The sequence below is a fragment of the Parasteatoda tepidariorum genome, chromosome 11 (genome assembly GCF_982258835.1).
Source record: "Parasteatoda tepidariorum strain Cologne lab strain chromosome 11, Ptep-v5.0, whole genome shotgun sequence".
Classification (NCBI taxonomy): domain Eukaryota; kingdom Metazoa; phylum Arthropoda; class Arachnida; order Araneae; family Theridiidae; genus Parasteatoda; species Parasteatoda tepidariorum.
This window is the reverse complement of record NC_141765.1, coordinates 13,026,093-13,098,181: the sequence shown is the minus strand read 5'-3', so window position 1 is coordinate 13,098,181 and position 72,089 is coordinate 13,026,093. Positions and strand designations below refer to the sequence as shown.

The 72,089-nt window shown below is 28.7% G+C and overlaps 1 protein-coding gene across 2 annotated transcripts; it reads right to left on the bottom strand.

Annotated features, from left to right (window-relative positions):
* Positions 1 to 16,912: 16,912 nt before the first annotated feature.
* On the bottom strand, positions 16,913 to 56,659 carry LOC107448397 (uncharacterized). Of its 2 annotated transcripts, none has more exons than XM_016063570.4 (3): positions 56,232 to 56,659; positions 29,092 to 29,267; positions 16,913 to 20,529 (listed from the first exon to the last, which is right to left on the bottom strand). In XM_016063570.4, the coding sequence occupies exons 1-3, from the start codon at positions 56,269 to 56,271 to the stop codon at positions 19,936 to 19,938; spliced, it is 810 nt and encodes a 269-aa protein (XP_015919056.1). In that variant the 5' UTR covers positions 56,272 to 56,659; the 3' UTR covers positions 16,913 to 19,935. The 2 variants fall into 2 exon arrangements, with proteins under 2 accessions (XP_015919056.1, XP_015919055.1); XM_016063569.5 differs by having other exon boundaries at positions 56,294 to 56,637.
* Positions 56,660 to 72,089: the final 15,430 nt, after the last annotated feature.

Here is a 72,089-nt window from a genome sequence, read left to right as displayed (position 1 = left end):
GAAATAAAAATTATTGAGAAATTTTTCTTCAAATGCTCGGCGTGTTCTGGGTCTGAAAGATATCCCAATATTCTGGAGAGTTTTTTCAAGTTTCTTGGCTTTTCCTTAGGGAAATTTTTATTTTTATTTGCTGCTAAGAAAATGGCGTCTGATTCTGCCAATGATTTTGATGGAACTAAATGAAAACGTGACAAATTAATATCTGATATTTTCAAGCTCCTGCTAGAGGGCGTACTCGAGCGTTGCGATCGCGAATTTCCTTAGAGTTAAAACCTAATGCCTGCGAAATCGTTTTACTAAATTTAATGATGTAACATGAAAGGCCTATTCAAACTTTACATTCCATAATTTATGAATCATATTACTTCAAACATTAAAATATGCAAAAAGTATGCATAAGCCTATAATTTCATATCATTTAATTTTGCAGAAAAAGCTTTTTGACAACAATTTTTATCAAAAAATTTTAAGTTTCAATAAAATCATTATTTATGAACTAAAAAGCGCAAAATAAAGAATACTTACGAAAAAAAAAAAACGATTCAAAAAATTTCTCAAATTAAAATAAAAAAACTTTCACGTTCTTTTTATTTCTTAATCGGACGTAGCAAACCATTCTATAGAGAACTATTATCAAATGAGAAAAAAAAATTATTTACAAGTAAATTTTTTATTATGAAAATCATAACATTTACCTGATTTATAAATCCGGAGAATTCCAAAATTATATCTTCTTCGTTTGAAAACTTTATTCTCAAATAATATATACATAGATTATCCCTTCATTATTTAAGATGACATACTTCACAATAAAATTTTATAATTGCAAAATCTCGATATGAATATCAATATGTAACATAAAAACGGAATAGCTGAATTCTAGTTAAAATTTATCACTCAAAATTAAAAAATACTTACCAAGAAAACGATAAAAATTTATTAACAATCAACATAAATGATATTATTTCAAGTAATTCGGATGATTCTTTATTGCGTTGTTTTCCGAATTATATAGATTCAGAAAAGTATATTCTATAACTAATACAGCTCTGCACATTCTGAAATCATATTTATTCATTGGAATAAACTAAGCAATGTATGTTGACTTAATTTGTAATGAATTGAAAACAAAACAAAAAAAATTTATTTTACCGTAATACACGCATCTGTAACAGTATGCGATCACGAAATCGGAAGTTATCGGTTGCAAGCTTGTTAATAATAAAAAGGTGAAAATTATTGAGAAATTGTTCCTCAAATGTTAGGCGTTTTCTGTTTCAAAAAGGTTTACCAATGTTCTGGTTAGTTTTTACAAGTTTTTCTGCCTTTTCCTTAGGGAAATTTTGCTTCTTATTTGCTACTAAGAAAATGGCGTCTGACTCTGCCAATGATTATGATAGAACTAAATGAAAACTTAATGAATAAATGCCTGATATTTTCAGACTCCGCTAGAGGGCGTACTCAAGCGTTGCGATCGCGAATAACATTTGTCATTTTTGAAAATCGACTGAATGAAAATTGTTTTTCCCATTAAATACTTATTTATTTTCAGACGATAAAATTAAATATATTTGTGAGTGTACCCAAATGTCTATAACTGCAGTAAAAATGGTTGTTTAAAGTTTGCACGCGATATCTATTACAGAGGAAATATTAAAGAAGCATTTCGAATCCTTTTTCATCACAACAGTTATGTTTTTTTTTTCTGAAATTATGACACACATTCTTTCCTAGAAACCAGTTTCAAACGAATCTCGTTCTACAAAAAGATATTTTTAAAAATTATTCGCCAGGGGAGACTTAAAACAAATCTTTAGCAAACTACAGAAATTTGGTAAGGAAGGAATTGCAGCAGGAAACTGATAGGAGCTGAAAAGCGATCATTAAAAACTGCTTCAAGTTTCATTAAGCAATCAATCTGATGGTTTCTCAACCGCCTCTCTCACTAGTGATTTGACCGATTTCAGTATCACTTTTTTATCTTCTCCTTAATTTGTGACCCTTAACGCGTAAACTTTTTTCTCTTCCTTTTTAGTACAGTTTCTAAAAATATAGGGGAAAGTATGGTAAAAATGACGAAGCGGGAGATATAAACTGCGGGATTATAAAAGCGCGGATTGCAAATTCTCCGACACAATTATACATCGAGGCAATTGCCCAAGCGATTCTTAAGATTCTGGTGTTGGATTAGGAAGCTCATTACCAGTAATATAAATTGAAATAGTTTTGTAAATTGTGGGGACTCAAAGGTATTTATTTACTCTATTTGTCAATTTTGGAAATCAGAGTGCGATACGATGAGTTATTGTTTCTCTTCCGTAAAATTTTCTCAAAATACAGTTCGTGAAGGTTAAAATTATGTATTTTATAAAATGCTTTCGATAAGCTTGGATGTTGATAGACGGGTTAAAACCAAAATAGCGATGTGGAGAAAAATAATGAGATAAATACTTGCAAAGAGGAAAGAGACGAAATTTGGTATCAGTGCTTCAAGTAAGCACTTGATGAGCGTTCTAGCAAGAATAATAATAAAATGACAAAATTAATATTTGAGAAAAGAAGGTAAAGGACGGAATTTGGTATCATATTTACAAATAAGCACTTGATGAATGTTCCAACAAGAATAATAACAAAATGACGAGATGAATATTTGCGAAGAGGAGGTAATGGACGAAATTTGATATCAGTGCTTTAAGTATGTTTCGGAAACAATAATAAAGTGAAAGATATAAAACAATAATAATAAAGTAAAGTGGAAATGCAATTTTCGAATATGAACTTTATTCTCAATGGTTATTCTCAATTTTTGTATCTAATTCTTGAAATTTTTGTCGCATTATGGATAATCTATCATTGTATTTTTTTAGCATAATCTGCGCTTCTTTTATTAAGTAACTTAAATTGTTTCTCTGCATTGTTATAAATAAACCTCGCTTTTTCAATTAACATTGTTGCACTTTCCTCATCTTGATTAATTTTATTAAACATCATACTCCTACCACCCTTTGTCGTTTTATCCCACCTTATGAATAAGATAACAAAAAGTTTTATTTTAAGAAAAGGGAATAATTTGCTATCTTCTGAAAGGGGATGAAATACGCTTCAATTTTTTTCCTAAAAACTTATAGGTTAAAAGTAGACTTTTTGTAAATTTCAGATTTTTCAATCACTTACTGACTCCAGGAAAAATATTTGAAACTTAAAATCATCATTTTCCTCTTAACCTATTTAGGATCAATGATTACAGAACAACCAGAAGTTGTCAGGATTATTCTGTCATTATCACTTTTAATTTATTACAAACAATGATGTATTATAAATTTAAATACGATGTAGGGTCTTTTACAAAGAAAGTAAATTTATAGGGGCTCCAAAACTTTCAAGCATGTTTAATTAAATTAAGTACGTACCGGTGTCCAATTAGAAATTTTGAAAATAAATTTAATTAAAAAATTTTACATTTTCTATTAATATTTCTAGGCTAAAATGGAAACATTTCAGAAAAAATGATGTTAATACTATTTTAATATGAAACGAGTTTGCAAAAAAATTAAAATAAAAAAAAATCGTTATATATCCATTTTTATTAAAGCACTATCTATCTTCATCATTTAACATGCTTTGGACTGAATAAGACTTTTTCAAAAAATGTTCTTTGAAACTTTATAAACATATATGGGAGTTTTCGAAAAAGAAGTCACACATATTTTAACATAAAATCAGTTTTAAATAAATCTCTGGCTGTAAAAAATTATTAAAAAATAGCCAATTACTTATAGCCTTTATATTAGAGCTATATATATTCTGGACTTCGCATATTTAAGACCAAATAAGATTTTTTTAAAAATTTTCTATGAGTATTTCTAGAGTCATATTATTAATCAGAGCCATAATATATTTCTAGAGCCATATGGGTATTTTAAGAAAATTTAAATATTTTTGGGTATACTTTAGTATTTTCCAGAAATATGACACTCATATTTAAATATAAAATCAGTTTCAAATGAATATCACGTTTCAAAATATCATTAAAAAAGATCCCGAATTATGCACCATTACATAAGTACAATGAAATTTTAAATAACAAATTTTGAATACAAATAAAGACATTTTTCGATTTTGCACTAAATAAGAATTTTAAAAAAAATTCTCAATAGATATTTCCAGACATCTATGAATATTTCCAAAACATATGAAGCCTATATTTTAATAATAAACCAGATTCAAACCAATCTCATGCTCCAAAAAATTTTAAGAAGTTCACAAATTATCCATTCTTATGTTTGCGTTATATGTGCTTCGTGTGTTTCATATCAAATAAGATTTTCTAAAATATCTCTATCCAAATTATTCTTTTTCTAAAATATTTTCAGACATATCTGATTATTTTTGAAAAAATATGGAACTCAAATTTTAATATGAATAAGGTTTCAAAATAAACCAGCATTGAAACAAATATTTAAAAAATTTCACAAAGCATCCATCTTTATACTTGCGCTATATATTCTCGAATTCAAGAGGGTAAAACATTATTTATGAAGCATTTTTAAAGATAATTTACACACAGTTGACTATCATGAAACATACTTCCACACTAACTTTACCTATATTTGATAAATCAATTAATTATTTTGCTAATTATGACAACGAAAATGTCATTACTATTCCTTTAGTGCTTTGCATTATTTGTTGGATAAATTATTTCACAATGAAGGAAAAAAACATTTAGCAGTTGACCTATCAAAATATTAGCGCAAAAGTATTATCTTAAATTGATTGTTTAAAACAATGCAACAAAATTTTGCACATAAGTTTAATATTTTATTTTATCGCTTTGAGCAGCTGACCCAATTCTGAGTTTACAACTATCTAAGTCAATCTCCATAGCCTTGTAATTTTGAAACCAACCCAGAAGACAAGGAAAGTCTTAGATCAAGCATTGGGACAAACTAGTCTTCTTGCAAAACTTTTTGATATAACTAACCCTCACTTGCATTACATGGAGAGGAAAACCTCGAAAACCACCCACGGTTTGCCCAGCGGCGAGGAGATTCTAACCATGATCTGTCTACCCCTGAGGATATTTTATATCAGCACTGTGGTCGGTGCGTGCCGGGAGCATAATTCGTATTAACCAGCCACCTCTGGGATTCGAAAGTGGTTCATCTCATAAGGAGGCGAACCTTTTATCCCTTGAGCCACCGTGGCTCTGACAAACAAGTTTTTATTTTATTTTGTAACCGTCATTGATCAGCCAACCTAATTCTAAGTTAACGACTACCGATGTTAAACTCCATAGCCTTGTAATTTTGAACCCAAGCCAGAAAACAAGGTAACTTCTGAATTAAGCATTGCGACAATTTTATGCATTATTTTATGTAGAACTTTTTGATGAAACTAACCCGCATTTGCGTTACATAGAGAGGTAAACCACGAAAACCTCCTATGGTTAGCTCAACAGCAAGGGGATTCTAACCCATGATCCGTATACCACTGAGGATATTTTACGTCAACATTATGATCAGTGTGAGCAGCAAGCAGAATTCGTACCACGCCTAGGATTCAAACCTGTGTCACCTCATTGAGAGGCAAACGCTCTAAATAAAATATCTTACTTCTACTATCTTATATATGATTAAAAAAATATTAATTGTATTACAAATGTTTAATTTATTTTCTATAAAAAAAATTTTTATCCTTTAATTTTAAACAAAATTCAAAGCTTATTAAAGTATTTTAAGAATAGGAATTTTTCACTAGTTTTAAATTTTTGAGTGATATAGATAATAAAGCTATTTTAATTTTATACTCTTTTTTAATTAAGGGTCAGTAGTGACATGAGTGCAATCGAAATAAAAATAATTTAACCAGCATTTAATTTTAACTTATTTACTGTTTTAATAAACACAAAATAGCACGTTAGAAATTTCTATTTTTATAAAACAAGTCGCACAAATTGTTTCAAAACAATCTATTTTGAAATGCCTGTCTGAGACTGGGAATGGTGACGCAACTAATTTGCATAAAACTTTTTTTTCTTGTCACTTCCTGTTTGTCTGGCTCTGAAGAGCATCCACTTCTCATAAAATTTGTTACTTTATCAATGATAAGTCCTGGATTCCAGAAACCATTACAGCAACTTTTGTTTCAACCTTTATCTCATCAATACACGAATTATTAGAACTTCATGGGTAATTTATGCAAACTGAAATGACTACCCAATTTTATTATACCTTAACACCACATGCTAACATAATAATGTGTATATATAGATTCTTGATATAACAAATTAAGTATATTTGATTAAAAATGTAAATAAATATACTCCATAGTTTTAATTTTATTTGTTTCCTAAATTTATTTTTATTTTTAAAATATTTTGAGTTAAATAAATTAATAATAATTACTGATTTCTTTTATCAGTATAATTATACTGATTTATTTGGGGAGCAAATTTTTTGTTGCATTTATAGAAATATTTGAACTTGCCTAATTCTGGGGATTTCAAATCTGAACATAATTTTGCTCCTAAAGCTACTGATATTTTTAAATGACATTTTAACTCTATTTTTGTGTGGAAATATACAAGTTTAAAAACGTTATATATAATAGGGGGTCACGTAAATGCTGCGATAAACATCTAGGGATGTTTGATAAGGATTGCTTAGGAATTCATGCCTGTCGTATTACGCCGTTAGGTAAGCTTCTCCCTTATGACGTGATCAGAAGCAAACGAAGAAACAGTTCATAATAGGGGAAGAACCCCTAGGACCGTATAACGGCATTTCTGGGCATGGGCTCCCATGCAATCATGAATTCCTATTCTGATGGGCAATAACTCCCTTAGAAGATTGTCGTAACATTTATGCGACCACCTGATATATATAACGTTTTTAAACTTGTAAATTTTGACAAAAATAGATTAAATATGTTTTTAAAAAATTGTAGCTTGGGGAGAGAAACAGATTGCAGATTCGAAATCAGCGATACGATCTAAGATTTTTTAATAAATTTCATGCGACAGAAAAAAAATATTGTTCTCGAGTGTTATCAATTAATGTTTATGTTTCTCTAATAATATAACTGTTGTACACATTGTACAACTGGTTCTTTTTTTTAGTAGCGAAATTTTGAAAGTAATTAACATCTTTAATAAAGAAAACAACTCAAAATATATCGAAGCATTAATTTTTCGGAAATTTTTTAACAATACACAAATAAATTGAATGCATAAAATGCTAGAAAATATAAATAAATTTAATACTTTACAAAAGCATTAATACTTTACATTTTATCGCAGAAAGCTTAAAATGATCCACTTCAGTCCTGCCGTTATGTGTCTGCCACAAGAGATATATTAATCATTTATATTTTTTACGGTTTATGACTGAAACAAAGAAATTTTTGAAGATTTTTCGTGTTAGAAAGTAGTGGCGTAGCTAACGGGGGACAAGAAGGGACATCTACCCACAGCGTAAGAGGAGCGTCAAAGTCATAAGAAATAATTTTTAAAAAAAATCCAGATTAAAAAGCAATTCTCTATTAAATGTCCCCAATTTCATTTACTAATTGCGGGCCCTATAACTTCTTTAAATTTTTAATTCCATTTACCTAAAAGTTGAATAGGATGTCTATTGATATTGCAGTCTGCTTTACACATAGTACCACTTCGTATTTATTTATTTTTTAAGAAATTAGCGATTTAGTGAAGGAAAACTGTCTTAAGAAAAAACGCTTCTCATTCAATAAAAAACAGTCACAATCTAAAACATCTATGATAGTATTGGTGTTGCAAAATTTTTAAACCGAAGCGAGTGAAAATTTATGAAGTTATCGAGTTACTTTATCTTAAAAAACATTATGTGAACTTGCAAAATCTAATTTAATATAAAATTTAAAACAAAAATACCAACTACAGTAGGTTTTATTTATTTATTTTATTTATATTTTTTTTACCTAAAACTTAAAATTTTCCCGAAAAGCCCCTTTTAAGTGCTACACCAAATTGAAAAGGGCGTAAAAACTGAGTTTGTTCGCGGGCGTTATAAATCAAGCTTCGCCTTAATTTGAAAGTAATATATGAAAATTATGTTACGACATAACATATAAGAAATGTTATGTTAACTTTCTCAGGAGCCAGAAGACTTTTTCCAGTTGAGTTAAGGAACCCAGCCAGAGTTGCGACCGGCTTTAAATTGAGCCGACTTCATCTCGCATCTGTATGTCAGGCAGAAGTTCGTTGAAGGTTTTTTATATAAAAAAAAAAGTTTTTAAGTCATTTTAGCTGGAACTTCTAGTTTCAAACAAGATTTAAAGTGGTTGTGAAAAAAACAATTTAAGTGACCAAGAGATTTTTTTTGTTGCTGATTTTTAAAAAAAAATTTATTTTTTTTTTACATATATTTGAAATACAGGATGTTTCGTAATCACCAGCTTTAATGTGTATTTTCAGATTCCTTTTCGAAAATGAGGTAGAAAAGAAAATGCAAAGAAGTTTCAATTTAATATTTGAGCGTGTAAGAACAGAAACGCTTTCAAAATTTGCGGAATCTCTAGCGATGTAGGAGGGATGATAAACACCAAAACTTTTACAATTGTCTGGAAAACCTAGGAGGTGCTTCTAAGAATTGCATTTTAACTCCTACTTGCTTCCTTGGACATTCAAACAGGTTTTAAAGTCTTCCATCCCACCTTCTTAGTTGTGATTCATTATACTTTGATATCTTTTTTTATATATTAAACTGAATTTGCAAGTAATATTATTAATATTTAGACAAGGAAAAACTAAAATGATAAACACCAAAACCTATCCAGTTGTCTAGTGAAACTTGGAGATGTTTCTAAGAATTGCATTTTAACTCTTCTTTTGCTTCATTGGACAATCAAACAGGTTTTATCGCTTTCCATCCCGCCTTCCCAGTTGTGATTCCTTGTACTTCGATAGCTCTTAATATTCTAAACTGAATTTGATATTAATATTATTAATTTTTAAGCAAGGAAAAAACAAAATTTAGCTTCTTTTTTTTTCCAAAATCGCTCACATATAGATGTGAAACCTTTAATTACTATATTTTTTCTTCATATTTAGCAAGGATTCTGCAAAGGTAAATTAAGAGCAATAATTATTGAGTATCTCGTATATATTTGTATCCTCCCTGATATTCAAAATCCTCCAAAACTAGGTATTTTAAGTAGATCTTAAAGATTAAATTTTGTGAGAAAAAAGTTAGTCAAGTATGAATATGAAAGAGTTAACAAATGGGTTTGCAATGCTACAACAATCGATTCTCTAAATTATTTGATTATAACAAGGAAGTTTGGTTATTTTAAAATGCTATTGATTCTGAATCCACCGTTTGACGATGGTTAATCATTTTCTTAAATAAACTCAATTTCCTTTCCTTAAACGTGATAACTGATCTATAAAGATGATATTAAAACTTTGGCGTTTTAACACTCAACTCATCACTGATAACCCATTAGAAAACAGATCTTTAGAGATCATTAGAATTTAAAAAAAAAATACACCTTTTACAACTTTTCTACCGAATAAACGGATTTTCACAAACTAAGTGCCTAAAATTGGCACTTAGCAAGGTTCAAAAGAGTGATCTCAAGTATGCTAATTAATTGTTGCTAACTATTAAGGAAACAGAAGTAAAAACTCTTTTTTTCTGAAAATGTACACACACACACGCATTTGGATTTTTATCATTAAAATATGAGGGGTAGTCGAAATCAGGAAAATGTTGGCCCAAGGGTTTGTTTAGGAGAGCTATCAAAATTTTGGTCTCCTTAATATTAATTTCACTTTCGGCGTATTTCCGTATCTCACGAAGTTTTTAAGCAAATTTAAATATTTTAGCACACAATTATAAAATTTGTTCATCCATGTAAATAATAATTTTTAGTAATATATTTAATTTAATAAAGTTCAAAAACTTATTGAATTATAAGGAAAGCAGATTTTTATGCCATTTTAAACTATGCAATTCTAAATGAAAAAAATTTGAGTGAATCAGTTGTATAGTTTCTAAGTCATAAAATTTCAGAAAAAAATTTTTTTAATTTTTTTTCCCGCAAGAACTAAGGAACTAATTTCAAACAAATTTTGCACTGTTTCATTTAAAATTACTAAGTTTAAAAAGATGCGTAAACGTGTATACCTTACTACTCAACATTTTTAGACCCTTATTAAATAAAATAACAAAAATAAGAGTAAACTAATTTTCTAATTGCGTGCAAAAATTACTTGGATATTTATCGTGGTGGTATGGTGAAATACGCAAAACGTGAACATTTAGGGACCCAAACTTTCAATTGACGAAACTATCGGGACCGTATTTTGAAAGTCAAAAATCCAAATCCGTTGGAAAAAAATATATATATTTATTCAGTTTTTAAGTACATTTTTTAGTTTGATTTTGCAATCTTATTATTAATTAGCACTAATTAATTAGCATATTTGAAGTAACCTATTAAAAACTATTAGGATCGGCACGATTATTAAAAAAATCATAATTTTCATGGAATTATTGTTGGATAAACACATTTCATAATTGTGTACAAAAGTTTTTATATTCGCTTGAAAACTTCTCGAGCTAAGGATAAATACGCTGAAAGTGAAATTAACATTAAGGAAACCAAAATTTTGACAGCTCTCCTAAATAAACTATTGGGCCCATATTTTCCAGATTGCTACTACCCCTCATACTTTGATCTTAAAAAAAAATCCAAATCCGCTCCCTCCCCCCCAAAAACGTATTTTCATTCAGAAAAAGAACATTTTCATATTTCTTTCTGTATCTTTATTAACAATTAGCATATTTGAGGTCACTCTTTTCTTGGCTTTATAAATGGCATTTAGTTTGTGAAAATCCGATCATTAGAAGAAAAGCTATTCAGGGTAAAAACTTGAAATTGATTTTCAAAATTAGAAATGTGTTTTTAAATTATTTTTTGAATTCAAATTTATTATTTTTGAATTCAAATTTATCATTTTTGAATTCAAATTTGTTATTTTTTAAATTAATTTTATTTCAAAATTATTATTCTTTTGTAGTAGAATTTTCTTGAAAAGAGTGTATAAAAAACTTAAAAATAAGGATATATTTCTTTTCCTTAAACACATTTACATAGTATAATTATTTCTCATTTTGTCCTCTTATGATTTCATAATAAAAATGCTATGATAAAATAATTTTTCCATTATTAAAGCAAATGTGTTGAGATGAAAAATAAAGAGGCTTTCTCCTAGACTAAGAAGAATGTGTCATGATGAAATTTTGAAGTGCCCATCTGCTTCTTCTGTTTAGCACTTAACAATTCGATTACAAAGACACAAGAACACCTGAGTGCGGCTGTCCTTTCTTAGTGTTTTAAAGAATTGATTTCTCTAATCTGAATACATAACTTATAAAGAAAATGTTCTTTTTAAATATCTCTTCTACGAGTTGATTTCAGCACATTACTCTACAGTACTTAGAACGAAACCACATTATTCAAATGTTGATAACTGGTGTGAAGTCACTTCGTGGAAAGTTGTCCAAAACAAATAGCTTTTGCAATGTATCAGAAACTGTTTCAAAATTAGTTTCTTTTACACTTTCTTACACAAATAACTTGTACTAGAAACTACTGTGCAAAATAATAATACAAAAAACAATCTGCTAAATGCTATATTATTAATTTTTAACTTCAGGTTAGTTGAACTGGGAGGACAATATGTAAATTGCACAAAGTTGTAAAATTGCTTCTTTTTTTGTCGTCAGATGAAATGAATGATTTTGAATAAACAATGAAGGAATTAACAAATAAATTTATTTAATTACGCGCAGCTAAAAAATTTTTTTAAATTTTCTAAAAAAAAAGTGTATATATTAAGTTTTTCCAAATGTTTACAATTTAAGAAAGTAATTAACTAATAAGCAAATTTATAATTATTGATTCTGCTCAACTAAAAAGGGGAATTTTTAAATTTTCTAAAACTATAGATAATACTCTTAAGTTTTTCCAAACATTTACAATTTAAGAAAAAATAAGTAATTAACAAATAAATTTATAAATATTGATTCTGCCAGATTAAAAAGGGGGATTTTTTAATTTCCTACTATATAGATATTCTTAAGTTTTTTTCTAAATCTTTACAATTTAAGCCTAAACTGATCCGTGATTACTGATCGCATAGTGAGTGGCAAGACAACAATGATCTTATGTAATAGTTTTCAAAACAACCAAAAATGTTTCATTGTGTAGACAAATTTTTTCACCATTTCGAATTAATGTAAATTAAATTGACAAAACTCAAAATTTAAACATAACTGATTGAAAAGTTCCTGAACAATAATTTAAAAATGTCTAATTTTTTTATTTCCCAGGAATTTCTTAGTTTTCGGCTTTTGTTGTTACATTAAATAAGATGTAAAAAATTTAAAATTAAATAAAAAAATTACTAAAAACTGTTTGTTTACATGGACTTTTCTTTGGATAAACAAATATAGTAATTGCGTAAAAACTATATTTCGACTTGTGGGGTTAGATAGATTAATAGGATTAAACATAGAAAATAAAAAGTTTGTAAATTAATTTGCAGAAAAGTATAAATATATTCTTGTGACAGCTATGTTACAAACCATTTGTATGCCACGGTACCAAAAACTATAACTTAATATTTTAAATCAATGTAACCCAAATGTTAAACACCATTCTATTCAATAGTTATATGCCAAGCACAATATATATGTCCCTTTACTGGCTGCGAGATAAGACCAAGTGGGTCAATATGAGCCGATACCTAGTATTCACTAAAATTGACATTATGGTATAAGCATACACTATTCTTTGGAGAAAATTTTAAAAAATTACTAAATCAAACACGGAAATATGATTTTTTCTTTTATTAAATAAATAACAAATATTGATACATTTAAAATAACACAACTGTAAAATATCAAATCAATAATTCATTTATAAAGTCAAATATATATACAAGTAAAGGACATAATTGTAGCACAATATTAAATTATACTAATCAATGAAATGAAAATTTAAAGTTGCAGTCAGAGCATAATACGTGCAACTAAAATAATCCCCGGACACACATCCATTCTAACAAATTCAAAAGGAAAAAAAAAAAAGAAAAAGAGTACAACTAATTATTGCCACCTTCATTCTTTATTTCCTCATAGTTATAAACAAAAAGTACAAGAAGCATATCATTAAACAAAGAAAAAAATCTAAAACAGTTACGTTTTTTTTCAGATTGTAAAGAAGGCAATTAGTATTGACCTAAATTGCAAATAGTAGTATGTACCTTTTTTTCTATCTCAAAAAATTGTTTTTTTATTATTTCCTCCATAAGATATGATCCCAAGTATTAAAAGCAAAATTTTTATTCTACCCATAAGGATTTGTGGTCTTTCCCCTTTATATATATTTTTTCGAATCTTTCATAAAAGAAGTAAAATATTCACTTTGAAGGATACAAATGTAAGTTTAAGTGAAAATCAAATCATAATCTAGGTCGATCAAAACAAAAAGTAGTGAAAAATATCCTCAAAATTCACTTCACATGTCGAGTAAGACTTTCCTTAAGTACAGGCTTTTGGCTTCATTCTCAAATAAACTGGTTTCTCAATACAATATAACTTTTGCTCTTATCGACCTTAAGATATGCCAGAATATAATAAAAAAATTTCACACTGTGGTCACTTATTTGTTATCTCAAATGAGAATATCTTTTAATTTCATCTTTTCGATACATCGAAAATTATACATCGAGGGCAATGATTATGGAGCACTTTGTATACATAAATTGGTCTAAATTCATGAGCATGCATAATTTTAAACGTTTTTAATCATACCCAAATTTTTTCAATTTAGCGACCATACTTTCACAAATTCTAGTAATCCAATTAATTTTATCTTGAGTAAAAAATGTTTAAGATTGATTTTTTTCTGGATAAAAAATGTTTCCAAACTAAATGTTGAAAGAGTAATACTAAGGCTCTCTGAAGATAAAAACAAGCTAGTTCATTAAATCTTGAATGAACACATTCTCATTGTTTTAATAAAAGTTAATGAAAATAGACTACAAATTAGGGAAAGACAAAGATACAGAAATACTACTTTAAAACATTTACTATTAATAATTTTGAACAAATCTGCAAATGAGGAATAAAAAATTAAATTTTTCTTTGGATATCAAAATAAACTAAATTAGTTATGTACTAAAATTAGCATAATGCAAATTTTGTAAAAAGTTAACTGTTATTGTTTGATTGTTATAAGCTAACTGAGTGTCAGTAATTCTTTTGAAATATATGTTACTGAAAACAAATACTCCAAGTTCTAGAACCTAAATCAATCATGACATAATAGGAAAATCAAAAAAAAAATTTAATCTTGATTCAAGAATTTAAAGATATAAGTGAAGCATCTCATTTTTTAAATATTTCTTTCAATATTATTGTTTATTCTGGAGTGCAGAGACTTGGCCAGGATTTTCTTTTTGAGAGGGTGATATTCTACAAATGTAAATTTTAAAACAAATATATAATACTGTACTTAAAACTGTTTCTACTTTTTTTCTAAAAAACAGTAGAAAACTAAGACATATTTATTTTCAGAAAAATGTAGCAGCAGTTCTGTCAACAAACATCCTGGTTATGTCTCTGCTTGGAAGAGTGGCTGCAAACTATCATAAAAAGAACCTAAACACTGTCACTAAAATTAGAAATATTTTCTCATTTTTATAATTGAAAATAATATGTTAGCTCTTTAATGAATATGATTAGAAAAAAAAAACATTCATATTCCAGTGAATAACTTTCAGCAAATAAATTATGATGGCAATTCAGAAAGTAATTATTTTGCTGCAATCATGCAGATAAGATCTTTTACTATCACTTGAAGGCAATCAAAATGCTTTGAACATGAACACCAATCATGTCCCTATAAAAACTCTATTCTGCATAAAACTTAGACTCATCAAGTATAGAACTTCTTGAAACTATTTTTTATTATAACAGATGAATGTACATAGAAAACTGACAATTGATAATTTAATCATAAATGTTTGTAACAAGATTATTACTGACATTCATCCTGGAAGTTTGTTACGTCTTAAAAAATCTCATGAATTACTATACAATATCTCAATTAGCAATGTTTAAACTGTACACAGTACTAACTTCACTTCCACCTTTGGCAAATTTTCGGCTCAAAAAAAATTTCTTTTTCTTTACTTGGCAAGTTTAGAAATGGCAAGCGTACATAATAGCTTGATACCCTTAAGTAACAAAAATGGAAACTTACTTTTCAAATTGCCTACATATTTTACTTTTTTGAAAGCTTTTATGGCAGTAATTACCTAGAGAATAAGGTTGAACAAAGCACAAAAAAGATCATAAGTTTGCTCAGAAGTCACAAAAATCCTAATGATTACAAATCTTAAATTATAAAACTAAATTGTATTAGTAAATCAATAATAAATTTTGCATTCAATTGCTTCCAGTTTTAAAATTTATTTAATTGTGCTTAACTAAAACTTAGCTTTTTTAATAATTATTCCAAGTGCCCTCCATATTTAATCAGGAGTTGCATATAGGTAGGAGATTATAATGCAAATAGCTTTTAAACGTGTAAAGAGAGGGAAATGTAAAAACTGTAGAATCTTTTATGAAACACACTATTGTTTAAAAAAAGTGAAAAATCTGAATTTAATATTTTTTTTCACAATAGTGATTTTTAATTATATAAACATTTCTGAACTTCTTGTATCCTTAGAAGCAAAATAGATTTTAAAATAGGAAAGGTATATGATTGATATAGCATTATTTTGGTGAAAGACAAACAATTTACATGAAGTAATTTGCTTACACTTACTGTTTCAGTAAGGTTACAACAAATTAAATTCAGCAAAATTTATTAAAAATTAAGATTTAATGCAAAATTTTCTAATAAGGTCAAATTTCTAGAAGTGAAATGTGCAGAAATTAATGTTTTAATCTTACATGAGATTAGTACAAACTGTTTCTTTAGGCCCAATCTGCAAAGCGATTGGAAAAAAACTATAAACGGAAGGGGAAAAAAACATGACTTTTCTATAATGCTGAAAAGGTATTAAACAGTTCCTTCATTATCTATATTTTTTTTTCCAAAATCATGTGTAATAACAAAAAGGACTTTTTAATAGCCCTCTTAAGAAATCTGACTATTGCAAAATCAAACACATGCGACTTCATACTAATTAAAAGTTAATTCCATTGAAATCAAACTCCCTAATTAACCACTTTAATTATAATTTATAATAGGATCAATTATTTAAAAAATATTTTTGACAGTTTAAAATTAAAGTAAACTGGAAGACAAGTTGGGGAATTCAAAAACTGCATTATTTTTGTTTTGCACAAACCAGACAATCACATGGAGATTTTTCTTCTTATTAAAAAGATAACATATGATGAAAATTGGGACTGTTAAATGAGTTACCAAAATCTTTGAATGCCATTAAAAAAAAACTCAACTAAATGAGTTTGTCAAGGGCAGTGGAACCACTTGCTTTAACTTTTATTTTCTTAAGAAAGAAAAAATTTAATTAAAATTAAAGCTTTTTTTTTAAAAAAAAAAAATAGTATTTAACAAAAAATCAACATTTAAATAAGAAAAATTTGCTACATTTTTTGTTAATTCTTAATAAATCTGTTTAACAAAGACAATTTAATGAGTGTATTGTAGGTTTTAAAATTTTTTAATAAATAGGGTACTTAAAATGCTTTAAAAAAGCTAGAACACAAAAAAAATATGTTTTAATTATCAATTTGTTTCTAAAGAACATTGAAACACTTGTTTTAAATAGGTTTAATAGGTTCTTCATTGTGCAACATAGGATTTAAAAAAATATCACAACGAAGGTATTTAAAAAAAGTTTATTTTTTTTTACAAAAAAACTACATTAAAATGATTCTAACAAAAAATTAAACAAAAACAAAAAAAAAAAAAAAAAAACCACAGAAGGAAAATCACCACGAGGAAAAATTAAAATAATCATTCCCAAGAAACATTTGCAGCAATGTCAAAAAAGTTCTGTTATAAGATGAAGGCTTTTAAAGATTTTGGCAATAGATCTAAATCCAAAATTTTCAGATTCTTCTTAAGTATGTAGTTGATATTAACGGTTTAGGGCAGTTAATTTAATCAACATTTTGTCCTCTGTGCCCAGATAAAATATCAACAAAACTGGAAATTGTTCGGCCAAAAAAGTGATTGATGTAATACTCAATAATAGTTCCATGAGTTAACTAACCTATTATAGAGGGCAATTTGCAAAAAGATTTTTTTTCAAAGAAATTAAAATTCTTAAAATTGTAGATTTCTTTTATAGGGAGAACAACTTAATATTTTAAAATAGTTTTTCCTTCAAACCACCCTTGACATTTATGCAAATTTGATTGTTAAAAACTATTTTAATTTGATCAAAAGATAATTTTTAATTATTTTTTTCGACTAAATAATTCTAATGATTAAGTTCTTTTTCAAAGTAATTTTGCTGTTTAATTTTGCAATAAATAAATACAATAACAGTTCAACTAAATAATTTTCAGTAGAAACTAAGTTATTTCTGAAATAACATAGTCTGAGTAATACTAGGAGTTAAGGATGTTTGAAGGTTTAGGGGATTTGTAGAAGTTTTAAAAAATATGCTCACGTTTAATTAACATTTCTAATAAGGTAATGAAACAAAATAATGTTATTTATAACAAATAAAGTACGAGATAAAATGATAATTAAAACACTTATTTAGTTAAAACATTTATCTTAGCACAATATTTTGATTTTTTAAAACACACGACAAATTTCAGATTTGAATTCATAAATGCTGGTGTTCCTTAACACCGCTGAGAGACAGTAAGCAACTGCAGACTTGGACGAAAAATGGCTGTCATAAATATGCATGTGTGTTGCCACTCTTCCAAATATTGCTATTCTGATATTTAACACAACAAATTTCACTTTGAATTTGAGAGGTTTCCCTGCATGACACATATAGCATGTAGCTAATAGAAAACTGCCTTAGTTCGTAATACAGGGTGATTATAACTAAAATATTGCCATTATGATACTTAACACAGCAAATTTCGCTTTGAATTGGAGAGGTCTCCCTGCATGACACATAATATAGCATGTAGCCAATTGAAAACTACCTTAGTTCGTAATACAGGGTGGTTATAACAAAAATATTGCCATTTCGATATTTAACACAGCAAATTTCGCTTTGAATTTGAGAGGTTTCCCTGCATGACACATATAGCATGTAGCTAATAGAAAACTGCCTTAGTCCGTAATACAGGGTGGTTACAACTAAAATATTGCCATTATGATATTTAACACAGCAAATTTCGCTTTGAATTTGAGAGGTTTCCCCGCATGACGCACATTATACCATGTAGCCAAAAGAAAACTACCTTAGTTGGTAACACAGGGTGGTTATAACTAAAATATTGCCATTCTGAGATTTAACACAGCAAATTTCGCTTTGAATTTGAGAGGTTTCCCTGCATGACACATATACCATGTAGCCAATAGAAAACTACCTTAGTTTGTAATACAGGGTGGTTATAACTAAAATATTGCCATTCTGATATTTAACACAATAAATTTCGCTTTGAATTTGAGAGGTTTCCCTGCATGACATATATTATACCATGCAGCCAATAGAAAACTACTTTAGTTCGTAATACAGGGTGGTTACAACTAAACAGCACACAAGCATTTGTTTTAATTGATATATTATAAAACATGTTACAATTCTTTAAAATATAAAAATTATTTTGAAACAGTTTTTATGATTAAAAACATATAAAATCAATAGCTTAGAAAAAAAAAATTAAAACAGAAAAGATAAGTTTCCTTTGTTTTTTGTAACTTAACTTCCTTGCTTCAAAAATGTGCTTATAGATTTTCCTTTCTGATGTGGAAAACATGAACCACAAAACTCATTATTAGTTTATATATAACAATCCTGTACTACAAAAGCATTAGCAATCTCTTTTATATTATTCTTTTACAAAAAATACTATATTTCAGATTTGTATGAACAATATTATAAAGCATAGAACATTAACTTTCAATAGAAAATTATTCAAATTACTTTACATGGTAATTTAACAGAAGCACGAAAGTAGTCACTCACTCAAGATAAATTAATTTATAAATAATCACAACACTTTCAAACGTTATTTTACAGTTTATAGCACCAGTAGATAAATTAGATAATTTTAAGTAGTGTCCCAATTTAAAAATGGCTTAACTATTTTGATTTGCTAAGTGATATTTTAAAAAATGGCAAAATTTAGATTTAAAAATACAGGTTTCAGAATTTTATGCAAAACTTAACAATAAGCAAGCAATAAAAGACTGCCACAATCTTTGGTTTCAAGTTGGGACATACTTTTACAATTATGTTTGAAATACAATTTATCATTCAAATTACTCATATGAATGTGTGTAGCACCATACCTTTTCATGAAATTGGTTCACAACAGTAATACACTTTCCTTTATTGACTGTACTCTAAAATGCACACACACACTCTTTATAACTGCCCGTTCTTTGAATACATTGATGTATCACAGTACGCCTCTGGGCGCATTTATAATCAACAGAATTCATAAAGTTTACAGGACAGTGAAATTATAAAAAGAAAAAATGACTTATGACAGGTAAGGGACCAAGGCCGGTTTAACAAAAGTAAACCTTTCAACAACAGAACTGTATAACTTTGAGGCACTGTGAACATTTTAGCCTATCAAAACACAAGATGAAACAAAGGTTGTTTACCTTTGTTGAACACAGGAAGAGCAATTTTGCTGTTGATGATCTTCCTGACCGGGAAGATTATCACAACTAGAGGCTTATGAAAGACTTACGATACCCTCAGATACCATTATGTTGTTGTCTATTTATAGTATTTACATCCCACTGGTTCATTACATCACTATATGGAGGAGGTGGCTCATTATTATCATATTTGCTATCATTTTGTGTACATTCATACGTCCTATTTGAGATCCCACTGGCACCCAAGTTTACAGCAGCAGGCGGTAACCAAATTTGAGAAGTAATATTAGGGTTAGGTACAGAACACTTTAACCGGGCAGATTTTACACTTTGGGCATCACTAGAACTCACACTGTGTGATCGTGCAACAAAAACATCAGCTAAGGTTAATGAAGGTTTTTGACCAACAGAATTTGAACGAAATGGTGGAATTGTATTACCATCTGGAACAGTGCGGTTAGGAGGAGGCCTAATAAAACTACGAGTTATTTCAGCATGTTGATCAGGGTTATGCAACTTAAGCAGTTTTGAATCACAATGAGGACCTTCCTCACCATCAGGCAAAGCAATTGAATGAGGCAGATTTAAGGCTAAATCAGTCTGAATAGAATGAAGCCTGACAAGCTGATCTTGATGAGCTCCGCTTTCCAGTCTTTGTCTTTCTTGAACAGTAGCAGGAGAATACATCACCTATTAGAATAACAAAAAAATATAGAATAAAAGAAAAGTATTCATATTGTAAAAAAAAAATTAATTGCATTAGTAATTCTAATATTAAGTAATTCTAAGCACAGTTTGCTCAACAAAATAAAACTTAGTCAGTCAAATAACCAAAGAAGGCTAGATAATACAATAAAATGAAATCTAGAACTATATCTCTCTGAACTGAAACTACAGCACATACTTTTTAAAAAAATTATGAATACAGACTTTTCTCACATTTTGTCATAAGGAGATAAGAATGGCTAATGCTCCAATGAGCTGTTGTCAATAATTTGCTAGTATCAGAATTGAAATTTGCTTTAAGAAAACATATTGCTAGAAAGTAAAAATAAAATAAAAAATAACATTTATTATTTAACTTATTCCTTTATTTTGTTGATAACATCAAGGATAAAGAAAAGCGTTTGAAGCAGGGTTTGTTGATTTAAATCAGCTTGATTTAAATCAAATGATTTTTTTTAAAAAATCATTGATTTAAATCAACTGATTCTTCTTATATATATATTGATTTAAAAAGTTAAAAATCAGTGTTTTAAATTATTGATACTTTTATTATTTCTTTTCTTAGTTTTAAAATTTATTTTAAATAAATTGTAGCATTAATTTTAAAATTTATTATTGCTGCATTAATTAATTTTAGCTAATGAAATTACTTTCTTTCTTGGTATGTGTTAAATTCCAACACATTTGAAGTTGCATTTTTAAAAATCTTTTGATTCTTGAGATTGAAAGGACAGATTAAAGTAAACATTTAAGTATTTTTTTTCTCATAATATGTTTACAGTATCTTTGACATTATCAGATTTTCTATTAAGAAATTTTGCGAAAAAAAAGTTCGGTAATTGAAACTTTGTTTTAATAGTTAAAGTATCCTTTAAATTCTCGATTTCATCTACTCTTTAAATTTCAGTCATGCATTTGTTTCAAAATGGTTGCAATGCATTCAAAGCTATGTATTATAATGAAAAATTGTTTTAGGTAGTTAGAGCTTCTAAATATTCTTATAATATAGTTTTAATATTAATTTAATTTTGATTGAACATTTATAATGTTTTTTCAGTCAAAAATCAAAGTTCTTACAGTGCATTTGAATAAAATTTTAAAAAATCCGATTTAAATAAAAAAATCTATTTAAATCAAAAAATCACGAAGCCCCATTTAACATACTATGGGTGCATTAAATCATACAGCTTGAATAATTTTAACAAATAAAAAAAAATTGTGTAAAAAAAATAAACAATTAAAGTATGCCTAAAATATACATTAAAATAAATTTAAAATAAATTTTGGAATGTATAAATAAAAAATACATTTTCAAACAATTTTGAGTATGATGAAAACATCAACTTGCTCAAAATAAATGTCTGTCACAATTTAACTTTCATTCATGTGGCTAGGAAAGATTCCATTGATTCATTTGACTTTTAAAATTTATATTGTAAATGGATTTTTTTGAAGTCCTTTACATTTAAAGACTGGCAATCAAAAACAATTGTACTGCAGGGATTTCTTAGAAAGTTGTAACTACTTTTCTTAATCTAGGAGCCAAGTCATTATTTTACATAAAACTTATTTTAATATTGTATGAAGTATTTTAATTTGTTACACTGAAATTGTTACTAAATGAAAAATCCCAAGAAACTTAAGCAAAAAGATAAGATCTTAATTGGCTTCTAAAAAATATGAAGATAGTAATAAAAGTCTACAGGTTTTAAAGTAAAGTTTTTTTGAGCTTTCAAAACTTCACGTCGCGAGTCAATCAGTTTTGAGAATGGGTGCTTGCTTTTGAGGGCTTGAACAGGGTTCATGCTCTACTTTAGAAATAAAATTCAAGTACTTTTCAAGGACTTTTAAAGACTTATTATAAAATTCTCAAGGACTAAAATTTTACATTTTAAAATAAAATGTTTTGATGATAATAGTTAGTTGACGATAAATTTTAGACGATAATAGCAGTACTGAAAAATAAGACTTCCATTGCTCTTTTGATTTCGGAAAGTGATCTAAGTATAAAAAAAGCAAGGGTGATTGGCATCAAGTCAAGAATAAAATTCATGCTTCATAAAAACGTCAGATTTGAATTTTGCACAAGGCCTATTTTAAGCTGGGTATACAACCTCTGAATAAGCAAAAATTCGGGCAGGACGGGGGGATGTTCTATATAATACAGTGATATCAATTAGATATTTAAAAACAACTCTGCTGGGAGATTTTTATTTAATATTTAAAGTGGCAGAAGCATTTAGACAGTGAAATTTAAATTGTTCTTAAATATAATTTAGAAATTTTGACCACTTTTCTATTAAAGAAAATTTATCAATTATTGGATGTTGCGGCTTAATTATCATTTTAAATTTATTAAGGGTCAACCATTTTAAATTTAATCAGTTGCCAACTTTCACCTCAATATCTTCTGATAGATTCTTACTAACAATTTTGGTCACTTTGACTGTTTTAATTAACCACTCATACTTGAATAATTTTTTTTTCAGTAGCATCGATCATACGTACTTGACATGGTCACATGAACACGAATCGTAACGAGTAGTTTTCATATCGAGTATAAATACGAAAATCGATGTTTGATATTACAACATCGATGTTTGATATTGCAACATCGAAGTTTGATATTGCAACATCGATGTTTGATATTGCAACATCGATGTTTGATATTGCAACATCGATGTTTGATATTGCAAAATGCGTGAATACGAATCGCGACATTGGATTTTAAACTTGCGGAAAAACTAGTCGCGATATTGGGGTTCTAAAACGCTTAAGTACAAATCGCGATATTAGATTTTTAATTGCTTCAATGGGAATTGCAAGTACAATTTTTTAATCACACGAAAACGAATCGCAACACATGGCTTTTAAATCGGATTAATACGAAGATCGTTATTAAAATTGTCTGAATAAGAATCGAGATTTTGTCAGAATCTGGCGCAGTTCCCAATATTTAAAATTCCTAAAATCAGCCAAACATTCATAAAATCAAACAGTACGTGTCATCATCTGAAAGGCGGGAAAGTCATTCTCTCACACTTGCGTGCGTCCAAAAGTTAAACACAAAAATGCTGGAAATAGGGCTGTTTTCCTGAGTTTTTGATACTTTTCAAGGTCATTTTGAATTTTTCAAGGATTTAATATCATTTTCAAGTACTTCTAGGGGCCCTTGAAAATCAAAATGAAATTCAAGTACTTTTCAAGGTTTTTTCAAGGCCGCGGGAACCCTGCTTGAAACATGTAGACTTTTATTACCATTTCAGACCTGCCAACTTCAGAAATTCAAAATGCCCGAGACTTTTGGTGATCATGATATAGCGCAATAAGCAAAATAATTTTTCAAAGTTTATTTTGACAAGTAAGAACAGAATTAAAGATAAATTTTTGATATGTGGCTGAATATTCTCTCATTGGTCATATTGCTGCAAAGAATGGTTAAAACCACCAATATGCTAACAACATGCTATTAATTTAAATTTTTTATCAATTTTTAAATTTTTTATCAAATTTTTTTTAATTTTTTATTTTGACAAGTAAGAACAGAATTAAAGATAAATTTTTGATATGTGGCTGAATATTCTCTCATTGGTCATATTGCTGCAAAGAATGGTTAATACCAACAATATGCTAACAACATGCTATTAATTTAAATTTTTTATCAATCCCATTAACAACAAAAAAGGAAAAATTCACAAACTAGCTCTTATTCTCAGCTTTTTGGTGTGAATTAAGACTTTACTCTCGAGGAAATCATCCACGCAAGCCTTGTTAAAAACAGTGTTATACCTAAATTTTAGGTGATTCAAACATTTAATTTTTTTTTTAAAAAAAAAGAAAGGGTTTCTAAAAAGGAATTAAGATAAACTAAACACATTCAATCTTCAAAGCATGTGTTAGACCTCCAATTCAAAGCTATTTCTACAAAAAAAAAAAGCCTGATGAAATACTTTGTTGGTCTGAGATTTGATACAAGAGCTTGAGAGATAGCAGATATGCCATCTTCATATTTTTGTAGCAAGTAATTTGTGCGCTCAGAAATAGGCATCCATTCTCAAGATTTGCCAGACGTGAATAAGGATAAAGTGATTTGAAAACCAAAACTACGAACAGCGTAGTAGCCAAGAGTGAAACAGAAAATGAAAAAAAAAATGAATACCTTGCCAGAGAAACCTTGACTACATCGGACAAACCAGACGCTTTCAAATGCAACGAAAAAGAACAAAATCGCCTATTATTACAATCATATTTTTCTGAAGGAAATAAAGTTTTAACCAAATACTGGGTAAAATTTGGGTTTTTCTCACTATTTTGACAGAATCTTATGCAAGTGGAAGTAAAAATCTGTATTTTAGTATTCGTGCTATTTTTAAAGAAGTAAGAAAACTGTAGCCGAAATATTGTAATTATATAATTATCGTAAACTTGAAGATTTTGAAACTAATGATTTTGTACCAAAATATTTAGTTATTGTAACTGAATATTGTATTAAATAAAAATATAATAAAATACATTTTATCTTCTTAGTTTTGCTGCCACCATTTCAGTTTCTTAAGGACTTCAAGAACCTTACTAACTCTGTTTAAAAAGGAGAAAATTGTATCAGATATATGTATGTAGTAATGCTAGCAAAGTTTTACATCGTGCAAGTCAAAAAGAGAAGTTCAAAATTGGAAATAATGTAAGCTCTTACATTTAACGAGGTAGAAAATATGTATATAAATCTTAATCTAAAAAAGATTTTTAAAACCATCATTTATAATTACTTAAACTATTTAATTTTATAACCGTCGTTGAACAGCCAACCCAATTTTTTGGGATTACGACTACTTATGTTCAACTCCGTAGCCTCGTAATTTTTAATCATCTCCAGAGGTCAATTGAACTCCTGGATCAAGTATTGAGAGAAATTTGTCCTTGTGGAGGACTTTTTGATAGAACTAACCCGCATTTGCGTTACATGGAGAGGAAAACTACGAAAACCCACGGTTAGCCTGAGGGCAAGGGGGGTATTTTTGCCATCAGCGGATATTTATCACCAAAATTCTTTTAAATAAATTTCTTCAAAAAATATGGAGATATTTGAGAATATACGGGTAAACAGGAGACAATCATAATATACAGGAGATTTCATTAAAATTCAGGAGACTTGGCAGGCATGATACAATATTCTTAAATGTATATATACAGATTTCAATGTTTTTAAAATGCCACGTAGCAATCACAAATTTCTTCAGTTATAGAAAAAAGAAACATCGCAAATTATATAAAACCTTGTGATGTGCATCATAATTACGTATTCTCTCTATTTTTTCTGGGGTTTTTTCCCCCTGCCTAGAAGACTTGATATCATAGCAGTAAAAATGATTAGCCATACAAGTTTGTAGATTATAATATATATTTGTTTTACAAAATCTTTTTTAGTATGAAATTTTCATATAAATTTCATAAAACATAAAAAAAACACAATGTCATAAAAGTTCATGCACTAGTTTTAAAATCTTGAAAAATCATACATAATTAAATAATTTATTAATTGATTCAAATTATATTTTCAACAAAGATTAAAAAGAAAACAATCTTTGCTCTTTAGTCAGAAATCAGCCTAAAATATGTGCTACCTAGAAATTAATACATTTTCCTATAAAAGACTATTAATAAATAATAGTGTTTCATTATTTATTAATAAAATTATTAAAAGGTTTTCCAAATTAACACAAAACATTGAATAAAAAAGCTTTACACTTTTAATTCAATCTTTGTATTGTCACAACTTGGTTGTTTAGCAACAGAGAAACACTGGGTATTGCTTCTTTTGCCAATCACAGTTTATAGTTACGGCAAAATACAGATTAAGCTCCCACTTAAAGTTTGACAAAAATCACCATGATAAATGGTGAAGGAAAAATGGACTTTTTTTAAAAATTAGCATGTTTAAAAAAGCGGACGCGTTATTCGATTGTATTAAGTACAAAGCAAATTAAAAGTAAAACTAAATAATTTAAATAAGTAAATTATATTTTAAAAGTTTACCTTTCACCTTTATTTTCTTTTCAAATTATTAAAGTTGCATCGTCAAAAACAATTAGTGAAAACGTAAAACTTTTAGAAAAGAAATAGATATGTAAATTTCAGTAAAGAAATATATACGAAGAACAAAAGATTTAATTTAAATATATATCAAAAATTTTAATATACATTAAATAACAACCATTTTAAATCAGAATCCGAAAAGTCTTCAAATGATGTGCCTGAAATTGCGTGAATATGAATTGCAAAGTTAGATTTTAAAATTGTGAAATAAATATCGTGTGAATATGAATAGCAATGTTTGATTTTGAAATGGCATAAATATAAATCGCAAATTTTGATTTCAAGATGGTGGAATACCAATTGTGATAGGAATTTTAAAGACACGTGAAGATGAAATGAGATATTGAATTTTAAAGACCTGTGAATACAAATCACATTTGATGTTTAAATAGATTTAAATCGAGTGAATACGAATCGAGATGTCTAACATTTAAATCGCGTCAACCAATGTTTGATATTAAAAATTTGTAATCGCAATATTAAAATTTTAAATCAAGTAAATACGAATCACAATGTGTGATTATTTAACCGTATAAAAATGAATCACAGTGTTTGATTTTAAAATCACTCGATTTTGAATCTAGATAGTTGTTTTTTTTTAAATCGTAAGGACACTCCAGGAATTTTAAAAAAGCATCTACAAAATTTAAGAACTTCACATGTGTACACGTGCAGGACATGCACCTATATTATCTAATTCTGGATGGGGCTTATTTGGTTTTAATGCAGGTCAATATTTTGTATGAAATCATGGACAAAGGCGTAATCAAATCTGGGAGCTTGTTCAGTATTTTACAGTATCTTAAATTGCTCCACTTGCTGTGGCAATATTGTTTGGCCTTCTTTTGGGACTATCACTAAATATAAATAGTCTCGTAAGTTATAATTATAATATAACGGAGATTTTACTAACCAACCCAATTTTGGGTTCATGACCACTGGTGTTCATCTTGTTATTTTGAACCCAATCCAGAAGACAAGGGAACTCCTGGATCAAGAATTGGGAGAAACTTTCCTCTGTGGAGGACTTTTTGATGGAACTAACCCGCAGGAGTTACATGGAGAGGAAAACCACGAAAATCTATCACAGTTAGCCTGACAACAAGGGGACTCTAACCCGTGATCTGTCTACCACTGAGGATATTTCACGCCAGTACTATAGTCGATGCAAGCCGGATGCGGATTGCGCATGGACTAGTTATCACTGGGAATCGAACCTGGGTTTACCTCAATGGAAGGCGAACGCTCTATCCCCAGAGCCATCACAGTGAGACTTAAATAATTAACACTCAACATACTTCAGTACTGGAATTAACACCACCTGTATTTTAGCCATCAGTGAACATTTTATCTCCAATTTTTTATTTTTCATTTTCTTTGTCTTTTTGATTTCTTCAACAAATACAGAGAAATTTGAGAATATAGAGACAAACAAGAGATAGTCGTAAAATACGCCAGTACTGTAGTACTCAATAATACGCCAACTGACGTCCCTTGTAAAATACGCCAGTACTCAGAGAAATTTGAGAATATAGAGACAAACAAGAGATAGTCGTAAAATACAGGAGTCGTCGTTAAAAAACAAGAGACTTGGCAGGTATGTATTAGGCAGCACTAATTAATATACTTGAAGTGTCCCCCTAAATCCAATAGCACTGACATTTAATACATGGAAATTCGATCATAAGAATAAAAGTTATTCAGAGTTTTTTTTTTTTTTTAGCACCATGCCTGATTGGACCAGATAATTTTGAAAGAGTTATAACCCCTCAGTTCCTAAAAAAACAAAACATGAAAACTCTTTCAACCAATTCAGTTGGTTCCCTGTATATCAACATTCTTAAAAAAAAAGAGGACAATGTTACACAGAGAACCTTAACTTACTGCAGATAATAGATTTTGGTGCTTTTCATCACTTATTTACTGACAAATAAAAAGTTTAATATCTATGGTCGCGAATGCACTTTAAAAATGTTATTTTTAAAACAGACTGTTTCAATTAAAAAAGCAATAAATATTAAGCATTTCATTAATCAGGCTTTTAAATGATTATATTAAAATAAATGAAATAAAAATAAAATAATAATTCTTTTTAATAAATGCAAGTAAAAAAAATTCCTACTTGTCTTTTATAGTTATCACTAAGAAATGATGGATGATCAGTTACTCAGTACAACAGTAATGCTAAAATTCTGGGTACTCAATGCTACCTCTCATTTTCTGCCGACACTGGCTTCAAGCATTGGATCAGCAATCTAGATACTTAAGAGCAGTGGAGGTGCCCCACAGATTGAAAACCCCAGATTTAGTTAATTGTGTTCAAGGTGTATTCTTTAATTATTGAGTTTTCCAGACACATGAAAATTTGTTGAATAGACCAAAGGTCATTCAGAGATACTGTGCATGCAAACAATATTAAAATAAGCAACATACTGAAGTATTAACAGGTGTTGTGTACTGCTGCTGAGGCTGCCTAGTTGTCTGTAGTTGTCTGTTTCGCTGGTCACTCCAAGATCTTGCTCCCATCTTGTAATGACTAAGGACACATGTAATAAGTCCTACGGCGAATAATATGGTTATCACAATAAGAAGGATCTGTACAGCAGACACTAAAAAAGAGATCAAATAACAACTTAGCAAAGTAACCTTTAAATATAAAAGACAAAAAGAGCACGGTGTAACAAAGATTTAAGAAAAGAAAAAAAATCATGGCTCCAAAAAATATTTGTTCTATGATATGGGAAAAGAATTTTACAATAGCAATGGAATTTGCAAACTATCAATTAAATGTTAATAAACATTTAAACATATATCTAATGCTTATCTTTTTAACTTTGAAACAAGTTTAAGAAGAAGAAAAAAAATCATTTATTTATTAACAAATTTGTTTAATAGTTCCTCAGAAATAACTTATCTTTCTTGAACCTGATTTAAAGTTATTTAATTAATATTTTTTGGAAAACACAGAGACGCAGTTTCAAAGTAAAACAAAAAGTGGAGGATTATAATTTTTAAAAGTTTAAGTTGGTGTTTATTTTTAGATACTTTCATCAGAGATATTCAAAATCCTTGAATCAATAGAGTCACGTACTCAAAATATTAAAAGGAAACTATCAATGATTTAGGTTCTTCGCCAAGTATAAAAATCACACAAATTACTTTTATTTATTTATTAAATTATATAAAACAAGTTATAAATTACAAGAATGTGATAGATCATTTGCCCCATTCTAATACATTTGAATGAACAATGTAAAAAAAAAATGTAAATAGGAGTTGGGAATATATTGCAAGGTTATATTGAATCAAAACAGTTTGAGACGAATAAATGCTTCAATATCATAATAATAGTTCATTTCTATAGTAGGGGAAAGGGGTGCACGTTTCAACAGTTTTTACTGAAGAATTATTTGGGAAGTTTTATTGCTGTCAAAATCTAAGTTCTAATTTTTATTTACTAAATTGATATTTCAGGTAACCTCTCAATTTTTTCCAAAGGTCTAAGCCAAAGACAAAATACTTAATTTTACATATTTAGCGAACCATGTATTTTGTTGAAATCTACCCCTCCTGGGGGGCAGTTTTCAACGGGTGGTGGGGCACATTTCAACAATCGAAGAGAACGTAACAAGATCATACATTTTGGAATATTAACTTTATTCATATAATAATAAAAGTAATGAAGGAACTTATTGGATTAATTTAGGTTCTTTCTACATTATTTTGTCTTTAATAAAATCGAAGTTTATGGAGAATGTCATGAAAAATATAGCTCGAACTGTTCCGCCGCTTAAACTTGGTTGAGGCAGTTTCATTTTGATGTCATTTCTTTCTATGCTACTAATATCCTCTTTTTCTGGAATATAAAATTTCCAAGAATCTTCATAAAATTTACTTTACAGCTGTCTTCTATCTCTTCAATTTTTCCTACAAATAGAACTTTTTTTTTCTTTCCACAAAACTCAACTAGGACAAAGTCATTAACTTCTATTATTGTATCATCAGTTATCTCAAAATCCATCGGTTCTTCAATATCTGTAGTGGAAGGCATCAAAAAATCTTCACATTCTGATTCAGAGTGTAAAGAAATGTCATCTGCACATCAGAAGATTCAACAAATAATAATTTTTTTGATGGTTTTAACTTGAGCTTAATTTCATTTGAGATTGATTTCCCCTTCTTTTCCAATCTTCGAATAGTTTCTTCTTGAATGCGGTTTTTCTCAAGTGTTTCAGTCAATATTTTGAACTTTCCCTTTTTTCTACCTCTTTTTTTAGCCATGGTAATAGATTTAGGGTAAGGTCTCACATCTACAGGTGTTATTAACCTAGGCTAATTAGGTTTTCTTTCAGTTGACCTTGTTTGTGTACAAAAATTCCTTCTTCTAGTTCTTTTACTAGTACTTGGGAGACTATTTTACACCTTTCTTCAACAATTTGATCCACACAAAGAATTTCACTAAAATTAATAGAAGCTTATGAAACTGTAACAGAAAAAGGTTCAAAGTCTTCATCAGTAAAAATGGAATGTGAAAAGGGTCAGATTCCAGTTTTTTGGAAACCTGCAGTGATGTTTCGTATGTTAAAATATATGCAGTATTTGCTATTGCAGCCAAGTTATGTATGCTAATGGTCTTACCTGGATTCAATAACATCCAATCATTTTTTGCTACTCTCAATTTAATTTGAATGGTCCTATGACTCCAACATCCATAGGCTGCTGACAAGAAGAATGCGGAGGAAGGGGAACTAGCACAATACCATTATCCTTAGCAAACAGCACAGCATCCAGTGTACTGTGGCTTTCATGATTATCCATCACCAAAAGTATTTTATTTTCTGTTGAACATCATGTTTGCTTTTAATATGCTTCAGAACTTTGAGAAAAAAAAGTCCAGTCATGTATCCACTTTTAGGACTGTTGACTAAACTTGGTCCCTGGTGGTGCCCCAAATAACATAGTCATGGAACCTTGCCCTCGGAAAAACAAATACAGGAGGAACAGTGTTTTCTAAAGCATTGCATGCACATGGTAATCATGCTTGCTCGCTCTCCAGCAAATACCTGCCCCACCCGACGAGCTCCTAGCTTGGCAGAGCTGGAACAACTGTTAAAACTCCAGTTTCATCCAAGTTATATATTTGATCAACTGTAAAATGACCCGAAGTAAGAGCTCTCTCATAATTGTTGAAAAATTCTTCAACATTTTCCTTATTAAAAGCTGTAGCTCTTGCGAAACTGGTGTTTTACGGTTTTCTTAAAGTAAGCTGTGAGTGCTTCATAGAACCTTTAACCCAGTCAATTCCAGACGTTTTATTTTTGTCCCAGCTACTTGGAATTTCGGAGTTTGCATAATTATATCTTTGCATAATTATAGGCAAGTTGTAGAACTTATCCGTAAGTTAGACCATAATTAAGAATTGAACATGCAATTATGTATTCACAAAGCAGGATTTCTTGCTGGACGTCAAAAACTTACTGGATTGTGTATTTAGAACAGTAGCATTTTGTGTTAGTTGTACATTTTTGGTTTCTCCAACCAAACAATTATTTGACTTTCTTTTTTTTTTTTTTTAAACTATAAAATAAAGCTGAAAAGTCCATTCCAAATAAGTCTGCAGCTGCTCTTAAAGATTTAACTGACAGCTTCCATTGCTTTTTCAATGTTTTCTTCACTAACTTCTGGTTTAGTGCAGGTTTTTTTATTAAATGTTTGCATAAGAAGGTAACCATAAGAAGGTAAAATAACAGGATTCAGTATTTTATTAAATATAATGTTACATCTTAAACTTTTCAATTTTCTTAGAATTAAATTACTTTTATTCTAAATCAAATTTTCTTGAATATTTTTATAAAATTTTAAAATAATTATTTTATTGAATCTTTTGATGAATTCCTTGTTAATAAATTCTATTTTCAACAACAATGCAACTAACTGAATCTTGATTTTAAAGTTTTAAAAAAATTTCATATAACTGAAAATTTTTTTACAAACATGTTTCCTTGAACACATTTAATTTTTTTTCAAAAAGTTTAGAATAATGCCTTACAGAAAAAGTTGAGTATCTTAAATGTAACAACCGTAATTAATGGGCTTTTTGCAGAGTAATGACTTCTGTAAGATTACTTAACAAAAAAATAATAAGCCCAGGGCACCTTTCAACACTGTTGAAATTTGCCCCCTAAGCTCTGTTGAAATCTGCCCCTGGTACAGACATTTTGGTTAAAGTATTATCAACCACTTTAGAAAAAGACTTTTTACTAATAAATAATACAGTTAGAAGCAGAATTAAATAAACTAGTAGATGAATAAATATCACTTCCCTTATTAAAAGATTACTGGTAGATAAACAGTTTTAAAATCATAACTGACTTTTTACTTTTGGAATGTTAAAACATGTTCCACAGAGTAACACAACAGTGGTAAAAATAAAGTGCTTAAAACTAAATGTCAACAGTTATGCATAATTAAAGCCTATTGTCTGTCATATTGGCCAATCATTAAGCAATATTAGAAGGCAGAAATTCTAGTTGTTGAAAGGTGTCCCATGTTGAAATGTACCCCCCTATCCCCTATTATATAATAAAGTTAAGATTTAGTGAAGGAAGTAATTAAGGCTTATTGTGAATGTGTATAAAAAAGGGGGACAGATATTTTTATAATGGATTAACAGATATTTTGCCATTTATTAAATCAGCAAATAAATAATTAAAAAAAAGGCTAACTAAATAACACTACAATAGAAGGATCAAAGATCTTTAATAAAAAGTTTTTGTTATGCTACAAGAAACAAAGATTAAAGCAAATCAATGTGATAGATTGATAAATTTAATTTTAAAATTAGGCTGGGAATGTCTATATCACACCTGATAAGATGTTCTTGCTTATGCTTTTTCTTCCATCGAAAAGAATTTGATAGTTGATAATTGTTCCTTACTTTAAGGACAGCTTAGGATTGGATATACTGATTTTTCAACAAAAAAAAAATTATGAAAATTGTGAGAAACTTTTTTATCACTCCAAAACTCATAAGTTGTAGCCAGTGAACACAAAAAGTTCACTTTTATAACTAAATTTGCTGATCGTTTTCTTTTGAGGTTATGTACTCATTTCTAAGAAAATTTTCATCTTTTTTTATTGTACATATGAAGCAAAATGGAAACACTTATGGTTAAAAGACAACATGCCACTTTTCATTAAAAATTAAAACCACTTTTTTTTTTTTTTAAGTATAAAAAAAATAGTTCATTGTCAACATTTTCTTCTGAGAAAAAGGTTAAAACATTTGACCAATTTTATTTAGTTTTTGGAAAAAGAAAACACACTGAGTACATCAACAAAAAGCTGAAGAAATCAAAAGTGACCAATGAAATTTTTTACTTTCAAATTAAGTTAATTTACAAAACAATATTAAATAAATTTATATAAATGTTATAAATTTCAATCCCATTGCAAATTTGAGTATTTGGTTAAAAATTTGCAAAAAAAAAAAAATAAATGCCTGTTAATAAATAAAAGAAACTAATGTTTATATCTACTTTTTCCACTGAATAAGCTAATAAAAAAAATGCTAATAAAAATACAACAAACAAAATAACTAATACACAAAATTACGAGGATAAAATTAAAAAAAGTGATAGTCTACTGGTTAAAAAGAGAAATGGTTTAAGTCAGGGTTGGCAATTCATCCGGAAGAAACCCATATCTTCCAAGACACTGAATATAACTGTTCAACATTATTGCATGCTTTTGTCGACAGTATTTTGTAAATATAATTTCTTTAATCTGACCATAATTTATAGTATTTAAGTTGCTTAAAAGTTTTCTAAAACCTTTTTTTTTTTTAAATACATTCCTGAAAAAATAAATTTGAGTGTTCTCAAAAATTACAAAGATGCAATATTTAATAAAATTAGAACTATTCAATAAATTAAACATGCAGTTTTATATTATAATAATAATAAAAGCAGGCAATTTTCCAAGTGTCTCCTAGGCAGTTTTTTCCACATTGGAAAAATTTTGCTAACACTGTTGGAACTTATCATGCTTTCCCTGTGGCAGAATTTTTTCTGACTTTCTGCGACAAACCTAATTAGAACCAATATCTTTCTGCAAGATATTTTTATCGTTATAAATGTATGTGTAATGAATTTATAATAATAGATGAAATTCGTGTTTATAAAATAAGTCTACATGCATAGAATAAAACTGTAATTTCATAATATAAGTTTAAATTTCTTAATAAGTTTAAATTGTTTAAGTATAAATTTGTATAATCTTCGATAATAACGAAAAGTTATAAATGTATAGATCTGCTGACAAAAATGCTTACTAGAGCATAAATAAAGATTACCCAGAACCTGTAATAAGATAGAACTTATAGAAATAGCTAAGAATGGACAATAAGATTAAATTTATAAAACAAGATAACTGAATTTGAAGTATCAGTTTAAAACAGTATGATTTAATGTTTCACTATAGTAGTTATATCAGGTACAGAAACAAATCAGGTGAAAAAATTAATATTGAAGTTGAGTAATCAAAATAATAAAATAGTATTGACTATAACCGAATTCTAAAAGCAAAAAAATTAAAGCAATGTTTGTTTCAATTTTTTCTACATCTAATTAATTTTACCTAATTAATTAGATTCGATTAATATTGTACTGACTTATTGAAAGATTTTTGTTTTTAAAAAAAGGAGGTAAATAAAACTTTTTTCGTGATCAGATTAAGTTCAGAACGAAAAAAATACACAGCGCTTGTGATTTCGCACTGTATTGTGTAAATATATAGCACTGATTCCACACGAAGTATGCAGAAGCAGTTTCCGACTCAATATGCTCAAGTCTATTCAACATCTCGAAACGAAATAGTCTTTATCAGTACTGAAACATCGGTATTAGAGCCATACTCGTTGGATGCGATTTTTTGCGCATGCGTATAAAATGCTCTGTTCTCATAAAAAAACACAAAGCAAATTACTGAGCCAGCGATAGAGGCCGAAGTTGGCAAATTTCCAAAAATAGCTTAATAAAGGGGAAAAAAATTCTCCCCTTTTTATCCAGTAACTGTTTGTGTTGGAGATTAACGGAGAATAAAGAGCGCTTTCTCCTTCCGCGGTAAATCACGATTTAAATCATGATTAAAATCAAATGTTTTTTTAAAAAAATCATTGATTTAAATCAACTAATTTATATATATATATTATATTGATTTTAAAAGTTAAAAAACAGTGCTTTAAATGATACTTTTATTATTTTCTTTTCTTAGTTTTAAAATTTATTTTAAATAAATTGCTGCAATAATTAATTTTAGTTAACGAAATTACTTTCTTTCTTGGTGTGTGTTAAACACATTTGAAATTACACATTTAAAAATCTTTTGAGTCTTAACATTGAAAGTACAGATTAAAGTAAATATTTAATGCTGTCTTAATATAGACTTGCATAGCTGTGGAAAGTAAATAAACATGATTTTTTTTTCAAAAAGAAAAAAAGGCAAATTTTAATTAAAATTATACCTTTTGATTAAAAAAGCATGGAATTCAAATCTACATTACAGTTTATTGATGGAAATTTCTATGTTTCTAAAGCGCGAGGTAATATTAAAAAGAAATTACCTTAATATGCAAAAATAGAAAGAAAAAAAAAAGAAGCTGAGTTCAGATATTTTTTCCTGATATAGTGTCATTCTTCCCTTACAAAGTCTATTTGAAGCAGTAGGGTTTATTAACTGGTATTTTTTCTTTTTCTTATAATATGTTTACAGTATCTTTGAAATTATCAGATTTTCTTTTGTGAAAAAAATTACAATGAGTACATAGATTTTTTTTAAATGTTTTTTAGCTTAACTTATGTATTTTGATATAGGATTAAAATGAATATTTTAACATAAAAATTTATAGATTGAATATTTATTTTTTGATGAATGACAACATTTATAAACACAATCTGTTACATTTATTTTGCCATTTTATAAATCATGAGGGAAAAAAAAGAGATCACAATTTTAAATTTAAATTATGGTGGGCTAATTGAAACTTTGTGTTACTAGTTAAAGTAGTATTCTTTAAATTATCTATTTTATCTTGTCTTTTAATTTCAATCATGCCCTTGTATCAAAATGGTCGCTATGCATTATAATGAAAAAAATATGTGATGAAATATTAATTGGAGTTTTTTTTTCCTTTTTTTAATTGAAGAAATATTGATAACTTTATAATAAATAGTAATTTTTATTCAAAAATATTTTCAAAAATAAATTTAATTTCTTTTGTAATTCTTTAAATTTAACATAAATGTGTGAATAAAACAACCAAACTAGAAGCAGATATCAATTTTTTTATATCAATTGAACCACAAACTAGTGCAGTCAAACCTTTATCTTTTGTTTTCCTCATATGTATAGTCTTGCTTTAATGGTTCCATCACAAATGATGTTCTTATAATGTTAATAATATCAGTTTAGATCCGTTAATAATATCTGTTTTAAAAAAGCAGATTCCAGCATCCAACGTTTAGAAATTCTACAGATACATTAGAAAAAATGGTTTTGAGAAGAAAAATATAAACTCCTGATGTTAATGATGAATTGTCATGTTTTATGTTCGTACATCAACTGATGAAAAATTTAGATTTGTGGTGGTTGGTTGAAGAGCTGAAGAAGTGCCACATTATGCAGATGAAGACTGAGAAATGAAAGCACAAGCAGTGTCAACATTTGTGGAACTCCTCAAAGCCTTTGAAACTATAAGGAACTTTGACTCCCACAAACTCACAGAAAATGAACAGCAATCTACTGCAAATGTCGAAAACTTATTTATTGCATTAAGATAAAAGAATAAGTGTGAACCAAAATTTCGAAATATTTAATTTAAAACTTATTAATTTTGATACATATTCAAAGCCATTATTTGATATTTTATGTTGACCTGCATCAGACTTTTTCTCGCTTCTATTATTTTCAATTAATGGTCCATGAGAAACGATTAACCAAAGTTCTATTGTATCAACAAAAAAAAATTTTACTGTATCAAAGAATATACTCAAGGAAAGACTAGCTTTCATATACAAAGTAAACTTATCCCCTTAAAGTTGGCACAGGCCTAGAGTATAAAGGAAAAAGCAACATTAAGGGACAGAACAGCAGAATATTGCCTTAAAACGATTTTGCACCAAACTCAACTGGGTAAAGAATGATGAGGAATGTTTCTTTTAATTTACAGTAGGTCTATTACTTCATTTTTACACTATTAAAAGTTATTAAGCATGTAAAGTTATTAGTTACGTGCTATTAATTATTTTTTTGAGAAATAATTTACATCATCTATGTTGATTATATCTGCTAGCCCATTTTGAGATAGAATTAAAGAATTACCAATTAACAGCTGATCCAATTGAAGTAACTCTTGACTGACACTTTACTATTCACGTGCATGCGCTGGATCTTAGTACACATGTTGCTCTCCCTGAAAGTTGTTTTTCTAGTATAGCATCGCGTATTAAGCAGTTCCCTATGTTAGTTACATATTCAGTGAATGCCTTTTTGTATTCTTTCCCCTTAAGGCCAGTTTTTTTTACCAAAATTTGTTAGTAGGTTCCTTAAATTTGAGTTAACTTTTTAATAGATAATTCATAAAGCATATTATATTGCAGGTTTCTTCTGCAAGCATGCATATATTTAATGCAATTTTTTTTATGGCAAACAATTTCATGAATTGTTATTCTTTTAATTTGTTAAATCTTTAAAGTTAATTTTTTTTTTTTTTAAATGATTTTGTGTAGAAGTCAAATATTTTTAAGACAGACTTTGCATTTTAACACAAAATATTTTCCAACACTACACTGAGAGTATTTAGTATTTTTTGTAACTTTTCTTTTAAGTTCAAATAAATTATATATTTAGAAATTGAGAATTTAATTGGATTAAAAAAGGGATCAAATTTTTATGGAGTGACGGTAAAATGAAATTCGAATCACTTCAATGAATATTTGAAAATTTAAGATTTATAGTCTCATTGTAAAATCAAAAATTAATTCAAATTTTATCTTGGATATGATTAAATATTTCCAAATTAGAATTTTTTCAAATTTTGCAAACAAAACAGTATTTATGAAACGTAAGGTGCCTAAACAGGGATAAATATCCAAATAACGAATTTTATTTTTTAAAGCCTTAAATATTGCTATAAAGCTATAAAAAATTTATAAATATGTTTATTAAATGAGAAGAATATTTTTTTTTCTGGAAATGCTATGGAGACTTTCGTTGAGAAATTTATAATCACCAATATAAACTATTAAATTCTCACTAAACACTAACAATAACTAAAAGTGGTGAATTTTTTTTTTTTTTTTTAAGAATTTGAAATGAAAGCGTAATTTAAAACCAGTTTGAAATTTGGATATTTTCCATTTTTTCAAATGAGCAAAAGTCACACACATTCAAAATAAGATATTCTAATTCACAAGTTGAGTGTCACTTCAGTCATAGGTTGATACTGAATTTTTCTTTTTTCTTTTTAGAGGAGATAGTCTCCGTTGACTAATGAAAATTTATTTAAAAATAATTTAATTTTCATTTATTACAAATCAAATTTTGATTTATTTTAATCTGTTAGTCTTATACTTTGTATTGCTATGCTGCAATTTGAGTGCTTCTAGGCAGCGAATTCCAGTTTTTCCTTCACAAAAGGGAAAAAAAAAAAAAAAAAAAACAGAGGTCATGAAAGAAACTAAAATTAACCATTAAAATTATTTCACAATAATTAATAAATGAATAGTGCAAATGTAAAACAAATAAAATTTAATATAGTACCAAAAGTAAAAAATTTTTGCATTTTGTTTCAAATAACTAGTATTCACATATTTTAATTTTACACAGAATTTTAAAATCTATAAAAATTCTTAAAATAATTTATTTTAATCTATGTTGTACTTATTTGCCTAAATAATTGCACTTGTATCTTAATAAATATGCACACTTATATCTGGATGTATTATGTTTGCTTATATTATTTTCAGTTTATTCATTGAATATTCTGTTTAATGACAGATCTGAAAAATAAAAATATATTACGTTAAAATGTATTACTTAGTTGAAATTTTTTCATTTGGTAAAATTTTAATTGCTACTTTCTAAGGCCATGACTAAACCGAGATGTAAGGATGTATTTTTTAATAATTTAACGTGCTTCTAATTAATTTTCTTGTTTTACTTAAGTAATCTTTCTGATTAATTTAAGACGATAATAAAAGAACTAGCTTATCGCCTTAAATTAAGTTAGTAAAAATATTGTAAAGGTATCAAAATGTGAAAAAAAATATTTACATACAATCTACTCTTTAATACCACTCTCCATTAGTGCGACCCTTCCAATATGACCGCTACATGAAGCCTCATCTGCTATTCACTTGATGCAATGTTATTCTAACACATTTAGGCACATACATTCGACAATGTTCATTCCAATATAGCAACTGAAATTTTGCTTCATTTTTTTTTTTTTTTAATTCTCAGAAAATCACTCCAAACACAAGCCTTTTAAAAAGAACCTTTTTTAAAGGAAATTTTTAACCTTTTAAAAAGAAACATTTTTTCATCAAGTCAGTAGCAAAAGTTTCAAGAAAACTATTCAAACCACTATTTCAGTCTATGCTACAGCTCAATAAACATGAAACATCTTGATTTCTCTATGAATGAAAAAAGTGACAGGACATCCTATTCTAAACCTATGAGGTCCTGGACATAATCTATGGTCAGAAGAATTGTGAAATATGGATTACTTATTATCGAAGTGCATATTTTAAGGTCATTTCAAAATCAGTTTCCTGTATAATCATAGCCTTTCCAAAAAATTTTTTAAAGGGTTCAATATATTCATCAATCACTCTTTTTTGCTTGAAAAATTTATTTATTCCTTTTGTGAAGTGTTGCAAGAAGGTTTACTTTGGAGTTCAGCATATGGCATTATTCATATTCTTTTTTATTCTAATTTTGATCATTCTCTGGACACAATGTTATTTAGCAAAACCAGAGTAATGTTAGATGCCTAGAGCAAAAATGAAAAAATTTAAAGGGAGAGGATAGAAGAATAGCACAAATTGCTAAATTATTCAAAATCCCTAAAAGACATTTGTTTACATTAACTAAAAATGGTAGGTAGAAAAACAAAGTGTTTACTTCCATGATATTTTTGTGAAGATGTCATGTAACAGAAAAGCACTGATAGACTGGCTGAAGTTTATGCAGAATATTAAAAGAAATAGTTTAAAAAAAACTTAAATGCATTTTTAACCTTTAACGTAAAATAATACTTTTACTATATTGACATTAAAAAACACTATTAGTGAATTTCATAGTTCTATTTAAAGTGCAGCATGTTTTTGCAAAAATAAGTCCAATATTTATGATATACAAGTAAATATTAGCACTAAATTCATGTAGTCATGATTGCAGACATATTTTCATGATATAGTGACCTCACGATATAACATCCGTTTTTGTGTGGGACATAGGGGTCATTATATTGGGTGTCGAATATTTGAAAACTTACAAATTTTATTTTTTAATATGAAACTTGTATGCTTGGACATAGTTTTCAGATCAAATATGAAAATTTTTAAAGTTTCCTACTTAATCAATTTTTTTAAAATTTATCATTAATTTGATGATGAAAATTCAGTAATTAGTGAATAAAATTTTATGGCTAAAAATTAAGTTTATTTTATAAATTAAAAATACCTTTAGCATAATATCTAAGAATAGTTTTCAATATTCATAATTATCAGCATTTGGTTTTAAATATTTAGTATGCCCTTTGTGAATACAATGTATTATTTGCAGTGTTATACAATATATAATTTGATTACAATATCCTAAAAGTTATATATAGATAAAATATAATTCTACTTTACACCTTTATGTAAAACATTGAAAGAAACTAGTTAATTTCTTAAAAATTTATTTTTCACCAATTTTTTTTATTTTTATGCATTTATTTAAATGGCTTTGAAATAATTTCATTTCTAAACTAGATTGTGATACTAAAATGTTTAAAATTTTATTTAATACTTGATACTTTTCTATTCAAAAGAGTTCCTTCCACTTCAATTGAAAGAACCCTATTTCAGGCCATTTTGTTACCTGGCCTACCCTGTATAATGAAAAATTTTCCAAATTAGTAACTTTTTGTGACTTCATCCTAAAGCAAAACATCCTAAAACAAATTTTTAAATTCTGGTTTGAAAATAAAAATATTTTTCATTGGAAAAAATAAATCAATGATAACTGTAAAAACTGTTTTCTTAGATTAAACTTTGTGTGCTGTAATAAATTATAAAACTCTTTTCTTAAATTTTAACAATAGAGTAAAAGCATGTATCATATTATAAGAAATAAAGTCTTGAAAAAACTTTCATATTACAGTTTTTAACAGACTTACTTTTAAAACGTCATAATAATAAATTAAAATAGGAACAGTTTTTATTTCTAGGAGCACTCAATTTGCCTTTCACCAGCCGTTTAGAAAAGTTCAATTTTACATTAATAAATAATTTTTATAGTAATATTTAAACAGAAATAAAAATATTTGTAACTTGAGAAACAAAAAAAACAAAAAATTCTTTTTAAAAGAAAAGACAATTAGAGTCCTCACTTAATATAAGGACATTGATTAGCCTAAGTGATTTTCACAGGACCAAAAAATTAAACTAAAATTTGGTCACTATATTAGAATGAACGGCTGTTTAACATGGTTCATTTAAATAGGTGTAAAATAATATAAGTCCCTATGGAATAGCAAACAGAAAATAATGCATTGGTCATCAAAATGGAGAATTTACTATAAGCGGAGGAGAGGATATACTAAAGAGCATAAGCTGTTTAATCTTCATATTCTATATTTTTATAATTCAGAACGTCAAGGTGTTCAATAATTTGCGAGTGTGCAGCATTTATATTTTTTACAGGGATGGAAAGTTTCTTCCAAAGTGGAAAAACTGTCCCAGGAAGAAATAGTTACCTATCAATAGAAATGGAAGAAACTTTTAAAAAAGAAATCAAACATTAAAACTATTATTAAACAGCTTATAATTTCAATCTAGTTTAAACAATATTGAATTTTCTAGCTATTTTATAAATCATTTTTAAACAAGTCAAAATTGAAAATCATTAAGAAAAATAATGAATTTTAAGAAATTTAAATTACTGATTCACTTAATCCTTTATCTAAAGAAGTATAGTAGAACTTAATTTTATAATCATATAAATAATTGTTAAATTATATATCATGATGAAATTTTATACATACATAAATGTTAAAATCATATATCATAATCAAAATTAATATATAGATTTATATTAACAAATCGCATAATAATCTTGATCAAAACTACAAATAACACAATATTTTCACAATTGGAAACCTGAAAGTGCAGCCATTGTACAGGGGTGATTGTGAGCCCAAGTCAAAATTCAGGAAAATTTCTTGAGTTAAAAAAAAGAAGAAGCTTAAATTTAAAAATTAGAAAAAAGTTTAAGCAAGGTTTTTTTCCTTTCTTCTTATTTCTTGGTTTACTTAAAATATATTTAAAATTTTACACATTCCTATATCATTTACACATACCTCTGATGACCTGGAGAAGTAATTAAAATTTACAAATATGTCTTTTTTTTTTGAGTTTATGATTATAATAACTATTTACTGATAAAAAAATGAATATTAATCATGAATATAAGCTTATAAAGTATCTGGCTCTCCCTTACAAACAAATAAAATAAACTGTGTTTTTAAGTTCCACCTTTGAAAATATGATTTTCGGAAACTTCTGTGATCAATGATTTTTTTAAACGTCTGGACCTTCAATCTCCGGATCACTGTTAGTGAAAAATCTGTAAATCCGGATTTTTTCCGGAGCACAATCAGCCTTAATTGTAGGACATTTGTGGCACTTGCTGATACAGAAACCGAATGGGTTCGACACACATATCTGACGTTGCTTACAAGTATCCAATTAAATGCAATATAAATCACAAGGTTAGGTAGGCATAATCACTTCACTTCTTCTCAAGTTACAAACACCCAATTAGAAATGTACTAATTTTCACAACCAAATGCTGTTAAATATGAAAAAAGGTACTAATATAACAAGCAATACGTATTTTTAAATAGATATCTTAAATCATATTAATTATTTTTACCGGATTATGCAAATAAAGAATTAGTCAAATATAATTTATGGAAAACCCTCAACTTTTAATAAAGCAAGACTTGAATAAAATACAAATTAATGTACACAAAGCTTTACTCACCTTTTCCTTGATTATTGTAGCACAAAGTAAACTTTATCTTCGTAAGTTTCATAAGGTTTGTTTTTTTTTTCATAAATTACAGAGGGTTTTTTCCCCCCATAAATTACAGAATTGACGTCTATAAATTAATAACTTAATTATAAACAATTTAAGAAATTTGATAAAACTTTAATATCCTAAGCAAGAGTTATGAAAAGATGAACAGTTTAAAGTGCACTTTTAAATAAAGGGCATTTACAAAAACTGGTTTTTTTATTTTCCAACCAGTGGAATATGTCATTAGCTAAGTAAAAGCCAATTTTTTTCACATTTCAATAACTTGAAAGTGCTCGGTTTATCAATAACTAACATTATACTAGGGAAAAACAATGTTTCAACCTCCTTTAGCAATCTAGGTATCATAAAGAAGCTGACATTCAAAGCTACCCTATGCAGTCAGTTAATAACTATTAAAGGTTACAAGGCTTTTGAACGTCTGGTTATGCAGACCTAGATTTGGAGCACTCCTCATTTCTCTATTAGGGATATCAATCCTTTTTGGCTAAATTTTTTATTTCACTATTAAAATTTTTATGTTTGATCTAGGAATCTAGTTTTTAAAAGAGTAAGATTCATATTTGCTTTAGGTACAGAGTCATAAGGGGTCTGTCTAGGTTTTTCTGAAAGGTACCTATTTTGTGAAAATTTAGATGTAATTTATGAAAATTAAAAATTATATTGAAAAATCAACACAAAAATATGATAAAAATATGGATTTTTCTTTTCTTATGGGATACAAAAATAAAATTTCAAGAAAAAGTATTTTGTGAAACTACCGTTTTTCCTAAGTTTGAATTTGTGAAACTACCGTTTTTTCTAAAGTTGAATTTGTGAAGGTACCGCTAAACGGTAGTAAATTCGGCCTGGACAGACCCCTGGCCATAAACTCTTCTTATACAAATGAGTTGTTGATATTTTATTGTGAAATACTAAAATATCTATGTATTTCAAAAAAAAAAAAAAAATAATTATGCTACATTAAAAAAAAGCCTAAAACCTTGAGTCTTTAAGTAATACATCAGTAAAACAAAATGTAATAGAAATTTAACAGGTCTAGAAAATCTTGATAAAGTAATTTTTTTATAATACACATTGTTCAATTAATACTCTAAATATGAACATTTTTTACATAATTCAATCTTAAAATAGAATTTTCAGTAAATTAAGAATAAAGAATGGATACTCGAAAGAAGGTAGTAAAAGTAGACTTGTTTCGAGCGCTCAAAAATAGACTCCCATTCACAAGACTTGCCTGACATGATTGAGGAAAATAGATATTTAAAACAGAAAAAGTAAAGTTATGAATTAAAAAATAGAAATTATAGGTGTAAAGCAAAAGTAGAAAAAAGACAATCAAATTAGTTCAGGATATGCTATGAAAAGGTGACAGGGAAAGAGTCATAAACAAAGGAATCTACATTCATATGAATGAAACAAGATTCCAGAATATCAAGATGAGCTAATGTGAAAGGGGTGGAAAGAAATTAAGGAAGTATCAAAATTAAATTTATGGCCATATGAAAAGGGCACCTAATTTTGAATGCTTGAAACATGTTGACTTCGTCCATTTTTATAATTTTTGAAGCAAATGAAGTTTCTATGCTCACTAAGTTTCTTTGGATTAATCATTTAATGTAAGAACACATAACTTAAATCTAAATTGCTAATAAATTATTATAATAGATTACATAAAATTTTTAAAAAACTTTAATAAAGATAAAATAGTCTTTTCTTTTTTTTTTTAAGGAAGGTTAAGAAAATTTTAACCTTCTGTACTACATAAAATTTTGTTTAAATTTAAACTACTTTTATGGCTAAACAACTGTATTGGATATTTTTAAATTTTCCTATTTTCAGGGTTGCCACATAAAAAAATGAGCAAAATAGTTTATTTTAGTAGCGCAAAGCATGAAAATAGTCGCCTAAAATTATGAAAATAGTTGCCTAAATAAGAACAAAAATTTTTAAATAATACGCCTAAAATTTTATTAAATGATTTCATTGTAATATACTATGATTCATTTAGTCAAGTTGACGGCCAATATGATAATTTTTAAATAAATGTTAGTGTTTTAGCACTAGATTTTTATGTAAAAAAATTAGTATATTTGCAGAACATTAAATGCTAGAATTAATGCCGAAAAATCATTTTTCATTAAAAAAAACCATATTTTTTCTGTTAATTTTCCCTTTCACAAAATTTTTCTTTTTATCAATAATTGATTTAGCAAATATACACACACATATATATATATATATATACAAAAAAAAGAGCCATTACATTATGACCACCCTCCATCAATAACAATGGACTTGCTCAGGTTTTCATGGTTTCTCGACCAGGAACAATGTTTTCATGGGGCACACAAGGACCCATAATCCTCATAGAAAAGCCCTGACGCCTGTAAGCTACTTGAACATAGTTGCTGACCAGGTTCACCCATTCATGGCAACAGTTTTTCCTGCGGGGGATGGTGTTTACCAACAGGATAATGCCCCATGTCATAAGGGTCGAATCGTCGAGGAACATTCCAGTGACTTTCAAGTCATGTCTTGGCCCCCAAATTCACCTGACCTTAATCCAATAGAGCATTTGTGGTCCTACTTGGAAAACCAAATTCGTTCTGCCACGCTACCCCCTCGCAATGTGAGAGAATTGCAGGACCCGTTGGTGAGCGCTTGGTACCAGATACCTCAGCCAACCTATCAGCAACTTGTGGAATCAATGCCACGGCGGATGCTAGCAGTTTTGAGGGCTAAAGGTGGTCCTACATGTTATTAGCAGGGTGGTCATAATGTAATGGCTCTTTGGTGTATACATATATATAAATTGAAAAAGTAATTACTAAAATTTCGAAATTCACACAATTGAGAAATAAAATAGATTCACAATGAAATCTGTGCAAATTGAGAGCATTAAAAAGTGATGACTCAAATTTGCAATTTAATATTTTTTTTATTTTTTAGAAAAAAAAATTCATTATGTTCAGAAGCTACCCCGAGCTGCAGGTTGTCAACCCAATTTATGCTAAAAAAATTGCTAGGAGAACAGAAAAGTCTCCCAATAGTCTCCTTTTCCTGAAAATAGTTCCTTTTATAGCCTTTTTAGACAAAAAAAAAAGTATCCATAGTTGCCTCAGGTCAAAAATAGTTGCAAATAGTCGCATTTTAGTCACCTGTGGCAACCCTGTATTTTCTTTTTCACTTTTGAGTTTTTCCACTGTTTTCTCTCCTGAAAGAAATAGGTTTGGTCCAGAAGATATTAAAACTTAAAGATCATACCAATTCATTTTAACACATAGTATATCATTAGTAAATTAGCCCGATTCCAGTTAACCTAGTACAGTAGGGAACCGATTATCCGGAACGATCGGGACCATCGCTATTCCGGATAACTGATTTTTCCGGTTTTCTGAATCGCTACAAAAAGCCGTTTTTTTATTGCTAACCCCAACTAAAAAAATTTTTTTTTGGAAATAATCTTAGAAAGAAGAAAAAACGATGAAGTAATACACTAATGATTATTTCCAAAATGATGGTAAGGTAAACACCTTTCAAAAAAGAAAGAAAAACCCTAAAATCTTGTGAGGAAAAAAAAAAATTTTTTTTTAAATTGAGGGAAAATTTATCGAATTTCGTTCCGGTTTTTTGGTTTTCCGGTTTTCTGATTTCCGGATAACGGGTTCTGTACTGTATTTAAAAACTTTTTTTTTCAGACACCAAAAGTCACTACTCTGAAATTAAAAATGTAATTCTTATACCTTAATCTAAAATCTATAGCAATCAAATTTTATGATTTTTATTACATAAAAAAATTAAATTAATGTATTATAAATGAATTAAGTCTACATAAATTTAAACTGCATTTTAAAGTACTCCGAGTGCAAAGGGCTGAAATCCAGTTCAGATTAAACGGGATTATTAATATAAATGATTTTAAATTAAGATTTCAGCAAAATCAAAAAATGGTTTTTGAATTCAAAATTTTAGTTCTGCTCTTAACCTATAAACCAGACACCCCAGAGCATGGGTGCCACTCAATCCCATTGCCCTAATAGTACTTTGTTGCCCAACTTTGCTCACCATACGCATTTAAAAGACAAAAGTCATTCGTAAATTTGAACCATACATTTTATTTCAAATTACTTCAGAAATAACAAATACTTCAGTTTCTTAAGACCATGCAATTACTCACTTTTCAAAAAATAATTTTGTCACAACAGTTAGTGAAAACATTTTTAAAACAAAAACAATATCAAAAAAGATAACAATCAGTCAAACTTTTACTTAACTTGCATTAACGTATGTAAACTTAAAAGGTAAACTATCAAAAAAACTTTTGATTTAACTATTAGATCATCATATGTTAGGATACAATCTAAATTAGAGGGACTTTCATGAGAGTAGACAAGCTAAAAGGAATGGGATCTTTATATTGGACTCAATTTTATTAATTACTGATCTCTTAAGTCCATTCTTCCAAATGTTTCTGACTAATAAAGAAAATTAAAAAATTTACATAATCTATTGATTTCAATTCAGTTAAATTATAAGCAATTTAAGAAATTTTTAAGAAACTAATTTAATAAATACAGTACCCAAATGAAAACGAACGTTATAACACAAAGTCATTTTATTGTAAGTACATTAAATTAGTGCAAATATTTACTTTTATTTCATAAATACTGGACTAATTTTGACAAAAACAAGCTACCTTTTAGAAGGAATTATGAAACTGAACTGACAATAATGCAGTTTCTTATGTCAATAATATACAAGTAAATAATAAAAGACATTAAAGGTTAAAAATACATTTAAATTTTTTTTAATTACAGCTTTCAATATTGTGCATAAACTTTAGAAAAATTCAATGGTCTTTTTAGATTTTGAAATTTGTTCAAGTGCAACACCTTATTTTTTCCCCTTCTGAATTAAATAAATTCTTAATCATTGTAAATAAAATGCTTTTTAGGACCTTGAATACTTTAGCAACAAATGATTTTGATATTCTCTTATCCTTGTTTCTTCAAAAATTTTAATTTCTGTCCTAAGTATACACTGGTTACAAGCAGTCATTTTTGCTAATAACATATATTCAGAGAACTAAGCAAAACTAAAATCAAGAAGAATGTGAAAGGCAGGTGCTTTAAACTCGAAATAAACCACTTTTCAAAACACTTCACAAAAAGAACATAATTTTAGAGCATAATAAATTTCTAAATGACAATGTAATATACACTTTAAATTCTCATTAACAGTAAGTAATTCCTATTTCAGAATCTTTTCGACCATAGATTAAGCCCAAGATCTAGGTTAAGAATAGGTGGTTCTGCTGCCCTTTCTTCATTCATTCTGAATTAATGTGTCACATTTGGTGAGCATTAACAAAAGAAACGGTGGCTTTAATAGTTTCCTTCAGCCCTGTGTTATAGATTTACTCCTTACTTGTCTGACACCTGTTTTCGGAATGATTTTCTTTGATTTAAAAAAAAAAATTAAGTTTGATCGCTACATTGGAATGGACAATTCGGATCAGGCATTCTAATGGACATTAAAACTACATTCGTTGATGGAACAGCAAACTGGACTTCTTGTAGTGGCCATTATAATAAAAGGATCATATCAACTGGAAAGACTTACTAAAGAGTGTAGACAGTCTTTTCAATCCAAATGGCCCACAGATTAGGGTTAGCAGAATTTCTTTATCTAAAACAACACCTGGCACTGCTTTAGCATTATTGTCAGGATAGTTATAAGAAGAGATACATTAATTTCCGTCGGTTTTGAAACCAATTTAAAAAAATTCAACTTAGCAGCGCTATGGAACTCAAAACTACATTAACATGTTGCTGCACAATCATACTCAGAAACATATCTTTTTCAATTGTTTACGATTGCTATATGAAACTCAGCATCAGTGGTATGTCAGGAAATGATGCCACAGTCCTCTTGACAGCATGAAAACTCTTGACGGCTCTAACCGTAATTTACTCGTCACAATTTCTTCTCTTTCTAGAGCAACAACGACAGAATGTTACATCTTTTTGTCAATGCAATACTGAATATTTAACAAATAAATGAAGTAGTACACTTCATGCTAATGAAGTTTTTTTTTTATTAATTAGAATGTGCAGGACAGCTATAGATGTCATTTGAGGCAACATGATAAATTTAGTGCTCAGTTAAAGCACTATTGAAATTTGCAAATACATTTTAGGCCATCTTAACTGTTGTTATATCTACGGATGAGGGTTGTTCTCTAGATGCCATTAAAAGAACGGTTGACTGCAGCAGCCAGGTCTGGTGCCTCGGAGTTATAAAGGATCCCCTGAAGTGGCAGCATATTGAGCCTTAAGACATTTGTAGTAAAAATTGGGTATTCGAAGATGTTTTGGTGCTAGTTGGGAGTCAGGGTAATTCTTGATATATGATTTGGTATTATTGGGATGGATTTTCATGACCTTATAATATGTCCTTAGTCTGGTTAATATAGATGCAAAATCTCTAGGACAATTGTCTGTAATTGTAGTCTGTTCAGTGGTTTCCCGATGGACCTGTTAATTAGTCTGCATTTGGCTACCGCATTTGCATGAAAGAGGGTCATGTCTTTATTGGATTGGCTGTTGTAACTAAAAGCCTACTGAATACAACAAGCATGTTTTTCATATTTCACCATTGGGACACGGACATAACTTTTAAACTAGTGGGTCTATCTCTTTCTTATACTTAAGCAACATAAAACTTTTCTTTTTGGAATAACTATGACTTAATTAAGTGACAACAGAATAAATAACATTTAAATTCATTTCATGTTTTGTTTGATATCAAGATTTTATGTTACATTCTTGGTAAGATAGAAATTGTTTTCTCTTATATCTTATTACTAGACACTATTAAATATTACAAAGTTTTTTCTGTATGAACTACCTCTCATTAAAAAATTTTAACCGTTCCTGAATAATAAAAGTTTATAGTATTTTAACTACACTGAAATATCAATCACTAAGAGAAAACAGAAAAGACATAAAAGCAATTTTTTTAAGGTTGCACTGAGAGTTTTTAATGCAGGGTTTATCCCTGCTTTAAAGAGAAAAAAATTTGCTACTCCTGGCAGTAGTTACTTTAATAAAAATAAAACTACACATAGTGTTGTATAGTTTTTAACTATACATAAAATAGAATTTGGAAAAATGGCATTATGAAAAGTTTTTATACATTTACAACAGGGTTGGGTTTTTGACGTCAAAAAGTGGTTTTTGACATGACAAGGGTATAATACTGGTTTAAACCATCAAAAACCCGTCAAAAATGTCAAAAACTGAAGTTTGCCAAGAAAATATATAAACTTCAAAACTACCAACAGTTGCCATGCATTATATTGAAATTTAATTATACTATAGGTAATCAGCAGGTTTTAAAATATTTTTTAATTAAAATTAAGGTAAAATAACAGATTTAAAATCTCAGAAATTTATATTCAAATGCAAAATTAAAAGTTTATTACTATGCATTTTTGACATATAAGGAACATATAACTAATATTTATAAGGAACTTACAAGTTATGTTGTATAAATACAAACTTGATACAAGATACAAGTGTATGAAAAAAAAATTTTAATGTTATACCGAATATCTTTATTATCCAGTATGTTAATTTGAATTTAAAAGTAGTTATATTTATGAATAATGATAAATATAATTCATATTGTTTATTATATTTATTTATAATTATTACACTTATCATTTTAAAACAATTTTTATCTCTTAATTTTTTCTTCTCCACTCGTATTAAGAATACAAATAATGCATATCTTGAAAGCAAGAAGTAATTATTCAACAGCTGAATATTTAGATATTCAACAAAACTATATCATATTCAGCAAAATGAATAGGCTGAATATACTGTAAATCGACACTAACTACTCTGTGTATTTAACAGAAAGCACTTAAATTTGTATTGTCTTATGTTAAAAAGATTATTAAGAAGATTTTAAAAAATATTAAAAAGATTTTTCTTTAAAAGAAGATGTCTAATGAACAAAACTGCTAATGTTTATCTTTAAAAATGTCTAATTTTTAGTATAATCTATACCAGTGGTGCGCAAACTTTTCTCGACCGCGACCCCTTTTGTAGAGAGAAAATTTTTGGCGACCCCTAGAGATAAATGTTCACAAATACGATGTATATTTCGAGCATTTCTTTCGTTTCATCGAATAAAAACATCATCATATTTGACTCATATTAATTTTATTTATAATTTTAAAAAAATACTTTTTGTATAACACAAAAATCAGTAAATTGCCCTTTAATGAGATGTATGTGGCTGCAAGTTTCTAATTATCTCATCGATGTTTGGATGTATGTTGCTAATTGCAATTCGCATATTATCTTCAGGTTTTAAACGCGAGTGGTATTTAGTTTTTATTGAAACTGGTTTGCTAAATCCAGTTTCACATAAATACGTTGATGAAAATTGTATTAACACTCTGATGGCATTCTTGCATAAAACGGGATATTGTTTTTCCACGGATAGCCAAAATGTTTGGCAAGGCTGAGTCTTAAATTGATTTCGAAGAGTATAATCACTAATCAGATCTATCAATTGCTCTTTCTCACTAATTTGAAGCGTTGAACTGCATATGTCAAAGGAAAATGGATCACGAATCCAACCAAGATCGTTTTCAGGAAAATCCTCGAATCTTCTCGAAAATTTTTTCTTTAACTTTTCAATGTGATTGGAAATGATGTTTTCAAATGTAAATATATCTATATTATTTTCCTTGATAAAATCGTTAAAGCAAGGGAACATGTTGGTGTTGTTTTAATTCAGTTCAGTTTGCCAGAGACTAAACTTATTCTTAAAAGCTTGAATTTTACTGGCTGTAGTTATGATAGTTGAATTCTCACTCTGCAAGCTCAAATTTAAGTCGTTAAGTTTTTCGAAAATATCAACTAAATAGCTCAGCTTCCCTAGTCAAACTTCATCGATATAATAACTTGCCAATCTATGTTTCTTTTCGATTTAGAACATGTACACTTCATTTCTCAAATAAAATATCCGTCTTAGTATTTTCCCACGTGAAAGCCATCTGACTTTGATGTGTAACAGTAATTTCTCATACGTTGAGCCCATCTCATTGCAAAGTATTGAAAAGAGACGGCTGTTGTGGCTGTTGCATTTAATGTAGTTAATTGAACTAACAGCGTCTTGTAATACGTTGTGCAACTCTTCATCCATATCTTTTGCAACAAGAGCTTTCCGATGAATCATACAGAGATTAAATACCATATGAGGTGCCACATTCTGAATTAAGCCTCTGAGCCCTTTATTCGAACCTGTTAATGCTGCAGCACCATCAGTACAAACCGCAACACAGTTTGCCCAGGTAAGGGACTTTGTTTCAAAATATTCATTTATTACTTCGAATATTTTTTCTCCAGTTGTTTTTCCTTCCAAATTTTTGCAACATAAAAACGTTTCTGTTATATCTTCATTAAAAATAAACCTAACGTAAATAATTAGTTGTGACATTTTAGTAGTATCGGTAGTCTCGTCCAGTTGTAAAGCAAACACAGATGAATTTTGTATGCGTTTTATGACTTCTGACTCGATATTTCGTGACATTTCGGAAATCCAATTGCAATTAAACAGTGAGTGATGGCGCTTCACTCTTTATATGTACACTGTATGGTATGCAGCATGCAGGGATAATGCATTTCATAAAAATTTGGCGACCCCCAAAAAACTTCTGGCGACCCCTAGTTTGCGCACCACTGATCTATACTATACACTAAATTTGGTTATAAATAAATTTCTTAATAATATCACTGCAGATTTTCAATAACACATGAAAATGAATACATAATATTACAAAAGATGTGAGTTTTTAAAAGTACAAGATTTTGGTTACTATTTAAAATATAAGTGTTTCTTCAAAATTTTAAATTTATTTTTTCTAGAACATATTTAGAAACACTATCCTTTAAAAAATATATAAATTTTATGTATTAATTAAATTTCACATATGAATATAGGTTTTTGACATTTTCGACAATGAGGTTTTTGACATGACGGTTTAAACCATGGTTTAAACTGTCAAAAACTTTCACATGTCAAAAACCTGCCAACCCTGATTTACAATCAATTAAGTGAAAATTGTCTATTTTTAACTTGTCACTATAAATTAAACGAAATACATTGATAAAAGAAATATAATATCACATCAAAATAAAATTTATTTTACTAATAAATAATGCTGAAGATAACTAATAATAATTAAAGCAAATTAATTATCAACCATATCTTTTGCAAAACAAAGTAGTCCCTTGAAAAGAAAGAGTTAACTTTAAGAGTTTAAATACAAAAATATTGTATTTAAAACTAATTTTCATCTTTCTTATAAACAAGTAATTTTATCTCCAGGCACATGGATAATAAAGAATCAGACAAACAAAAAAAAAAGATATGTTCATGAGGAAACATTTGATATCTAATATTGTAACTTAATTAGTAGTTAGCATTAATTTATATATTGTTAACAGGCTTTTTGAAAAATGAATATTATTGAAAATAAAATCACTTCATAAATTACTACAGTTTTGTTTTTTTATTTTGCTTAATGTATGCACTAGGCCTACTATGCACTAATTAAAATTATGCAACAGAATACTTGATTGTCTAACAATGGAATATTTTTAATACAAAAAGTATAATGGTATTTTAAGAAACACTATGTACAAAAACATTTCTCAAAAAAAGTGCAAGGAATTTAAAAACAGCCCAGCAATCTGAGTTATGCCAACCTTTTCTAATTTTAATGCGATAAAATAATGAACTTTACGTATATAATTAAAATACACTGTCAAAAACAGTAACATAGTTGTAATTTCACTTTATGCTTAATTTCTATTATGTAAAAACACTAGCATTAATTACTTTTAAATTAATTTTACAATTAAACATATTCATATTGTCTATTACTGGGTGTATTTTTATTACTAAATTCAAACATAATTTTTATACATAAATGTCGAATTAAAATTGTTCATAATTTAAAAAAAAAAAACTGAAGCAATTAGAGTGCTCAGAACTTTATTTAAAATAAAAGAAGTTATTTAGCTAAATTCAGTTATGTGCTGATAAGTGTTAAGCTTCTGTAAATAATATCCATTATTTCAAATTTTCAACACTAATCTTAAAAGCTAAAAATATACCTTGATAAAATAAAACAGCAAAAATAAGAATTATTTTTAGAATAAAACAATGAATGAAAAACTTAATTTCATAAAAAAATTAAAAACATTTTCAGAAAATAAAATGTATAACAAATTATATAAGACCTCACCTTTAAATCAACATAAAAGTCAAACAAAATATTTTCATGAAAAATGTTAAATATATAGTAAGAATTACATGTTTCATAAAAATTATATTTCAATCAACAACTCAAATTTCATTATTTAAAAATTTAAATAAAATTTATGAAATTAATACATTTTATTTATATTAACATAACCTGTCCTAAAAGCATACAGAAATTTTAAACTTATACTTGCTGGTGGATTTTCCTTTTATTTTTTTTCACTGCCCTGTGAGAAACTAGATCTCTGACACGAATGTAAACGAACGTAATAAAGATGTTTAATAAAAATTGATAACAAACGAACATTGAAATCGTTTAAAAATATTTATTCATAAACGTACTGAAAAATTATATCTAGTATTCATTACACAAAATATCAAAGCACAAAAATAATAAACATAATTGAACAAAATAATTTGCAAACGATTATCAGGCACCAACTAATAAATTATATCAAAATAAAAATAATAAATCTGTGCGATTGTAATTCGTGAAACTCAACGAAACATAACTCAGAGAAAATAAAGGAAGAAAACATAAGTAGAATATCGTTCAGCGACATTTATTATGAATAAATGCAAAGAACTTGATGTTATGAAAATGTATACTACCCAACCAATGTTAAAGAAGATGCGTATTTATGCCATCTAAACTCAACATAATAAGTTTGAAACATAAGTATAAACAACATAATAAAATAATAAGTTTGAAAATAGTTACTCATTTAAATAGATTCATAATGAAAAATAAATTTGGAAAAAAAAGTGGACAAAAAGTAAAGTAAATCTAGTTTTCAATTTGTTAACTTAAATAATGTAATATATTATCGTAAACACTAATAGGAAATCCTACTCACACGTTAGAAAATAGTTATTGTATTGGGTAAGAAAAACCATGCTATATAGAGCGGTTGCTTACTATAGCTCCTCGATGAAATATGGAGCAGTACAACCTGTGAGAGAAGTGGACCACTCCTGTAGCCCAGACAGCAGAAGAAATCTGTTGACATTGCTGTAGGCCATAGCAGCACACACAAATTTATGGTAAGCTGTATTGTTGAAGTTTTAATGCCGGTCATTCAAATGTGATCCATACTAATCATAACAAACCAAAATTCACTTTTTTGCAACTGTCATTTTCTGAACATAATCTACACAGAGCCCATTCCTTGCTGTGGTCGTGACCCACCTCGCTACACGGCCAACACAGCTGCGGGATGAAAGGGTGACGTCTCCACTACCGGCAACGACGATTGGCTACGTGTAGCAGATTTCCGGTTGTGACATCATTGAAAGATGCGGCGCGCTACACTAGAGACACCCTCGGTCAGAATAAACACCATTATAAGTTTCAAATAAAACTGAACTTAGTGAAAGGTAACTCTACTAATTGCACACAACTTTACTAGGTCAGTGATTTTTCACTCTGCAGTCTAAGGAAATTTTCAAAAGTCGTGAAATCTGCTTGAAAATTGCTTTGAAAAATTCATTCATAAAACTTTTTGCTTGTTTGAAAAAAATAAAAAAATATCCTTTAATTTTAGATTTCAATTTAAAAAGTTAAAAACTACCAAGATCTAAAACTTTATACAATTCCATGGGAAAAAAAGTATTTCAGCCGCATTTACTGAAGTATTTGATAAAAAAAAAATAAGTTGTTCATTATTTAAACATTTTTTTCTTCTTTGATATAAACAAAAATTGCTTTTGGGAAAGACTTCAATGAAAAGGGGAAAAAACCATCTCGAAATGAAAAGAAAAAAAGGAGAAAGTGTTTTAAAAAATTTTCACGCCCCCAAAAGTTTTAAATAGTTTTTGGCGGCCCACAACTATTAGATAAAATATGGGTTTATTTGTATACAGCCTTCTTTAGAGAGAGTGTGTCATTTTTGCGTTGTAAAATTTTCATTCAATGTCTTTTTATCCAGGTATGAGTACAGAGTTGTAACGGCTTTAGGTAACACATTTAGCTGCATTTTCATATTTCTTACCAGAAAAAGATGCTGAAATTCGGATACATGTAACACAAATTGCACTTACGTTTGTAAAATATTACATGATTATAGATAATTTAATATTGAAAATATGTAATTTCACCTGCAGTTTAGATTTTTAAAATGTTACGATGTACTTCACTTTCAAAATTGAGCCAACTCGAATCAAGTCATGAACTAAACTGGTTTTCGGCAGTCCTATATTTACACCGTTCCTGTGTTTCCCATATTTTCTTGAATTATTTAATTTCTTTTAATAAATCATATTTTCATCATATAACAATAAAATAATAATCATATTTTCAAATATTGAAGTTCTTTATTTTTAGTAATTAAGAATAAATGTTTCTATTTTACGAAATGTTAGTAACCCAACAGCGAAAATAGTAAATGAAATGAATAAAAATTGATTGTTAAAACACTCTTTAAGAATGATTTGTTATTTTTATTATTGTTTTAACTGAATAAAGAAGTGTGCAATAAACATTATTTTTCTTTAACTCTTGCGATTGCACGTTACTTCATACCACTTCCATTTAATATTCTATATTTTCGACTCGCACCAACCACAGTGTTGTAGTTGTAGTTAATTTACGTCGCACTAGAGCTGCACAATGGGCTATTGGCGACGGTCTGGGAAACATCCCTGAGGATGATCCGAAGACATGCCATCACAATTTTGATCCTCTGCGGAGGGGATGGCACCCCCGCTTCGGTAGCCCGACGACCTGCACGCGAAGTCGAGCACTTTACGGTAGAACAGTTTAACGAGGACCAATACCGCACACCCTCGGTCCCTACGCAGGCTGATCCAAGTGGTCAACCACCCGCACACTGACCGCAGCCAGTGATGCTTGACTTCGGTGATCTGCTGAGAACCGTGTCTTAACGATCAGTCCACTGCGGGACCCACAGTGTTCGCGAAAAATAGGTTAACGTATCCTAAGTTAGTATTCCCATTGGCATCGAGCTATTCGGGTGAAGTTTTTCTCTCCACATAAGGCAAGTTATTTTTACTCGAAGTCCTCCACTTAGACAAGATTGCCCCAATGCTTGATCCAGAGCAGCGGTGGCTCAATGGATAGAGCATTCGCCTTCCAATGAGGCGAACCGGGTTCGAATCCCAGTCGATACGAATTCCGCATCCGGCTTGCACCGTCTACACTACTGACGTGAAATATCCTCAGTGGTAGAAGGATCATGGGTTAGGTTAGAGTCCCCTTGCCATCAGGCTAGCTGTAGGGTAGCTGCTAAAGAGAATAGAAGGGCTAGTTCACTCCGCTCTTAGAGCTGAAGAGACGATTTCCCTCCTCATGACGTCACTGTGTTCACGGATCTTGGAAGATCGCACGCAAAGATATTATGATAACTTTGCATCCTTCTCTTTGTAAAAATAAGTTAGACTTTTTCTGGTTATTAGCTTTCAAACTTTACGTAATTAACACATTATTTCCATTCGTAAACATAGTTTAAAAAACTCTCTTGGCCATTATATTAAAAAAATACCATTTAAAACTTATAAAAATATCTTACTCGTTGGCGAAAATGACACTATAAATACTTTATTTTAAAAAGTTCAGTTTTAACTTTAATTATTAAGAAAAATGAAAGCATACATCGACACTTTTTTATCTACATATTCTTTTATAACAATAAGTTGAGTTAAATTTAGAATCCCCGAATTTAAAATATGCCGTTAATAGCAATTTGTTCATACATAATCATTAGGAAACATGAACCTTAAACGCTTATTACTGAAACAAAATAATAATTTAGGTTCATAATGACATTAGAAATTTTACAATTGTTTATAGATATTTAAATTTAAGATGATATAATTTATAGATATTTAAATTCAAGGGAATATAATTTTTAAAAGAATCATAAATATTTAGAATAACTACAGTAAAAAAATAAATTATGAAATTAGGAGAATTTCAACTGTACACTATATATTTTATTTATACTTTTTACTTACGTTTTAATTTTCTTTGACTTTATCCATTTTTTAATTTTTTTCACGAGCCTTTCTTTTTGAAGTAACGAGGCGGTTTCTATTTAGATATCGAATTTTTATAAAAGCTCTTAACGATAGAAAAAACGTATTGCAGTTTTATATTAACTGTGTCACTTCGGAATCCATTTTTTACATAGTTGTTCATTTACTTTAGGGAACACGCGGAAAATTATATTTTTTCCTTTTGTTTTTCTATCAGAATTTTTGCAAGTTGCAATCGCGCAAACTGACATTTCGTTAATAGTTTTACAATTTTGTAAATTCACGGCAAAAACTGAGGAAAGTCATTATAGAAAATAACAAATGTCTTAGAATAAGTCACAAAAAGAAATGCTCCAATATTAGTTAGAGCTAGTAAGGCCGAACGCTCTATTCTTGAAGTAAAAGTGCGAGCTTTGCACCAAAGTGACGTCACTGGAGAAAATTGGAGGATTGGCGCGGTGAGAGTTTTTTAAGGAAGTGAACCCGCCCTTCTATTCTCTTTAGCCCTGAACCGTGGGAGGTTGTCGTGGTCTTCCTCTCCATATAACGCAAATGCGGGTTACCTCCATCAAAAAGTCCTCCACGAGGGCAAATTTCTCCCAATACTCGATCCAGGAGTTCCCTCGTCTTCTGGATTGGGTTCAAAACTACAAGGCTACGGAGTAGAACATTAGTAGCCGTAAACCCATAAAATTGGATCGGCTGTTCAACAATGATTATATATATACATAAAATGTTTGCTCAGAGGATAGCGAGTTCGCCTCTCAATGAGGTTTCCCAGGTTTGAATCCCAGCTGTGGCTGGCTGATACGAATTCTGCTCTCGGCTCGCACCAACCACAGTGCAAACGTAAAATATCCTTAGTGGTAGATGGATCATGGGTTAGAATCTCCTTGTCGTCGGGCAAACCATAGGAGGATTTCGTGGTTTTCCTCCACATGTAACGCCAATGCGGGTTAGTTCCATTAAAAAAAGTCTTCCACGAAGGCTAGTTTGTCCTAGTGCTTGATAAAATGCTTGAGTCAAAAGTTCCCTTATCTTCTGTTCATGATTTTAAATAACAAGTTTAAAGGGTAAAAACTACAAATCTGATATAGATAGGCCGTTCAATTCCAGGGTGAACATTTAAAAGAATGGAATATTAAAAAAGAATTTTTATTTCAAATTTTTTTGCAAAAAGTAATTTTTGTGTGCGTATGAAGTATTATGCTTTTGAAGTATTTTTAGAACAGTTTCGCTCCTAAAAAGGGTATTTGAATGGATTAAGACACTGAAGTAAATATTTGAAAAAGACTTAAAGCAATGAAACTTGAATTGCAATAATTGTTTCTCGTTAGTTATTATTGACTAATAGATTTTCAATTGATACAAATTCAACAAAGTACATATTTACACTTAAAATGTGAAATTATTTGCCATAACTATCGGATAATTTCATAATATATTTAAGATATTAAAATAAAACTGAAGTAGATTAATTAAGCCATATTTAAATATACATGGAGCAAACACAAAAAAAATTGCTTACATAAATTTCGAGATAACGACTGTAAAGGGATTATTTTAAATTCAAATAAAACTTGAAAATGTAATAACTTTTATTTTTATGTTAAAAACTTTTATAAGTTTTTATTCAATTATAAAAAATAATATTATTAAGCATTGACTTTAAGTGTCCTGATTTATCATTATCATGACAGTTTTACAGACTATATTTTTTGCCTTTAAGTAATGTATGTTGGAATTCCGAGCTTAAAAATTTTTTTAATTAAATATAGGTTTAAATTAGTTTAACGTAACTTAATTTTCTTTCGTCATAAATCATTTAGAAGCAATTTGTACTCAAACAAGGTGTAAATTATGTACAATATTATGTGCAGTGGAGCCTTGACAGTTTTGTACCGACAGTTCCTTGATTTCATTGCTATTTCAGTTAATTTAATTTTTACACTTTTAATTCAGAGATTTTTCTAAAACCGAGTAATAAATTTTTTTCATTCAAATTCAAAAGATTACCAGTTCCATTGACTTCTAAGGGAAAATATCAAATTGCAGGCTTGTCAAATGTAAACATTAAAATGAGAGATCGGGGACAATGACAATAACTTCTGGGCATTCACCCTGATAATGCTAACTTACTATTTATTAAACTATTACTATAAATAAAAATTTAAAAAAAAATAAATACTTATTATAATATGTAATGGGAAATACGCAAAAGCTAAATAACACATTTATTTATTAAAAATAATTTACTTCACTTACATTTTAAAAAAGCTTCCAAAATATAATTCTGAAGAAGAAAAAATATTTATTTTTGTTTCTTTAATTTGTCTGTCAAACTCGTTTATTACGAGCTCTGATTTAACGAGATCCCGAATTTCAGCAAGAAATTCTTGATGAATGGTTGGTTTAATGTTAATATTTCGAATTCTTAGTGTAATGAATAATTTCGAATTAATGGTTGTAATTATTCGTATAGCCGCTCCTTACCCAATAAAGTTTGCGTAGGACAATTAAATTATAATTAAATATGATTCGTTTTAATTTCATTTTAAGTGCGCTATGAAAGGCGTTTTTTATTATTTTATTTTATTTTAAATGTTACATTGTTCTCGCGGCGATGCGATATCTCACCAAGTTCATTTGAATCATAATAAATTATTCTAGTACACCTTATTCTGAAACCTGATGAGATTTTTTATTTTATTGTAATTAATTGACTCTTATTTAAGATTTCTGAAAACTCGTTTCAGTGATATGAGAGCAATTATCTTTAAAACGAATGAGTCCCTGAACAAGAACAAAAAAATTTCAAAAATCACCTTCTCGATGCTACAAGTTTTTGGAAGAGCAAAAAAATTCCATGAATTTTTAAGATTGCAGACTCAATACGCCTTTAATTTTCATGTTTGCTAGCACAAAGAATTTTCGATTGATTGTGAATAGGTTGAGAATTCACAACCACCATTCTTCAAAAAACAAACTTTCAAAAATTTTTCTTCATTTTATTTTTTTAAATTTTTTTTTATGTATAAATCTTGCTGCTTTGCAATTATGAACTTGCTCTAAGATACTTTTTTTTTTCAATTTTCGCTTGTGGAGTGGCTTGTAAAGTAGTATTAATCATATATATTACATGGAATAAAGTATGGCATTTCAGAAAAATACGTTTTCATTTTTAGTTTTAAAGTTATTTTGATTTATAGTTCAATTGCTCGTTTTCATAAATTTAAGTGAACTTTAAACTTATGTGCAGCCTATAAATATTTCAAATGTTATTAGAAATTAAAAATATTTATCTTCTTGCATTTAATTTATAAAAAGAAAAAAAATAGTTCTTCTGAAATTGAGGCTTATCTGGTTAAAGTGACCAATTCAAGAAGTGGCTTGGACCGAAGGTATTGAAGTGGTTTCCACCTACTCAATAAAGGCCTAGGCCAACGGTTCTCAAGAGTGTTCCACAGAACCTTAGGGTTCCGTGGACGGGTCACATCGAGGGGTTCCAAGATTTAGGACTTTTTTTAACCAGTTATGAATTTGGAAACATGTAACTAAACTTGTATCGAATTAGTAATCTATTTATTTAATATTTCCGCTATTTTTAGGAAATTATATTTAATTAAAATGCTTAGGAAGAAAGAAAGTTTAAAACAATGTTTTTTTTTTCTAGTAGCAATATAATGAATGAATTAGGAATAGGATAAGCATTCATTAAAAAATGCATTAGTATTTCGCATCTAATAAAAATAGCGTAACTCAGCAATGAAGAAGTGTGTTTCTCTGTTAAACATTCTCTACGTTTATTTTCGTCTATTTTCGTCTTTATTTTAACGGAAACTATGTTTCATCTAATTTATTTTTATTCTATGCATACACTAAAATCAAATTAAGAACTAGAGTAGATGCCGTTCTAGACCGGTGAATTCAATTGTCTGACATTAAAGCAAATTTTAAGACTAATCTTAATAAAACGATATGAAAAAATTTTATTCCGTATGAATTCCCTATATTAACGAAATAATAAATAACATTTTGATCATTACGTATTTTCATAATAACAAATATTCTTCCGTTAATTAATATGTTAACAATCACTGTGAAATGTATTCATGAAGTCATGGGGTTCCGCCGAAATAAGGTCGATTATTTAGGGCTCCACAGACGATAAAAAAAATTGCGAACCGCAGGAATAGGTCATTTGGAAATCAACCGTTCGACAGTTTTTTTGAAATTTTTTTTAAATACATCACCCTTGTATGCGGAAACGTTTCTTCCAATCTTTCTTTTATATAATGCTGCTATATCACCCGTAACATTTTCACAAACGTTCATGTAAAATTTTCAAAACTCATAATTGCTTGGTAAATAAAAAAAGTTAATAAGCAATTATGTTTAATAATTTGAAATCAGGAAACAAGTTTATATGCATTATCTATCATTTCTTAACTCAGAATCAGTCAACAATGCTTCGAATGTTCTACTCATTTACGTCTTGCGTCCGTATAAAAGGACAGTGCCCTCCCCCCCCCCCAAAAAAAAAGAAAATAGTGGTAACTCAAGTGTTTTATTACCAGAAAAAAGTCAGTTTTGTCTACCATAATATAATAATAATATTAATGTTGAGATTTGAAATCATTTTAAAGTGTTCTTTTAACGTTAGTAACAGAAAAGAAGGAAACAGAAGGACATATTCATTTGGTATAAATAACAAGAACTACCACTTTAATAAATGTTTTTCATATATATATGAAAAACATTTCTTAAAATCTTATTTTGAAGCCGGGCATAATTGAGGTACACTTTTAATGCACACAAACAATCTCCAATTAAATCTCAAATCATCTTTTGGTATATAGATAATTGTATATAATTTTTTTTAATCTTCCCATTATTGTGTATAATTTTCTTTTGGCTATTTTCACTTGCTTATTTTACGTAGCTTATCTTATTTAATACCAATTTGTAACTTATCCGTATAATATGGCAAAGAGCCATCCTTTCATGAACTCTATTTTGCGCCCTGCTACTTCAATTGTTTTCTATGTATGTTTTCTCTTCTTTTATTTTAAGATGAATGTGAAAAGGGTCTGTAAGGCCTCAGATGTCCTACGCAAATGATGATGATGATGATACCGGGCATAATTGGGTAAATGTCTATTTTATCAGGAAAGAAATAGGAATCCCTGATTATAGGTGAATTGCAAGTCCGAAACAATGCTCCACGAATGCTTTTCAATTCTTATGAAGTCATAAAGAAATTATTTAAGGAATATATTTCTCTTCAGTTCAGAGAAATTGAAATCGAAATTAAAATATAAACCTAATTTTGATCAATTTGATCTAATTAACAAGCTCTTTCGAAGTAAAATAGTAATTTCGGTATTTTATAATGTGCTTTTATGTAGTAAGCAAAGATGCATTAGGGAAATTTTTTCCTTTTAATTTAAAAACTACCTTCATCTTTGAACTACTCATTTTGTGCTCTTAGAGCCATCATTAGACTTTAAGTGGCCCTAGACATAAAATTTTTCGTGAATCTCTCTCTGAAGGAACTCTAAGAAAATTAGTAATTACGTTACGGATTTAGATATTCGCCTAAATAAGTTTGCATTATTATTATAATTTTTTTTTTTATTTTACACTATCATTTAATTTTTATTGATGCATAGTTGCTTTAAAGTGAAAAACTTTGCGTTTAGCATGTCCCATTAAAATATTCTTAGAAATTTGTTGAAATACATCTTATTTCGTAATTCTCTAAATAATTTTCTAGTGAGGGACTAGTAGAAATTGAACGACTACAGCCTTCAGTAAATAAGTGAAATTATCAAATCTGATTGAATTTTCAGCAATAATTTAAAAATAAATCAATTTTAAAAAAATATATATTCCTGGCACGATCCGCGGTGCTTCAGGGGACAAAGAGTTCACCTCCCAATGAGGTGAGGTGAGGTTCGAATCCCGAAGATGACTGGTCGATACAAAATCTGCTCCGGCTCCTACTGATGACAGTACTGATGTAAAATATTCTCAGTGGTAGACGGATCATGGGTTAGAATCCTCATACAGTCAGGCTAACTATGGAATGTTTTTGTGGTTTTCCCCTCCATGCAACGAATCCTGATTGATAATCCTGATCCATCAACAAATCCTGAATGAAAGTTGGTTTATTCCAATGCTTAATCCAGGGATTTCCTTGTCTTCAAGGTTTTTTTCAAAATTTAGATTTCGGAGTTAATTGATAAAACTGAGCCGGTTGTTCAATGCCTGTTGTAAAATTTAATATAATATTCCTGTTACAGGGCTTTCTTTGAGTTCCAGAAAAGCGGGATCCTGGGCAAATGCCTTGCCAAAACTACTCTTAGGATGACTCTCTGAACTATTATAGTAATTTTAATTGTCACAAGCGCACATACAAATTTAATTCGTTTTTTTTTTAATAATTCGATATAATTTTGAGAATGGTATAATATAAAGTGTTAAATATTTTTTGTTTATTTATTAATTAATAATTGAAAACGGCAATGTGATGAATGAGAAGTAAAATGTTCCACCAACTGATGCTTAACAAAGGAAGTAAAATTTAAAAATATTCTGAAAATATTGAACCTTTTTACGGTACCTGTATACAGTAAAAGTCAGTGGGCATTTGGGACTTGTAAAATAAGAATATTATAATATTTTACAAAAATTTCTAAGCTTCAATTTTTTTTAAACAAAATATGGATTAGAACATAAAAATTTAAACTCACCCTTCTGCCTGTTTTTCCTTGCCTCTCAAGAAATTAAAATATTTTAACTTATTCAAATATATTAGCTATTGTTTTCCAAACTTTTCTAACCGATTTCATTTCTTTTGAGTTCTCAAGAATATAAGTAAGTTCTAAATAAACTAAAATAAATTGAAAGGTTCTAAATAAACCTCTCATTTTATAATGATATCAAATCTAGCAATTTTTTTCTCTGTTTCTTATCCATTCATTACAGAAATTTAATGCAACTTCGTATTATTTCTGTTTCGTTGTCATTTTCATAAATTTTAAACTTTCCATATATATTTAAATTATAATAAAAAATGGTTCTCTTTTTTTTATTGAGGGAGTGGAGCTCTTATTATCTTAAAAAGTCTGACTCCCCGAGGGGTTGAATTTGAAGAAGTATCATAATTCAAAGATTCATATATAAGTCTACAATCTATGAACGTTTTTTTTTTCTTCATATTTAGACCTCAAACAAGTTATGAAGATAAAAAAATATATATGTAAGGGGCCAGTCAAATAATACGTTAGCACGTAAGGGGGTTGGTGATTTGGTTATTTTTGCTGACAAGGGGGAGGGTAAGTATAGGCAATGTTTATGTTGGACTCTAAAATCCCTTTATTTTCTAATTGTAAATAAAATTCAAAAAAAGAAAATTAAACAAAAAAAATTAGGAAAAATTATTCTGGGAAGAAGTTTATATTTGAAATATAGTTTAATTTCGTGGGAAGAAAAAGTTGGAAAAGAATTTCGTATTTCTCAACGAATATTTTACTCGAAATTTTATAAAAATAATTCAAACGTAAATTTTGTTTTATGTAAAGTTAAATTTTATATTTTAAGTTAATCATAGAATTAGAATGCTACAATCAAAGTCAAATTTAAGACAAAAAACAAGGGGATTGATCATATGAGGGGCTTATGATTTGTTAAATTTTGTTAACAAAAAGAGAGATGGGATTAAAAATTGCCAAGCACAAGCTTACGTAATATTTGAATGATCCCTAAGATATAAATGAGTCAAAATTGCGAAGTAGTCCAGGAATCCTTCTTTCTCCGAATCTCTTTTATCTGTTTTTATAGTTCACTTGGATAATTGTACGAGAAATCAAATTTATCAAAAATTTATTTATTTTTTCAACTGCAGTAATACTAAGAAGGAGTTAAGTTTTATTACTGACGTGATGTGGCAGGATGCAGAAAATTGGTGAAATCGAACGTTTTTTGATTAAGTTAATCAATTTGTTCACACTTTTTTTTTTATATATGTAATTTCTTTCTTTTAATTTATTCCGGATCCCATGTACTCTCTTCTTGGCCACGTCACACCTTTTCTAACATTTTACCTAACTTAGTATACTCAGCAGTGGCGTACAGAAAGGGATCGGAGGAAGTAACTGCCCCTGTCATTCAGGCAAAGGGTTATCCAATAAATCTAAATAAGGGTGTAGGAGCAGATTTCTAAGTTATTTAGAAAAACAAAAACATTATATGTTGCATAACAGAAGGAAAAAAAAAATTCAGTCACATGATGTTCTGGTGGCGTAGTGGGGGGAGCACGAGTCTTTTTCGTTCACGACATACGGTTCAAAACTAATAATCGGCATGAATCTTTAACTTACTTATTACTTTTTGATTATTATTTCGAAATCACTCTTCAATACGTGCTGACTTTTTTTAATTTTATTTAATATATTTATTTATTTCGTAGTTTTTTTTAAATATTTTCAGATTTATGTATTTTTTAAAACATCCGATGCAATTTTATAAATGACAATGAAAAGTATCTTTTCTGCACTGATTTCATAAGTTGTTTTCGAAAATTAACGCATTTTGTGAGCCCTTTTCAGGAGAAATAAAAATCATCCTATTTCATTTCAAATAAAACTCTTGACAAGATTTTTCAATTTAAGATGAAGAAAAAAAATTGAACAGTAATAAAAAGCTTCTAGGAAATTTGAATATTTTAAAAGCATATCTGATCACGTCTCAAAACATTTTGATAAAACACAAACGAATAATTTTAACGAGCAATGATCTTTTCTTATCTGCTGTTGAAGGATAAAGTTTAATCTCTAAATGTATTCCAGCTGTTATCAATTTGATTTAAATAAAAAATTATACATTTAGGGGTTGTATTATACAAGCAGTCCCTTCCGGATAGACGGATAGAATTTAAATAAGAAAATTTTTAAATTTCAAATTAAAAAAGTTAATTTTCAAAGTGAATAAATTTTTTTTATTACATTCATTATTTCATTCTTTATTATTTCACTACCTCATTTGTTTATTACTATTAAATTCACACAGTAGAAAATTTCCATTGAACTTGAATTGCACACTATAGGATGATTTTTTTTGTTGTTGTTTCTAGTTAATTCAACTGTGTTGTGCAAATCTGTCCTTTTAATAGTCGCAATTTGAACGTTGTACACACACACGCACGCGCACGCACACACACACACACACGCACGCACGCACACACATATATATATATATGTATATATACATATATTAGGCCAAATTATTAGACGCAGTATAAGATTCTATGTAAAATCTTAATTATCAGGTGATACTACATAGCTTTATTGTATTTACGCTACTGAAACCGGTTTGCAATTGCTTACGTTCGTGTATCAATTGGTTAACATTGTAATGCAATACATTAAAAATAAATACAAATAAGAAGCATGTAAAAAATCTCCAGAAAAAAAACCCCATTACATGCACATTTAAATATCTAGGTATTGTAGGTATTGCATATAAACTCGTGCAAAACCATGTAATAATTAAAACACTACAGTGCGTCTGATAATTTGGTCTAATTATTATAATACAGGGTGTTTATAAAGTCCCGGACCGATTTTGATGTTTAATAATTCATTAAATAATAGGGATAGATTAAAATTAATAACATAAATGGTTAGATAGACTCAAAAAGTTTCATGACCCTTGTCAATGAATTTCCACATGTGCCCCCTTCTTTTTTAGAGGTTTACAACAGATATAGTAGGAAGGATAGAAGATGATGCTGATTTTCTGAAGCGCATAATGTTCTCCGACGAAGTATCCTTTCATTTTTCTGTCATTGTTAATCGCCATAATGTGCGCATATGGGGATCTGAAAACCCCCATAAATACCGTGAGACACAAAGGGATTCCCCAAAGGTTAATGTGTGGTGTGGACTAATGCACGACCGAGTCATTGGGCCTTTCTTTTTTACAGAAAAGACGGTCTTATCAGTCGTATACTACTTAGACACGTTGGAAAACTTCGTATATGTCTTTTTGCAACAAGATGGTGCACTACCTCATAGGGGTATCATCGTTCGTAGTTCTTTGAATGACCATTTTTCAGGATGATGGATAGGGCGAGGAGGTCCAATTCCTTGGCCACCCAGATCACCTGATATAACTCCGCTGGACTTTTTTCTTTGGGGATTTATAAAGGACAATGTTTACAGGAGGATTGTGTCGAACATTGATGACCTAAAAGCCAGAATTACAACAGCAATAGCTTCTGTGGATGCTGATATGTTTGCCGCTACCTGGCGTGAAATTGACTATTGACTTGATATTCTCCGTGCGACGAAGGGGGCACACGTGGAAGTTCATAAACAAGGGTCATGAAACTTTTTGAGTCTATCTAACCATTTATGTTATTAATTTTAATCTATCTTTATTATTTTATGAGTTATTAAACATCAAAATGGGTCCGGGACTTTATAAACACGCTGTATACTAATATAATACCTGATATAATAAATATTCTATATTTATATAATATATTGTCTAATTTATCCAATAGTCGAATTTATATTATATATCGCCTAATTTAACCAGTTGGTACACGAACGGGAACAAGTGCTAACCGGTTTCAGTAGCGTAAAAACAATAAAGCTGTATAGTATCACCTAATAAGTAAGATTTTACTTAGAATCATAGAGGGTGTCTAATTATATGGCCTATATATGTATATATATATCAGAGCATGGTAAAGTTGCCGATGAAAGTCAAAAAAAAAAAAAAAAAATGTATGAAAAATGCACTTAGTACTGCCTAAATTATTTCATTATTGATGTAAATTATAAATTTAGGAAAGCATTCATTACGAAATCTTTCTCGCCACAACTACATTTACTGCTGTTGTAAAGGAAATTATTCTAGTTAAATTATCACATAACATCTTTAATGAAAGGAAACATTTTTTATATGCAAAAAGTTCCTTTTTCATTTCTTTTTAAAAAAAAAATGTATATTGTTCAAAAACAGCAATTAATGTATCATTACAGACAGCGTTTTAACATATTTTCTTTGCGAAATTCTTATCATATTATTCGATATGTAAGTTTCCGAAAATATCTCAGTAAAAATGAAAATATTTTCTCATTCAAAACAAAATTTATTTTAACGCGTAGGCATTTTTTCCATGTAAAAAAGAAAAACTGTCAACAATTACAATTTTTTGTAAATGAAATGTATTTTGACTCGGAAGCAGCATCGATTGCCTAAAATATGATAAATAAAAAAGTGATAAAAAGCAAAACTTCTTTCGTTTGTTCATTGTTCGTCGGCTCTTACGAATCAAGGTCGTCTGAGAGCAGTGCCAGACGTTTCTGAATGCATCGATTTGTGCCCGTCTTGTGGAAGATGACGTCATTTACTTTCTCGTTTATTTTGAATCTGTCTGGTGGACTTATTTGGCGGGTAGCCGAGACACTCATTTTTTGTATTAATTTATTCAGGGATCATAAAAGACCCCTCATTTACTAATGCAAATTTTACAAAACAATACGCAACAATGGAGAGTTTCTAAATTTTAGCTATAAAGCAAATAATTTAAATATTATTATAATTAAGAATAATAAGAACGATGCATATATATAGTACATTCCAAAGAGCCGCCCTAAAAAGCACATAACATCCGAATTTATGAAAATCCTATGTTTTTCTAGCACAACTATCGAACATTACAAAAATATAAATTATCGCATTTTTCTCTTATAATTAAATGAAAGCCAATGAAAATCGTAATTAAATTTTCATATTCCCTTTCATAAAACCTCTAGAGTTCACAATTTAACTTTTTTTCGAAATTTTAAAATGGAGTTTATGATACATTTATTTATAATATTTTCTTCGAATTTAGTATTTATCATATATTTCCAATTCAACATGCAGTATTTATTTCCGTATTTTCTATTATTATTATAAAGTTTCTATAAAAATTCAAAATATCTAGAAGTCAAGGCCAATTTTTAGGACTCAACTTGCTATGGAATTGAAAGTAAGTCATCTATTTGCCCAATATTTTACTGAAATATTGGGCCCTGCTATGGTTTTCTGGTCGCCCGAGATTATTACAATGCAGCCAACTAATACGCTTTTTGAAAAATATTTTATGGATAGGTAGGCAATTAAACACTATAGCATTCAGAATTTTTGGTAATTTGCCAACATTTTAAAATTCTTACCATTACAGACCTGGAATGAAGTAGCATTTTATATAAGCTTTTGAATGATTTAAATGTAGAGAGTGGAAAATATATTTAAATCAAATTTACGAAACAATGAAATCGTCAACTTTGCTACCACTAAAAGAAATCTTCTCAAAAAACGTCGAAACCTGGCAGCTTTATTATTATGATAACCCCAGGTTATTATTATACTTTTTAATATTAATTACTAAATTTTGAACTTAAATTAATTTTTAATATATTGAGGTTCTTTGTTAAGGAATTCAGTGTTTAAAGACCACGTCTGGTTTTGTTTTTTTTTTTAATTTTTCAACTTTTATGATTTTGATGAGCATGAAAACTTCTTTTTTTTCCCTTTGGATAGGGACCATAAGAAGGTTTTCTTTTCTTTCGATAACCATAGGATTTTTCTACATCCTTTGTGTAAGAAACATAGTATTGAGAATCACTATGAGCATCATAGACTGTGGTAGCCCAGTGGTT

What these genes read in the sequence shown, in the direction of transcription:
- LOC107448397 (XM_016063569.5), bottom strand. Translation starts at nt 56,453, where the DNA reads ATGACCGGCATTAAAACTTCAACAATACAGCTTACCATAAATTTGTGT. An exon ending in TATTTCATCGAGGAGCTATA is followed by an intron (nt 29,268 to 56,293) that starts GTAAGCAACCGC and finishes TCTCTTTTTTAG; the next exon opens with TGTCTGCTGTACAGATCCTT. An exon ending in CAACACCTGTTAATACTTCA is followed by an intron (nt 20,530 to 29,091) that starts GTATGTTGCTTA and finishes TTATTCTAATAG; the next exon opens with GTGATGTATTCTCCTGCTAC.